Here is a 63,319-nt window from a genome sequence, read left to right on the forward strand (position 1 = left end):
GTGTCCCACGAGCAAGTAGTGCACTCCTTAAGGAGAGCTGCCCAGCACGAAAGAAAGTGCAGCCTGCCCAGGAATGGCACTAAACACACAGAGAGCTGACACAACAGGATGACGCAACAAAAAGAAACACAGATTCCCGGTGCCACTGATAAGGATAGAAGCAGTCACAGAAGAACATGCAGCGAATGGACACAGAGAGCAGACAACTGGGGAGGGGCGAGGAAGAAGAGAGAAATAAATAAAAAATAAATCTTTAAAAAAAAAACAAAAAATAAAATAAAATACATGAAGCAAAAAATGACAGAACTGCAAGGGGAAAATAGACAAATCCACAGTTATTGTCAGAAATTTTAATACCTCTCTCTAAATAACTGAGAGAATAGACAGAAAATAAGCAAGAATATTACACTTGCACACTATTAACCATCTTGAATGAATTTATAGAACACTCACGTAACACCAAAATATACATTATTTTCAAGTGGACACAGAATATTTACCAAGATGGATAATATTGTAAATCATAAAACATGTTTCAATAATTTCAATACACAAAAGTCATGCTTTGGCCAAAATATAACAAAAAGCTGTGTTTAAAAAAAGAATAGTATGTAGTTAGCAACTATTTGTGTAAAACAAATACATACACAAATCATTATATATACAGCGGCTATCTCTGAAAGATAAACTAGAAAGTGATAAAACTGCTGGTTTTTGTAAAACAAGACTAGAATATTAGAGAAAAGTGGTTATTTGCAACATGTATGTTTTACTTTTTTATAAAAAAGTCAAATAAATTTCCAAATTCTTGTAAAGTGAAGAACTGGGTTTAAGAGCCCTAAACAATGTCCTCCTCAGTAGAAAATGGACCCTAAGAGTAGAAACCAAATTCCCCAAGCCAACCCAGTACATGAGGAAGAGATTTCCCAGCCTGGGGTTTCCAAAGGCTGCCACTGGAAAAGGCCTAAAGGAGATCATTGCCAGATACACAACGAAGCCTGAGCATATCCTAATAAATGCAGTCTGTTTTAGAAGTAAAATCATCCAGTGATCAAATCCATTTAATAAGAGCTTACAATATACCATGACTATGCTGGGGGTTTTTTTGGTCACAGTAAAAACTGCTTTATTGATGGCAGTTAGTACAAGTCAATAAATACTGAGCCCCCAAATCTTAGTTATTTATCAGATTACTGGTCCATAGAGCGCTGAATTAAATTGAACCAATACTGAGTGCTGGGATGATAAATTTAACTCAATCCTGCATCTTGGGAAATGAAGCTACGGCCCACTAATACACACCATATGCTGTTCCACCAACTGTAAGAACCATAGTGGCTCTGTACAGGAGGGCATCAGCTAACCCGCCCTTCAGATGCACTGGAATTCCATTATCCTCCTGAAAGAGCTTCTGTTTTTCTGGAACTTGATTTTCAAATTGCTTGCATGAAGCAGTACTTAGGGTCCTCTGGGCAATTTGACGAACAGCCAGCACATTCCTCAGGATCTTGGCTCTGCTACTTGTGTTAAGCTCTTTATGAACACAACCTCACTGAACTCCAAAAGCATGAAACATAAGCATTCTACTATCAAACCCACATCACGCATGAGAGAGCCAAGGCTCAGAAGAACAAACTTGTTCAAGGTCTCACATTTCAAGCAATAGAGTGGGGACTTAAACTAAAGTCCTAATGACTCAAATACTCGATGCTACCATGTCTTGGTGTTTTGTTGAGGCTTTTTTTTTTTTTAATGAAATTGTTTAGCAGTGAATTGGCCAGAAACTACTGCTCTAAAGCTGTTGGTGGGTAATGACATTTTCAAAGAATGAATTGATAGGATAAGGAATAGGCCCACAAGGGAAATCCTCAGGTAAGAAATGCAGAACAGAGGAGAAGATGTAGCTCAAGTGGTAGTGTACTGGCTTCCCATGTAAGAGGTCCTGAGTTCAATCTCCAGTACCTCCTAAAAACAAAAACATACATGCATCCAACTCAGGGTAGCCAGTGTAACTCAGTGGTTGAGCATTGGATTCCCATATACGAGGTCCTGGGTTCAATTCCCAGGCCCTAAAAAAAAAAGAAGAAATGCCGAATAAAGTGAGGAGAAAGGCAGTTGAGTCAATGGTATCAAACTAAAATTTCAGTAAGTTCTAGAGTAGATTTTCCCAAGTAAATTGTTCTCTCCCCATGTTCCCCTCTTATACTTTTTAACTCCTAGGGTCCAGATGAAAAAACAGAGAGGTTTGCAATGCAGTGTCCACAGCAGAATTGGGGTTGGGAAACACTTAATGTAGAGACTGTAAGGAAATCATAACACTAAACTAAGACGACAATGAAGTAGAAGGAGAAAGACAAAAGGGGCTGTTTAGTTTAGGTATATTTAATTATTGTAAAGGTTGTTCAAATAGCAGCAAGGAGATGCATTTTTCACTTGACATAAAGTTGCTTCAACATTTACAGTTTGTATTTGCAGCATGTCTCCAACGCTTCATTTCCTCTTTGACCAGTGACCAGCCTTTTCTCTCTTTGTGTTGGGAAGGATGACCCAAGTACCTCTCGAGTCCTCCACTTAAGTCAGCAATATGCTGAGGAGCCCTTCAGAGTGGTCTTGCAGAGAACATGTCCTTTAAGTGTCTGAGAGCTCGCAGAGGTGATCTGAAAAAAAAAAACAGAAAAAGACAAGGTAACCAGGACTGTGTCACAGGGACTTAATGTGGAGACGCTGGAGGAGAGGCCACCAAAAGGAATCTGATGGAAATGTCAGGTGATACAGACTGCATGATTTCCACGAGCCCCCAGTCCTGAAAGTAAGAGACAGCCTTAGGCAATGCATTGCTTATAATTTAAGTCATCAAAATGTGTCAGTCCCAGGGATGATGTCATTAAGATGGTCATGTAAGACTTCCCCAGGAAAAGTATCCCCTCAGAAACTACTAATACAGGACAAATCCCACTTGTTTGGAACTCTGGAGAATAACAGAGACTGGAGAAGGATTCCACAAACACTGAGTCAAAGAAAAGAAAAAAATACATCAAAAGAGAAGGTGTGACTGGGAAATGGCAGTCTCAACCCCTCCCCCTTACTCAGTCCTCCATGGCTGAAGAGACACACGGCAACAGTACAGCATAGAACAGGTACCTCCTGCTGTGGACACAGAGCACAAAGCCACCACAGCAGCAAGTTTGAACCCCACGCCTATCCAGGACATGATCCCAAGACCACAGAGATGGAGCATAGAACTCAAGAAGGCAGGCAAACACATTCATTAAAAAGGGCCCCCAGGAAACAAAAGAAACCCACATCAAACTGTTGGCAAGCAGTACACATATCCAACCTAGTCTCAAATTGCTGGAACACCTAAATGAAAAAATAGGCATGTTTGGCTGCTGAACCCATGTGGCTTCCTGGAACAGGATACCTGAATGTGGAAGCTTCTGGAGGCAGATAAGCCTCAAGGAGGGAAGCTGATATGGCTCGAGCAGCTGAGCTCTTGCCTACCTCATGGGAGGTCCCAGGTTTGGTTCCCGGTGTCTCCTAAAGATAATGAACAAGACAGTGAGTCAACACAAAGGGCTGGCGCTGCCAGCCAATGGACTTATTTTATGCAACAAAGAGACACAGGAGGGAAACACAACGAGAGACACAACAAAGCAGGGAGCAGAGATGGCTCAAGAGATTAGGTACCGGGAAGCGGACTTGGCCCAGTGGTTAGGGCGTCCGTCTATCACTTGGGAGGTCCGCAGTTCAAACCCCGGGCCTCCTTGACCCGTGTGGAGCTAGCCCATGTGCAGCGCTGATGCGCGCAAGGAGTGCCGCGCCACGCAGGGGTGTCCCCGCGTAGGGGAGCCCCACACACAAGGAGTGCACCCTGTAAGGAGAGCCACCCAGCGCGAAAGAAAGTGCAGGCTGCCCAGGAATGGCGCCATACACCGGAGAGCTGACTCAACAAGATGATGCAACAAAAGAAACACAAAAAGAAACACAGATTCCCATGCCGCTGACAACAACAGAAGTGGACAAAGAAGAACACGCAGCAAATAGACACAGAGAATAGACAACTGGGGCAGGGGGTTGGGAAGGTAAGAGAAATAAATAAAAAATAAATAAATAAATAAATCTAAAAAAAAAAGAGAGGTGAGATCCCTGGTTTGGTTCCAGTGCCTCCTAAAAAGAAGACAAGCATACAATGAACAGACACAGCAAGAGCAAACAATGAGGTGGGGAGGCAGGGAGAAATGGAGAAATAAATAAATAAATCTTAAAAAAAAAAAAAAGAACAGACTCATGGGAAAAGGGAAAACTAAACTGCTATAAGGTGGGATGGGCCCTAGAATTGAAAAGTGTAATGAAAAGGAGCACTGAGTGAGGTAAACAGTTGACCAAATAATAAGAGCTGGGAAAAAGTTCTGCACGAAAACAAAAAGAAGAGATCAGACTCCCAGAGAAGGAACAGAGGAAAGGAAGTTTTCTCCTGGAAGTGAAATAACTGCACATAAAAGAACAATCTTAAAAGGTATGTCAGAGAAGATGAAGCTCAGTGGTTGAGCACCTGCTTCACCTGTACAAGCTCCCAGGATTTCAATGCCCGGTATCTCCAAAAAAAAAAAAAAAAAGGGTCATATGTCCAGGGCAAGAAACAGGTACAGAAGACAGGAGAAAATCTGAACAGTTAAACACAGGCTGCTAAAGGTTCAAGCATCAAAGAGAGGACTTAACACATGGCCAATCTATAATAAAAGCCCCAGTAACAGGGAGAAACTGACTTTCAGAATTAGCACATCAAAATAATCAGATGCTGAATATATCAGCAGAAATAAGAAACAGAAAGAGGTGGCTTAGTCAAGGGAACAAATTAAAACTTCAGAGGATGCGGGCAGTGTGCGGAGTGGGTCATATGGGAGTCCCCTATATTTTTTTTAAGTAACATTTATGTAATCTAAATATCTTTTTAAAAAATTAAAAAACAAAAACAAGAAAAAACTTCGGAGGACATGAAGACTTTGTAAAAAGAAGCTCAAACAAATCTGCTAAGTCAATTCCAGGAAATGAAGGAAAATATGAATAGAAATAACTAAATATGGATGTAGAGCTAAAGGATATTAAGAAGACAATACAGGGAAGAAGATGTTGCTCAAGCAATTGGGCTCCTATCTATCATATAGAAGACCAGGGTTCGATGCCCAGGGCCTCCTGGTGAAGGCAAGCTGGTCCATGTGGTGAGCTGGCCCATGCAGAGTGCTGGCCTGTGCAGAGTGCTTCCCTTCTCAGGAGTGCTGCCCCACGCAGGAGTGCTAGACCACACTGAGAGCTGGCGCAGCAATATGATGCAACAAAAAGAGACAGAGGAGAGACAACAACAGACGCAGCAGACCAGGAAGCTGAGGTGACACAGGAGAATGACTGTCTCTCACCCACTCTGCAAGGTCCTAGGATCATTTCCTAGAGCCGCCTAATGAGAATACAAGCAGACAGAGAAGAACAACAGTGAATGAACACAGAAAGCAGACAATAGAGGGAGGGTGGGAAAATAAAATATTAAAAAAAAGAGAGAAGATAATATGTGAGCAAAAAGAAGAATCAGAAAGTTTAAAAAGAAACATAACAGAATTTAAAGGAATGAAAAGAATAATGGAGATTAAAAATACACTAGAGACACACAACAGCAGACTTTAGCAGATTGAAGAAAGAATCACAAACTAGAAGAAGGGACAATGAAAATTGTACAGTTAGAAGAAGAGATAGAAAACAGAACAGAATATACTGAGCAGCGTCTGGACTTGTGTGACAGCATGAAGCATATATGAACATACACATCATGGGAGTCCCAGAAGGAGAAAAAAGGGGCAGAAAGAATATTTGAGGAAATAATGGCTGACAATTTCCAACTTCCGAAAGACAGAACTATACATGTCCAAGAAGTACGATGTATTTCAAATAGGATAAACCCTAAGAGACCTACTCCAAGATACTTAGTAATCAGAATGTCAAATGACAAAGAGAGAATTCTGAAAGGAGCAAAAGAAAAGCGATTCATCAAATGCAAGGGAACCTTAATAAGAGAAAGTAACAATTTCTCATCTGAATCCATAGCAGCAATACGCAGTGGTATGATATATTTAAGGCACTGCATGAGAAAAACTGATAGACAAAAATTCTTTATATAATTATACCCTCTTTCAAAAACGGGGGAGAGGGAAGCAGATTTGTCTCAACTGATAAAGCGTCCACCTACCATATAGGAGATCCAGGGTTCAAGCCAAGGGCCTCCTGACCCGTGTGGTGAGCTGGCCCACACAGCGCTGATGCACACCAAGAGTGCCATGCCATGCAGAAGTATCCCATGTGTAGGGGAGCCCCACGCACAAGGAGTGTGCCCCTCAAGAAGAGCTGCCCCGTGTGAAAAAAGTGCAGACCGCCTAGGAGAGCTGACGCAGCAAGAGAACACAACCAAAAAAGAGACAAAGATTCCTGGTGCTGCTGACAAGAATGCAAGCGGACACAAAAGAAGACACAGAGAGTAGACAACGTAGCAGGGAAGGGGAGAAGTATATAAAAATGAATCTTAAAAAAACAACAAAAAAGAGGGAGATGGAAGCGGCTGTGGCTAAATCAGTTGGGCTCCTGTCTACCATATGGCAGGCCCTGGGTTGGCATCTTGGGGCCTCCTTGTGAAGGTAGGCCCACCCGCACACTACAGAGAGTTGTGGGCCCAAGCGCCATGGAGTACCACCAGGCCACAAGTGCCGCAGAATGCTCCCCGGCCCACAACTGCCACAGAGTGTCGCCGGCCCACAAGCACTGCAGAGAGCTGGTTCAGCAACTTGATGCAACAAAAAGGGAGACAAGAAAAACACAGAAAAGCATGCAGCAAATAGACACAGAGAGCCGACAGCAAGCAAACTGCAAGGGGGGGAGAATAAATATATAAATACAGGCACAGAAGAACGTACAGCAAATGGATGCAGAGAGCAGACAGCAAGCAAAAAGCCACAAGGGGGGGTATAAACAGAAAAAAGGAAGAGTTTAAGACATTAAAAGATAAACAAAAACTGAGAGAATTGTTAAAGGGAGTTCTTCAGGTTGAAAGGAAAAGACAGGAAACAGGGGCTTGGAGTGGCATGAAGTGAAGATCTTCAGTAAAAGTAACTAAATGGGCAAGTACAAAACCCAATAGTACTGCACTCTCAGTATATAACCCTACTCTTTAATTCCTCTAAGAGGATAAAACTGAAGAAGAAATAATCATATTTCCTGAAAATAGGCAAAATATAAAGAGGTAATGTGGGACATAAGCAACATAAAGAAGGGAAATGAAAGAACACGAGAGCAGATATGTCACTGAAACTAAAACTAGTAGTTTCCAGGCTTAGGTCATGTAATACAAATCCCAGTGTTGGTACAAAGAAAGAAATTTTTAAATATTCAGAAATGAAAATGAGAAAGGGCTCAAAGAGATACACCACAAAAGATGAGCAATACACAAAAGGAGGCTGCAATAAAGGAAAAGACATACAAAAAAGATGAAAAATATATTTTAAAAAAAAGAACAAAATGGTTGGAGTAAGCCCTGCCTTTAAAGTAGTAACACTTGGAAGCGGACTTGGCCCAGTGGATAGGGCATCCATCTACCACAATGGGAGGTCGGCAGTTCAAACCCCGGGCCTCCTTGACCCATGTGGAGCTGGCCCACGCACAGTGCTGATGTGCGCAAGGAGTGCCGTGCCACACAGGGGTACCCACCCCCTGTGCAGGGGAGCCCCACGCGCAAGGAGTGTGTTCTGTAAGTAGAGCCACCCAGTGTGAAAGAAAGTGCAGCCTGCCCAGGAATGGTGCCACATACACGGAGAGCTGACACAGCAAGATGATGCAACAAAAAGAAACACAGATTCCCAGTGATAAGGACAGAAGTGGTTACAGAAGAACACACAGCGAGGCGGCAGACTTGGCCCAGTGGTTAGAGCCTCCGTCTACCACATGGGAGGTCCACGGTTCAAACCCCGGGCCTCCTTGACCCGTGTGGAGCTGGCCCATGCACAGTGCTGATGTGTGCAAGGAGTGCCATACCGGGTAGGGGTGTCCCCCGCGCGTAGGGGTGTCCCCCGCAAGGACTGCACCCCGTAAGGAGAGCCGCCTAGAGCGAAAGAAAGTGCAGCCTGCCCAGGAACTGTGCCTCATACAGGGAGAGCTGACACAACAAGATGATGCAACAAAAAGAAACACAGATTCCCGTGCCGCTGACAACAGAAGCAGACAAAGAAGACGCAGCAAATAGACACAGAACAGACAATCGCGGGAGGGGGAGGGGGAGGGGGGGAGGGATAGATAAATAAATAATAAATCTTTAAAAAAAAGAACACACAGCGAATAGACACAGAGAACAGACAGCTGGGGCAGGGGTGGGGGGGAAGGGGAGAGAAATAAATAAAATAAATCTTTAAAAAAATAAAGTAATAACACTTAATATTAATGGATTAAACTACCCAATCAAAAGGCACAGATTGGTCAACATTACTGGCTATTCAGGGAATGCAAATCAAAGCTATAATGAGATATCCTTTCATACCTACTAAAATGGCAATTATTAAACAAAACAGAAAACTACAAGTATTGGAGAGGGTGTGGAACACTTATTCATTGTTGCTGGAAGTGGAGAATGGTACAGTCACTGTGGAAGCCATTTGGTGGTTCCTTGGAAGTTAGATATAGATTTACCATGTGATCCAGCAATATTGCAGTAGGTATTTACCCGGAAGAACTGAGAGCAGTGACACAGACAACTGCACATAGATGTTCATAGCAACTGCATTAGTCAGGGTTCTCTAGGGAAAGAGAATCAACAAGAGATATCTGTCAATTGTATGCAATTCTATAAGAGTCTGTCACGCAGCCACGGGGATGCACAAGTCCAGGTTCCGCAAGCAGGCTGCAACCAGGGACTGCAATGCAAGTCCAGTGAAGGTTCTTGACAAGTTCTGGGAGATTTTGGCTATCCAAAGACGAGCTGGGAAATTCTCTCTCAATGCTGGAATCACTTCCCCTTTTAAGGCATTCAACTGATTAGGTTAATCATCACTCATTGCTGATGGCAATCTCCCTGATTAATGTAATTATAACCAGCTATCTATGATTTACCACGGCAGTAAAGTCAATGATGACTAAAGTACATAAATGCCTTTTTATTAGAGTTAGCCCAGTGTTTGCTTGACTAAACAACTGGGCACAATTTCCTGGCCAAGTTGACACAATATCCTAACCATCAGAGCAACATTATTCACAACTGACAAAAGATGGAAAACAACCCAGGTATACATCAACTAATAAATGGATGTGGTATATACACACAGTGGACTTTATGCGGCTGTAAGAAGAATGAAGTCATGAAGTATATGAAAATGTGTATGAACTTGGAGGGCACTATGTTGAGTGAAGCAAGCCAAAAACAAAAGGACAAATATTGTATGATTTCACTACTATGAAATAAATAGAATGAGTAAAATCATGGAGTAAATAGTTAGACTAAAAGTCACTAGAGAACAGACTATGGCTACAGAATGGAAAGCTGAGGTTTAATCTGTACAGAATTGGTAGAAGTTATTTGTAAATGTTTGAAAATGACTTGAAATAGTGAAAGCATATTATAGAATTTGTAATTAATAGTACCAATATATAAGTATAATAATGGTTTTTGTTGTTTTTTTAATCATGAAAATGCTCTAATATTGAAAAAAAAGACAAAATTGACAAAATGGATTTTAAAAAGAGGCACAATCCAACTATATGTTGTTTACAAGAGACTCACATTAGACCCCGTGATGGTTAAACTAATGTGTCAACTCAGCCAGGTGATTCTGCCCAGTTGTTTGGTCAAGCAAGCACTGGGTTAATTGTAATACAAGGACATTATTGCATAGATGGCTGATTATGTCTACAATCAACTAAGGAGCTTGCCTGTCAGCAAAGAGTGACATTTTATCCAATCAATTGAATACCTTAAAAGGGGATGTGATTTCAGAATTCAGAGAGCATTTTCCAGCTTGACTTTGGATAGCCAACATCTCCTGAGGCCCTTCATCTGAGGCCCTGGTTTGCAGCCTGCCAGCAGAATTTGGACTTGTGTATCCTCAGAGTCAAATGAGAGAATTGTATAAAATCTTACATTATTTACAGGTATCTCCTGTTGATTCTGTTTCCCTCGAGAGCCCTGACTAATAAAGACCCAAAGACACAAAAGGTTGAAAGAAAATGATGGGCAAAGATAATCCATGAAATAGTGTCCAAGATAGAGCTGGGGTAGCTATAGTACTATGAGATAAAATAGACTTTTAAGTCAAAAACTGTTACAAGAGACAAAGAAGGACACTACATACTAATAAAAGGGCCCCTCCACCAAGAAAAAATAACAATCATAAATATGCACCTAACTACAGTGTCTCAAAATACATGAGGCAATACTGGCAACACTGAAGGGAGAAGTAGCAGACACCTCTACAATAATAGTTACACACTTCAAAACTCCACTGTCATCATTAGAACATCTAGAAAAATATCAATAAATAGAGAACATGAATAATATGATAAATGAACTAGAACTCACAGATATGTACAAAACACTGGATCCCAAACAGCAGGATAAACATTCTTCTCAAGTGCACACAAAGTGTGCTCCAGGATAGACCACATGTTACATCATAAAACAAGTCTCAATAAATTCAAAAAGATTGAAATTATACAAAGCAACTTCTCTGACCACAATGGAATGAAGCTGGAAATCAATAACAGGTGCAAAACTGAAAAATCCACAAATATATGGAAGGTAAATAATATGCTCTTAATCAGTGGGTCAAAGACAAAATCATAAGAGAAATCAATAAATATCTTGAGAAGAATGGAAATGAGAACACAGCATAAAATTTATGGGATACAGGGAAGACAATGCTCAGAGGGAAATTTATTGCCCTAAAGGTTATATTAAAAAAGAAGAAAGGCTCAAATCAAAGACCTAACCATACACCGTGACGAACTAGAAAAAGAACAGTAAACTGAACCTAAAGCATGCAGAAGGGAAGAAATAATAAAGATTAGAGCAGAAATAAATGAAACAAAGACTAAAAACATAGGGAGAGAGAAGCAGATGTAGCTCAGTGGTTGCATGCTTATTTCCCACGTATGAGGTCCTGGGTTCAAATTCCTGTTCCTCCTAAAAAAAAAACATGCCTGTGCAGCGAGCCAGTGCCCAGGTGGCAAGCCAAGTGCCCATGTAGGCGCCACGTGGCAAACTAAGTGTCCATTCAGCGAACTAGTGCCCACATACTGAGCCTAGTGCCCACATGAGTGCCCGTATGGCGAGCCAGTGCCTGCATGTCGAGCTGAGTGTCCATGTGGTTAGCCAGTGCCCACGCAAGTGAGTCATGCAGCAAGATGATTATCCAACAAAAAAAGATACAAAGGGAAATCAAGGTGAAGCTCAGCAGAGACCAGGAACTGAGGTGGCACAATTGACAGGGAGCCTCTCCACATCAGAGGTCCACAGGATGGAATCTCAATGAGAAAAGAAGACAAAAAGAGAAATAGATACACAAGATCACACAGCAAATGGACACAGCAAAAACAGCAGGGTGGGGGAAGGGGAGGGGAAGGAAAAAAAAAAACGATTACATACCAGTATCTCTTATGAATAGAGATGCAAAAATCTTTGACAAAATACTAGCAAACCGAATCCAAAAGCACATTAAAAGAAAGAAATCCACACGGGTCAAGGAGGCCTGGGGTTGAACCACGGATCTCCCATGTGGTAGGCGGATGCCCTATCCATTGAGCCAAGTCCGCTTCCCTCATTTGAGTTTTATGGTCATGAATTTGAAATGAGTGCATTCAGCTCATGTAATAGAGCAGAGGATGAAACCTAAGGAATAGGAAGGAGGTAACAATGATCAACATCAGTAGACAAAGAATCACCCTCTTCTCTCTTTCTTGCAGATGCTCCAGAGCCTCTGCCTACCTCATTAGAACATGGCTGGCCAGCTCTTGGTTCTGAAGCAAAGTGGATGTAAGGACCAGGAGGGAAGATGGCAGTGCTAGCCCTGTGACAGTTTGAGAAGAAAAGGATGGTGTATAAAGAAAAAGGTAGAAGGAAAGAAAGGAAGACTATTCCTAGTGAAAGAGGAAAAGAAAAGGAAAATCCTATAGCCATATGGCTAGGCCTGCTATTCCAGGGAAGGGACCCAGGAAACTTGAACACATGTAAGTTAGGGATGCCTGGGGCATCAAAGACCAAAAGGACACAATGATCTCTGACAGAGACCACTATCAACTAATCAAAACCACTTATACTTTCTGGCCTTTCTGCAACAGGAAACTACATGCTACACTTCAACCTCACTGAATTCTCAGAAGGGACCCTTCTGGTACAGATGAAAAGAGAAGAAAAACAGGAGGCCATTACTTAGGAACAGTCTAAAATCCAGACCAAGGTGCTCTTCTAATATACAGATTGAGAAAACCACTGAGAGGAGATTTTCATTTTATTAAATAATTTCTCCCAGTAAAAAATTTCATCCCTCTAATGATTCAATCAAACATTTGTTTTCACCATGCAAGCCAAAAGCCCAAAAGGACAATTTACCTTCACCAGCACGTAGTCACCAGGCTGGGCTCTGACCCTGAACCCAGGGTTAGTGACATCTTTCATCTCTACATCAGGAAAGATCACCTTAAGGTTTCCATCATTCCGGCCACACAGGTCAGCAGGAGAGCGTTTGCTGATCTGCAGAAAGAACAGAGAAGGGTAATTATAGGTAATCAGGATACACCAATTTTAAGGAGAAGAGAACTAAAATTTATCTCTGTAAACTACATGCCAGACACTATACCAGGAACTTTACATCCATTACCTCTTTACCCTCTTCACACAAATACCAGATTTCTGCAAAGGTCTCCTAATTATTTCTGTTTTCACCATTCCCTTCTATGGTCTATTCTCATACAAGAGCCAAACCTCCCACCTCACTCAGATTAAAAGAAACATCCTAATTAAAAAAAAAAAAAAAAAAAAGCAACATCCTTAAAATGTTCTATAAAACCCAGAATGACCTGGCCCCCTGTGGCAGTTTGAGGTTATTTTTGTGAATAAAAAAAAAAAAATGAGAGAAAAATTATGTTTATAAACTTGACTATTCCTCTGGGTGTGATATCTTTTGATTGTGTTAAAATCAAAGGTTTTAGGTTTACTTAAAATCAATCGAGGGCTTTGAGTCAACCACATCAGTAGGGCGTGACTCAGTCTTGAGTCCCTGCTCCGTTGGTGGGCTGATATAAGTAGACACTCATTCAAGAAAATACACAGAAGAGGAGAGAACTTGGTCATTTTGGTCCTGCCATGTGACAGAAAGGAGAAGACTCAAACAGCAAAAGTCCTAGGAAGAGAGATGAGCCATTTGCCTGATAGTTTGCAGCCAAAGATAACAAAGCTGCTGAGCAGATGAGAAGGCCCAAGAGACCACACGTAGAGATCGCATGCCATCTTGCTTCAACACGTGGAAACTGGTGAGAAAGCAGCCTTGAGCTGGACTCTTTAGGGCCTTGTAACTGCAAGCTTTTACCCCAAATAAATACCCTTTATAAAAGCGAACAGAGTTCTGGTACTTTGCATCAGCACCCCTTTGGCTGACAAAATACACCCCCATTACCTCTCTGAACTCATCTTCCTCCCTGTCCTCCTCACTCACTCTGCTCCACTTACATTTACCTCCTTTGTTTTTTCAACATCCTAAGCATGCTCCTGCCTCATGGCCTTTAAATGTGTTTTTTCCTCTGCCTCAAATACTTTTCCCCCAGATATGGCTTGGTTCGTACTTTATTTACCTCAGGTTTCTCCTCAAATGTCAACTCCTTGGTGAAACTTGGTTCACACCTTCTCTTTCCTCAGGTTTCTCCTCAAATGTTGCCTTCTTGGTGAAGACATGCCTTGTTACTGATATAAAACGCTAATGACTACCACACCTTACCTATTCCTTCTCCCCATGGTAGCCAGCCTTAAATACAACCCCATATAAACCCTGTATCCCAGTGTTCACACCACTGTGAAGACCCAACCTACACTGAAAGAAGGTTGATCTATGTGACCAAGGAAACAGAAAAAAATGGTAAATTACTTCTGAGATTAGATTTAAAAAGACTGACACTTTCAGTTTCTATCTTTACATGAATGTGCACAAGCGCTGTCCCCTCTCTCTGTCTTGTCACTTGCTCTCATGGAATCCAGCTGCCAGGAATCCAGGTCCATTTTATAAAGGGACCTTTAGGCAACCCTGTGGAGAGCTCCAGGTAGCAAGAAACTGAGGCCTCCAGCCAAGAGCCAGCAAAGAACTGAAGACGGGACAGCCAAGTAAATAAGCTAAAAAGGGGATCCTTCAGCCCAAGTTAGGCCTCCGGATGACAGCAGTCCTGGCCAACAATTTTGACTGAAACTTCGTTAAGGGAAGCGGACTTGGCCCAATGGATAGGGCATCTGCCTACCACATGGGAGGTTCGCGGTTCAAACCCTGGGCCTCCTTGACCCGTGTGGAGCTGCCCCATGCACAGTGCTGATGTGCGCATGGAGTGCCGTGCCACGCAGGGGTGTCCTCAGCATAGGGGAGCCCCACTCGCAAGGAGTGCATCTTGTAAGGAGAGCCGCCCAGAGGGAAAGAAAGTGTAGCCTGCCCAAGAATGGCACCACACACAACAGAGAGCTGACACAACAAGATGACGCAACAGAGAGAGACACAGATTCCTGGTGCCACTGATAAGGACAGAAGCGGTCATAGAAGAGCACACAGCGAATGGACACAAAGAGCAGACAACTGGGGGGGGGGGTAAGGGGAGAGAAATAAATAAATAATAAATCTTTGAAAAAAAACCTTCATTAAGAGACCCTAAGCCAGCTAAGTTACTCCCAGATTCCTGACTCTCAGTAACTATTTAAAATGTTTGTTTTAAGCTGTTAAATTTAGTGGTAATTTGTTATACAACAATAGAAAACTACTAACACTTCTTTCATTTTTTATTTTTATTATCAATGTTACATGTTAGTTAACACAAAACAACTACAATAACAATAAATCTGCTTTAGTCAGCAGTTATACTCCCCCCCATTTCTCTTTTCTAGTTTTATTTTTTTTCTCTTTAGCACTTCTTGCCATTTAATATATTACAAAATTTACTAGTGTGTTTTCTGTTTCAGTTTTTTTAAATTTTTTTCTCTCCCCCCTTCCCTGGCCCCCCATGTCTGCTCTCTGTGTCCATTTGCTGTGTGTTCTTCTGTGTCCACTTGCATTCTTGTCAACGGTACTGGGAATCTGTCCCTTTTTTGTTGCATCATCTTGCTGTGTCAGCTCTCCGCGTGTGTGGGACCACTCCTGGGCAGGCTGCACTTTTTTGTGTGTGGAGCGGCTTTCCTTGCAGGGTACACTCCTTCGTGTGGGGCCCCCCTACACAGGGGACACCCCTGCATGGCAAGACACTCCTTGTACACATCAGCACTGCACATTGGGCCAGCTCACCACTCAGGTCAGGAGGCCCTGGGTTTGAACCCTGGACCTCCCATATGGTAGGTGGACACTCTATCAGTTGAGCCAAATCCGCTTCCCACTAGTGCGTTTTGTTTTTTTTTTAAGATTTATTGATTTATTTATTTCTCTCCCTTTCCCCCCCACCCCAGTTGTCTGTTCTCCGTGTCTATTTGCTGCATCTTCTTTCTTTGTCCGCTTCTGTTGTTGTCAGCGGCACAGGAATCTGTGTTTCTTTTTGTTGCATCATCTTGTTGTGTCAGCTCTCTGTGCGTGCAGCACCATTCCTGGGCAGGCTGCACTTTCTTTTGCACTAGGGGGATCTCCTTTCGGGGCACACTCCTTGCGCGTGGGGCTCCCCCATGCAGGGGACACCCCTGCGTGGCACAGCACTCCTGACACGCATAAGCACTGAGCATGGGCCAGCTCCACACAGGTCAAGCAGGCCCGGGGTTTGAACCACGGACCTCCCATGTAGTAGACGGATGCCCTAACCACTGGGCCAAGTCCTCCGCCCTAGTGTATTTTTAAAGTCTGCCTCTCTAAAATAATTCCTAAGTTTCATAAGGGGTCTGTATCTTCCTGGTATCTGGAACATTACCTGACATACTGTAGCCATGCAAAAGATATACGATTAATAAAAGATTAAGCAATCTAATAGATAATGTCAGCTCCATTTACAGAGAAGTTACGAGACTTGCTTAAGGTCATTCAGATAATGAATATAAAAGTCAAGATATAAATCTACCTCTTAACTAAAAAACCAATTCAAGGTATTCATCCTGAGGCTCCAGCTAAGTATCGGTGGAAGTCCCTATAAGGGACAGAAAATCAACAGTGTTCCTGAGATCCCTGACCACAGTATTTGCTGCAAACAACAGAAAGCGAGAAATGAGAGAGTCAGTGTCCTCTGAATAGTGGGGAGCTGTTCTCACTCATCTTTATTTATTATTTATATTTTTTTTCTCTCCCCTTTGCCTCCCCCCACCCAGTTGTCTGCTCTCTGTGTCCATTCACTGTGTGTTCTTCTGTGACCGCTTCTATCCTTATCAGCGGCACCGGGAATCTGTGTTTTCTTTTTGTTGCATCATCTTGTTGTGTCAGCTCTCTACTGTGTGCGGCGCCATTCTTGGGCAGGCTGCACTTCCTTTCGCACTGGGCGGCTCTCCTTACAAGATGCACTCCTTGCGCAGGGGACATCCCTGCACGCATCAGCACTGCACATGGGCCAGCTCCACATGGGTCAAGGAGGCCTGGGGTTTGAACCGCAGACCTCCCATGTGGTAGGCAGACGCCCTATCCATTGGGCCAAGTTCGCTTCCCCTCACTCATCTTTAGAAGCCGAAGAGCTAAATAAAATAGAACTGAGTTTCCTGAAGGAATTTCAAGGGCAGAGGAATAAGGAGGGTTGAGCCCTTAATATCTCCCTATATCATGGCACAGACCATATCATACCAAAATACTCTGATTTGATTATTAATATGTCACAGTCATAAATTCTTGGCGTGCAGAGACTATGCTTTATCTCAGATCCCCAAGGGTCTTATCCACAAAGCATTCTTTAATCAAAAAAATCAGCTTTAAATAACTAGGAAACTAGACAAAATAACTGAAACAACAGTTTCAGGTACTGAGCAACAGATCACACAATCCCGAAGAGAAGGAAAGCAAGCCCACCAATCACCTCTGTTTTCTACAAGAAGGCAGATGCCAGACCAGAGCATGTAGAGCAGTGAGATGTATCTCAGAAGAGCATGGTGGCTGCCTCTGAATTGAAAAGGCAGGGATCAGAGTTCTGGGAGTCTGAGAAAGCTAGAAACTGTGTTCTAGAGAAGTGCTAGAGAAGAAGGAGCTAAGAAGAAAAAGACCTCCAGAAATATATATAAGGATCCCCTTGAGACTTTGCTAAATACTAACACACACATGTGTAGAGTGAAATTCCAAAGGGTCAGGCAAAGAGAGCAACCTGAGGGCTGTCAGGTAAATAGCTCCCAGAGCTCATACAGGGTTGAGAATCATTTGAGCTCTCACCAAAAAGTCTTCATTGATCCCTTGGAGCATTAAATAGTGATCCCAGAGGGGCCAAATTTTAATAATAAGGCTAAGCTATCCCCCCTAGAATGAAAAGGCTTTCAACAAAACTTAAAAACAAACCTCAAAGGACCAAACTAAACTACAAGTAACTTAACAGCCTATTAAAACAAAGCGCATTTTATGTGATCTATTTATCTTTTAAAAAAATTTTTAAATAAAACAAAGCCCAATGCAAACATCACACATAACATGCAGCATACAATCAGAAAGTATTAGAGCGCAAGGAGGACAAGCAAATTTGTGAAGCGTTCCATATTTTGGGGGAGAGAAATAAAATAAAGAAAAAAAGAAAAAAAAAGAAAGTATTAGATATGTCAAGAAGCAGAAAAATGTGATCCTGATTAATCAGAAGAAAAATCAATCAACAGAAATAGACCAAGAAATGATAGCAATGGAGAGCGGATATAGCTCAAGTGGTTGAGCACCTGCTTCCCATGTACAAGGCCCAGGGTTCAATCCCCGGTACCTCCTAAAAAACAAACAAACACTACCACTCATTGGGGAGCAGATGTAGCTCAGGAGTTGAGTGTCTGCTTCCCATATATGAGGTCTTGGGTTCAATCCCCAGTACCTCCTAAAAAAAAAAAAAAGAAATGATAGCATAGAATTAGCACATAAAGACATTAAAACAGCTATCACAATCAAGGTCAAATATTTAAAGGAAAACAAGTACAGTGATGATAGAAGTGAAAGATATAAAAAGGAACTATGTGTAGCTTACAGAGATGAAAAATACATTTAAAATTAAAATCCAAAGGTTAGAAGCTAGATTCTGCCCAAAAAAGCAGGGTGAACTTAAAGACACAGCAATAGAAACTATCCAAAATGAAGTATAGAGATGAAAAAAAAGAGAGAGAGAGAGAAAGAAAAGGGAACAGTCTCAGTGAACTATGGGATAATATCATATGGTCAAACATATGTGTAAATTGTATCACAGAAGAAGAGGAGAAATCGTAGAGATGGGAGAAGAAGCACGAAGTGTATAGGAAAAATATTTAAGAAATAAAAATGAAAGAATAATACAGGAAAAATATTTAAATAAATAAAAACCAAAAATATCCAAATTTGATTAAAATCATGAACCCACAAACTAAGCCTCAACAAACCTCAAAGAAAACACAATGGAACAGACACAAAGAAAACTATCCCAAGACACATTAAATTCTTAAAAACAGTGATAAAGGAAAAATTTTAAAAGCAGTCAAGAAAAAAGGTATTTTATATATGAAGGAAGAAAAGGCATAAAAATGACTACAAGCTTCTCAACAAAGATCTGTAAGTTAGATGATGATGGAATGACATCTTTTGTTGACCTAGATTATGATGTCCAGTGAAAATATATTTTAAAAAATGGAGGCAAAATATTTTTTAGACAAACAAAAGCTGAGAGAATTCATTGCCAAAAGTCCTCCATGACAAGAAATGTTAGAGGAAGTTTTTCATACACAAAGAATATGATACCAGATAGAAACCTAAATGTACACAAAGGAATAAAAATGCCAGAAATAGTAAATAAATGGGTAAACACAAAAGAATATTTTCTCATTTTTAAAAATTTCTTTAAAACAATTGGGGAAGCAGATGTGGTTCAAGCGACTGAGCTCCTGCGTATCACATGGGAGGTCCAGGTTTGGTTCCCAATGCCTCCCAAAGAAGACAAGCAAGACAGCAAGCTGATCCAACAGGCTGGTGCGGTAAGCTGACGCAACAAGATGACGCAATAAGAGACACACGTAGGAAAAACATAATGAGAGACACAACAAAGCAAGGAGTGGAGGTGACTTCAGTGATTAGGTACTTCCTTCCCACACGGGAGGTACCAGGTCAGTTCCTGGTGCCTCCAAAAAAAAAAAGAGAGAAGACCAACACAACAGACAGACAGCAAATGCAAACAACGAGGGGTGAGAAGAAATAAATAAATAAAACAAATTTTTTTTTAAAAAAAAGGGAAGCTGATGTGGTTCAAGCAATTGGGCTCCCGTCTATCATACTGGAGGTCCAGGGTTCGATGCCCAGGGTCTCTTGGTGAAGGCAAGCTGGCCCGTGTGGCAAGCTGCCCCACACAGGAGTGCTGGTCCATGTAGAGAGCAGCCACAGCAAGATGACGCAACAAAAAGAGATACAGAGAAGAAATAATGAGAGGCAGCAGACCAGGGAGCTAAGGTGGCACAAGAGAATGATCACCTCTCTCCCACTCTAGAAGGTCCCAGGATCGGTTCCCGGAGCCCCCTAATGAGAATATAAGCAGACACAGAAGAACACACAGAGAATGGACACAGAGGGCAGACCATGGAAGGAGGAGGGAGAAATAAATAAATAAATAAATAAATGAATCTTAAAAAAAAAAAAAAAAAGCCATAATTGACAAGGATAGACATACAGACCAATGAAATTGAGAATTTAGAAATCAACCCTCACATTTATGGCCTACTGAACTTTGAGAAGTGGGTGAAGTCCACTCAATTAGGAAAAAATAATCTCTTCAACAAATGGTACTAGAAAAACTGGATATCCATTTGCAAAAAAAGGAGGAGACCTCTACCCCACACATACGTAATAATCAACTCAAAACGATCAAAGACCTAATATAATAGCTAGAACTAACTCCTAGAAGAAAATATAGGAAAGCATCTTCAGGACCTTGTGTTAGACAATGGTTTCTTAGACTTTATACCGAAAGAACAAAAGAAAAATAAATAAATAAATGGGACCTCACCAAAATTTAAAGCTTTTGTGCAAAGGACTTTATCATGAAAGTAAAATGACAATCTGCACAATGGGAGAAAATATTTGGACATCACAATAATAAAGGATTAGGATCTAGGATATATGAAAAAAACCTTCAACTCAACAACAAAAAGACAAACAACCCAGTTAAGAAATGAGCAAAAGACTTGAATAGGCATCTTGCCTCATATACAAATGGCCACAAAGCACATGAAAAGGTATTCAACATAATTAGCCATCAGGGAAATGCAAATAAAAACCATGTCATACCCATTAGACTGGCAGACATTAAAAAAAAAATTTTTTAATTAAAAAAAGGAAAGAAAAATGGCTAGAGGACAGGCAGAAAGGGCCTGAAAAAAAAAAAAGGTTCTAGGGTTTAAAACACCAGGGGAAGGCTGGACACCACCCAGATAAGAGAGGGGCACAGAAAAAGAATCTTGATGGGAAGATTTTGAATAGAAGCTGAAGCTGCAGTGCAGCTGCAGCCAGCAAGCGGTGCCTTTTCCCCTATCCTCTGAACTGAAAGCTTTGAATTCTCCAGCTTCTGGCCAGTGGCTACAGACAGAGGGAGCCACAGGGATCTATGCCCCCAGGAAGTAGGAGAGAACATGATACAGCCTAAGGCTGAGTAAGCTTTTGGCCAACCAATTTGGTCGGCTCTGTCCCACCAGCCCTTCCAGGCTGGGTGGGGCCCCACCAGTGTTTGCCTTGGGAGATCCAACCCTCCCAATCACCCTCCCTCCTGACCAGCACTGGTTATTGAGGACACAAAAGGCAGTGTTATTATTTCCTACCCAGAAAAAGGGAGTGGGCTGCCAGTAAAGACTGGAGAAAAGTCTTTGAGAAAGTTTGATCTGTGAGGCTCTGGATAACCTCAAGGCAGGATCCTCTGTCACACTGTAGCTATTGGTGTGCTATTGGTGTTGCAGTGAATACACTCCCACCAGGCTTTGAAGGGAGAGGACTGCCCAAGAGTACCATCTGCTGGTAGACCAAGGAAGTGCATGTGAGGAAATTAGAAGTAAATAAGAGAGGCTTTTTCCCGCATTTACAGCCTCCTTTCCCAAGGCCCTTGGAAGCAGGTCTGCATTCCATTACTGGGTCCATAGCCCAGAGTTGAGGAACTAACAGGAACAATCCTAAAGACCTAGAACAGGTTGGGCCAAAAATCAAAGAACTGCAATAACACTCAGACTCCTTACACAAGAAAAAAAAATTGAGCATCAGAGTAAACTCATCATCATGATCAGATTCCTAAACATTAGCAAAAAATTCCAAGCCATACTAAGAAAATGGAAGAAATGGCACAAGCAAAGGAATATATCAAAGCCCCAGATGAGACACAGGATTTGAGACAACTAATCAACAAGGTTCATACAAATTTCCAAAATCAAAACAATGAATTAGAAGACAATGTGGCTAAAGAGATAAAGGACAATATGAAGACACTGGGCAAGCACAAAGAAGATTTTGAAAATCTGAATAGAAAAGTAACAGCTTATGGGAATGAAAGATACAATAAGTGAGATCAAAAACACATGAGGGAAGCGGATGTGGTTCAAGCAATTGGGGTCCGTCTACCATATGGGAGGTCCAGGGTTCAGTTCCCGGGGCTTCCTGGTGAAGGCGAGCTAGCCCATGGAGCAAGCTGGTCCACACAGAGAGTGGACGCAACAAGATGACATAGCAAAAAGGAGACACAGAGGAAAGACAATTAGAGACACAACAAACCAGGGAGCTGAGGTGGCTCAAGCAATTGAGTTCCTCTCTCCCACACTAGAAGGTCCCAGGATCAGTAACTAGTGCCTCCTAAAGAGAAGATAAGAAGAGAATACAAGCAGACACAGAAGAATGTGCAACAAATGGACACATGAAGCAGACAGCAAATGCAAGCAGCAAGGGAGGGAATGAATAAAATAAATCTTTAAAAAAAAACATATTAGAGGCATACAACAGCAGATGTGAAATGATAGAAGAAAGAATAAGTGATGCAGAAGACAGAACAGCTGAATACAAAAAGAGAGAAGAGCAGAGAAAGAAAAGACTGGAAAAAGTTGAACAGAGGCTCCGGTAGTTCAATGATAAGACAAAGCACACAACATATATGTCACAAGAGTTTCAGAAGAAGAAAAGAAGGGAAAAGGTACACGTATTTGAGGAAATATGGCTGAAAATTTCCCAACTCTCATGAAAGAAATGAATTTCCATGCCCAAGAAGCCCAGCATAACCCAATCAGAATAAATCTGAATAGCCCTACTCCAAGACACATAGTACTCAGAATATCAAATGTCAAAGATAAAGAGAAAAGTCTGAGAGCAGCAAGAGAGAAACAAACCATCAGATACATGCGACACCCTGTAAGACTTAGCATAGATTTCTCATCAGAAACCATGAAGGTGAGAAAACAGTGGTATGATATAAGTAGGATACTAAAAGAGAAAAATTGCCAGCTGAGAATTCTTTATCCGGCAAAACTGTCATTCAAATAAGAAGATGAATTTAAAATATTCACAGATAAACAGAAGAGAGTTTGTAAAAAAGAATCCACCTTTGCAGAAAGTATTAAAGGGAACCATACAACCTGAAAGAAAGACAGAAGATAAGAGGTTAGAGGAGAGCACAGAAGGCAAGACTACCAGAAAGGATAAAAACAAAAGCATAAAAGGACAGATGAAAATAAGATATGACATATCTTATACCAAAGAATAAAATGGTGTAAGTAAACAATGCATTTACAGTAATATCATTGAATGTGAATGGATTAAACTCTCCAATCAAAAGATATAGGCTAACAGAATGGATAACAAAACATGCACCATCCATATGCTGCCTAGAAAAGACTCACCTTAGATCCCTGGATACAAATTGGCTCAAAGTGAAAGGATGGAATAAAATATTCTGTGTGGGGCAGATGCAGCTCAAGTGGTTGAGCACCTGCTTTCCACATACAAGGTCCTGGGTTCAATCCCCAGTACCTCCTAAAAACAAAACAACAAACAAAACAAAACCAATTCAGGGGAGCAGTGTGGCTCACTGGTTAAGTACCTGCTTCTCACATACAAGGTCCCAGGTTCAATCCCCAGCCCCAGTACCTCACACACACACACAAAAAAAAAGATATTCCACAGGAACAGTAACCAAAAGAGCAGAGGGAGCTATACCAATATCGGACAAAACAGACTTTAAAAGCCAAAAAGTTATAAGATGTAGAAGACCATTATATATTAATAAAAGGAACAATCTACCAGGAAGATATAACAGTCATAAATATCTACGCACATAACCAGGGTGCCCCAAAATACATGAGGCAAACTCTGGCAAAATCGAAAGAAGAAACAGACATCTCTACAATAGCAGTTAGAGACTTCAACATACCATTCACATCATTAGAACTAGACAGAAGATCAACAAAGAAACAGAATCTTGAACAATATGATAAACCAAAGCTGAGTCAATCATGTTCCTACCCTTGGAAATTTGAATTTCCTGAGAAGTTTGGTCTGTCAATAGCTGAAATTATAACATGTAAACACAGGAACGATGGGACTGTTGAACTCTGACAAGGCCAGGAAAGACGGTCTATGGAAGAGACAGGACAGTTTGAATCTCAAGAGCTTCACAGGCTGGATGCAGTCTCTTCCAGGCACTGGGTGGTATTCCTGCCCTTGGGTTCCATGAGACACTTCTAAAGTCTGATAAAGAAATAATTCTTTTTGGCTTCGGCTGATAAGCTTGAACAGATTTTTGTTAGTCACCATCAGAGAATCCTAAAATATACAAACACCTGGCAAGTGGTTGCTGCCATATCCTAAGGCATGAAGCAGTACTCTTCTTCTCAAACCTGGACTTGGGAGGAGTCACAGAAAGGGCCTTTCTCTTTCTTTCCCTCTTCTCCATCGGGCTGCAACATGCAGCTTCAAAAAAGGTCAGATTCCCAATCTGATTCCTTTACCCTGTCTGTTTAGTACTCAAAATGATGGCTAGGTTCCCAGGATTGACCATAGAAGCTTACAGGAACCGCAAACTTTACTAAAATGCAGTACCTTTCTAAGAAAGTGTGGCAAAACAGAAATGAAAACAAACACATAAAGACTGATTTTTAAATTATACAAATGGGGAAGGGGATTTGGATCAACTGATAGAGATCTGCCTACCACATGAGAGGTCCAGGATTCAAACCCAGGGCCTCCTGACCCGTGTGGTGAGCTGGCCCACGTGCAGTGCTGATGCATGCAAGGATTGCTCTGCCATGCAGGGGTGTCCCCACGTAGGGGAGCCCCATGCTCAAGGAGTGCACCCCATAAGGAGAGCCACCCCGTGCAAAAAAAGTGCAGCCTGCCTAGGAATGGTGCCACACACACAGCAGATGCAGCAAGATGACACAACAAAAAAAGACACAGACTCCCGGTGCTGCTGCAAGAATACAAGTAGACACAGAAGAATACACAGCAAATGGTCACAGGGAGCAGATAACACCAGGAGGGGGAGAGCGAGGAAGGGAAAAAAAAATGCATAAAAAATAAATCTTAAAAAAGATATAATGGCTGAAGCATCCCAAATTTAGCAAAAGACATAAACTCCAAACAGGATAAACCCACAGTAGTCAAACTTCTGAAAACTAAAGACAACGAAAATTTCTTGAAGTGCCAGAGAGAAATACCTTATTTACCAATAACGGAAAAATTCCAACAACAGAGGATTTCTCATTGGAAACCACAGAGGCCACAAGGAAGTGGCATATTTTTCAGGTAGTTAAAAAAGAATTATCAACCCAGAATCCTATAACCAGTGAAAATATCCTTCAGGGATGAAGGATAAATCAAGATATTCTCTTAAGAACACAGAGAACTTGTTGCCAGCAAAAGAGTGGCAAAAGGAAGTTCTCTAAAGAGAATGGAAACAATAAAAGGCACTCCAGGAAGGAAGAACAAGATGACATGACTACTTGCACATCTCAAAGAAACTACAAAAAAGCTCCTAGAACTATTTAGTGAGTTAAACAGGTTACACAGTACAAGATGAACATGCAAAAATTGACTATATTTGTATTAATGTAACAGCAACAAATATTTGGAAACCAAAATTTAAAACACAGTAACTATTTACAATTGCTCAAAAAAAAAATGAAATACTTAAAACAAACAAAAAAACAAATCTACATATGGCCTCACCCCCTCCACCAGCACCAGCTGGGTACTGCCCACAGAAGTCTTGTTGGTTTTTGTTGCTTCTTCTCGGAAGACAGTAATGAGTTCCTCCAAACGCCTTAATTTTACCTCTTCTGGGACATCATCCTTTAGCCTATGATATGCCCGTGTCTTCTATTAAAAAAAAAAAAAAAAAGAGGAGGTCACCAAGGACTTATGGAATCCATCCTTGAGGCACAGAGGGGAACTATGTTCATTCCAGTTACAAGTTACAGATACCACTACAAAGGCTCAAGCCACACCAAAGGGGTCTTCTGGCTCCAAGAGCATCCCAAAAGAAAAAGACACATGTTGAGAAACATTTTAATTTCTTATAAAGAAAAAAAAGGCTTCCATCAACATTCAAATTCTAAACAGCCTAAACATAATTTAAAATATTTTAGTGGGTAAGAAATTGACACAAGTCATCTTTTTTCATCTCAAATTTCTGAACTGTGACTAGTAGACAGAGTTGATTAGTAAAAGAAGTGGATGGTAAGATCCTTGTGGTTTCTCAAGGACTACTTTATTGCCACTTTCTTTTCTGTCTAGTTGATCTACAATGACCCCAAATTAGTCAGGACTGATGTCAGTCCCAGTAGAGAAGCAGCTCCTACCCCATCACAGGGCTCACCTGTCTCATGCTGTAGGCAAAAAGAAAGCCCATGTTGTACTGAACTTCCCGAAGCAAAGACACTGTCTGGAGGTGATCTTTCTCCGTCTCACCACAAAAGCCAGCAATGAAATCACTGCTGAGGCTCACACCTGCCACACATAAGAAAGGACAATAGGTTGCTGCTGCTTCCCTGGGACTATTCAGCACATGTGCAAGTAAAACTAAATAGTCATTACAGAGCAAGGTGAGATAGGCCTGCTTCTCCACAATTTTCCCAGCTAGAGCCAAGCTTCTCAGTCTGTTCCCTTGGGTAACAGATGTTTTAGCTTCAAATGTTGGATTCAGGAACACATTAGGAGTTTGCAAATTCAAACTAGACCAGCCTTTATTAGTGAAAACCTTGCAATGACTCACATAAACATATACTTTTTTTTAGGAGGTACCTGGGATTGAACCAGGACCTCATACATGGGAAACAGGCACTCAACCACTAAGCTATAACTGCTCCCCAACGGGAGTTGTGTTTTTTTTGTTTATTGCTTTTGTTTTTAGGAAGTATAGGGGATCAAACCCGGGACCTAGTACATAGGAAGCAGATGCCCAACAACTTGAGCTACATCTGTTCCCTAACCATATATTTTTGAATTTAGAATTTTGGAATTGAATGTTCACTCAAGATAGTAGTAAAAATAAGTACCAGTTACTGAATACTTACTATGTGCCAGACTTCACTACCTTTTTTTTTCACTGCCTATTTAATTTAATCTATTTAATTATCCCAACAGTCCAATGAGGTGAGTACTATTAGCTCCATTTTATAGATGAGGAAACTGAGGACCAGAGAAGTGAAGTTTCTTGTCCCTGATCACAGTCTGTAACAGAGAAGCCTGACCCAAAACGAGTGTACCTAGCCTCCACACTATCCTGCCCCATACGAAAATATTTATGGATAATACAAGTTATAATAATTGGAAACCTGGAAAAAAAAATGTACACACAGTAAACAAAATAAAGACCAAAAGACTACACAATAATTTTATTAAAAGGAAGGAGAAAAGGAAAAAAGTTGGTAAATAAGGGTTAAGATCATAGGAAAGGAATTAATCTCTAAAATTCATAGTAATAAGATGCGAAAATGATAAAGTACACATTTCAAAAGATAGCAATTGCCTCTAAATCAGAACTAATTTAGACTGTAACTTTGCCAGCATATGAGAAGGGAAAAGATCTCCTCACACATGTTCAGAAGCACAGATACTTTAAAAAAAGGAATCTTATTAGCCTTGAGGCCACAAACTGAGACACACCTGTGAATATTTCTAGCAGACTAAGACAAAAATCATAAAGATATAAAAAGAAATGGTGGAAGAAGAGAGAAGAGAACAAAAGATGCATAAAATGCCAAAATACTGGCAGATGCCTGGTTTCTGAGCAAGAAGACTGTGGCCACTGGTGGAGTAGCATGCGCAGCAGAATATTCTACTTAAATGTACCTGGAATAGTCTCTCTGATATGGTGAATCAATTCTACATAAGCTTCTCTTGAATATCTGCAATAAAGAACAAAAAGAAAAGGCCTAAATAAATTAAACTTCTTTAAGTTAGTGCTATAAAAAGATAGCACTGTGAATTCCCACATGTAATCACTGCTCATCTACATGGGACATTACAAGAGTAAGATAAAGCTTCCAGAGGAGCCCTTTTGATCCAACTCTATACAATAAACTAATGTGGAACCTATTTTTAGTTCAAATACATAAATTATTTAAAATTGATTTTTTATTTCATTAATAAATCAGGGAGGCAGATGTCACTCAGGTGACTGGGATCCCGTCTACCATATGGGAGGCCCTGGGTTCAATTCCTGGAGCCTCCTGGTGAAGGCAAGCTTGTCTGCACCACTGCAGGGAGCTAACGGCCTGCACCACCACGGCAGTGAGCTGATGGCAGACAGTGAGACAAACAACAATGTGAGGGGGGAGGAAAAATAAATGAAATAAAATAAATCTTTTTAAAAAAATCAATCAATCAATCAACATGGATTAAACATTTAAGTGGCTCTCTACAACTGCTTGCCAAAGTGGAAAACAAGGCAAAGCACTAGCTCAATATAGCTTGCCATGGGCCACATTCTCCTCTGACGTTATTTCTACAATATTTATTATAAGATATAATAAGTATTGTAGAAGTAATACTTATGTAGGGAATTATTATATTATTACATATTATATATTATATTATCTACACAAATATTGTAGAGATAATGTCTAAGTAAACAAACCACATTTAAATATCAAGACCTAAAAATACTTTAATGTTAAAAGTTAAAGACTTAAGGGAAGCAGATATGGTTCAACAGATAGAGCTTCTGCCTACCATATAGGAGGTCTAGAGTTCAATACCCAGGGCCTCCTGGCCCGTGTGGCAAGCTAGCCCATGTGGAGTGCTGCCATGTGCAAGGAGTGTGGCCCCACACAGGGGTGTCCCCCACACAAGGAGTGGCCCCCGTGCAAGGAATGCAGCCCCACGCAGGAGGGCAGACCACCCAGGAGTGGAGCCGTCCACACGGAGAACTCACGCAGCAAGATGATGCAAAAAAAAAAGAGACACAGAGAAGAGACAATATGAGATGCAGCAAACTAGGGAGGTGAGGTACAGCAAGAGAATTATCACCTCTCTCCCACTCCGGAAAGTCCTAGGATGGGTTCCCAGAGCCGCCTAATGAAATACAACAGACAAAGAAGAACACATAGCAAATGGACACATAGAGCAGACAATGGAGGGCAGGGAGGGGGTAGAAATAAGGAAAAAAATTTAAAAAAAAAAAAAAATATATATATATATCTTAAAGTTAAAGGCTAAGAATTTCAAACAGAGCATGCCATACTTTAGGTGACTAGCAAAAAAACATGCTAAGCAAATGAGTGATCCAGTCCCTGGTCTATGCTTATGGAGTGAACAAAAGCAAGTTCTAATATCCATGGATTAACTCCTCATACAATAAATGTTTATTTTTTTTTTTTAAGATTTCTTTTTATTTATCTCTCCTCTCCCCTCCCCCATTGTCTGCTCTCTGTGTCCATTCGCTGCATGTTCTTCTGTGTCTCTTTTTGTTGCGTCATCTTGCTGCGTCAGCTCTCCGTGTGTGCAGTGCCACTCCTGGGCCGGTTGCGCTTTTCTCGCACAGGGCGGCTCTCCTTGCAGAGCACACTCCTTATGCGCAGGGGTCCCCTACGTGGCACAGCACTCCTTACGCACATCAGCACTGTGCATGGGCCAGCTCACCACACGGGTCAGGAGGCCCTGGGTTTTAACCCTGGACCTCCCATGCGGTAGGCAGACGCTCTATCAGTTGAGCAAAATCCTCCTGCCAATAATGTTTACTGAGCAGCTACTATGTACTATACACTGAACCATGTTCTTAGCAAATACAGATACTATTTGGCCATTAAGGAACATGGAAAGTTGTGGAATGCCCCTGTCCCCAATTAAGACTTACCCCCGACGCATTGCCTCCAATACACGGCTGCTTCCACTCTGGGCAGGCAGGTGGATCTGTTTACAGATGTTGTGTCTCTCATGAATCAGCTGCAGAACCTGATCATAGAACACATGACAGGTCAAAGTCTCAACAAAAAATCCTGCAGAAACAAATACCACTCACTGTTTCTCCTCCAAAGTTAATTTTCAAGTAATTAAGAGAATAATCAAACACATGAATTACCCTACCCACATCCCTTATATTTGCTCAAGCCACCTTGAGTCTGTCCCAGGAATTTCGCCTGATGGCATCTTTGCCTTAAAGGAGTGGAGAGAAGAAAGCAAGCACAATTCAAATTAAATACAAGCCATAAGACTATTTACAGGTAATGCCAACCCAAGGGTCAGCAGGCAAGGAGGACATTTCTTTTATCCAGCTTATAATCTAATTAACTATAATCATGGCAGGTGCCATTTCATTCATTCAAGAAATATTTAAAGAGCATCTATTAAGTGACAGGAACTACTATGAGATACTAGAAAGTATAAAAAAGATGATTCCTCTCTTTGATGCTCATACAGCTTAGAAACCAACTGTTTTTTCTTTTCTTAGGAACCCCAAGTGGGACAGCAGGTTTCAAAAACAATAGTAAAAAGATAAGTCACAAAAGGAGATGTGGCTCAAACAATTGGGCTCCTATCTACCATACAGAAGGTCCAGGGTTTGAGTCACAGGGCCTCCTAGTGAAGGCAAGCTGGCCTGTGCAGTGAGCTGGCCCAAGCGGAGGGCTGGCACAGCAAGATGACATAACAACAATAACAAAAAAAAAGAGACACAGAGGAGAGACAATGAGATGTGCGGCAGACCAGGGAGCTGAGGTGGCGCAAGAGATTGAGTGCCTCTCTCCCACTCCAAAAGGCCCCAGGATCAGTTCCCAGTGCCACCTAGAGAGAAGACAAGCAGACCCCGAAAAAGACACACAGCAAATGGACACAGAGAGCAGACGGCAAATGCAAAACAAGGAGGTGGGGTATAAATCAATCAATCAATCAATCAATCAATCAATCAATCTTTTAAAAATATATATATGTCAGGAGAGAGATCTAGAATTTATTTCTGATTTTGGTAACAACCTTCTGTATGTCACTGGTAAGGCAGTGATCATCAACCACCTAATAAAGTCAGAGTGCCTATTCTGGCCACATTATAAATATTTATTCAAATTCTTACTTGACTATGGCACAATTTTTTAATCTACTTTTTTTCAAAATAGTAAAAAATAAATTTTTAAACAGACAGGTACACGGCCTGTCATACTACTTCTAATACATGGCCTTTGAATATATTTATTTTTTAATTAAAGCATAAGTGTTACTTATAAGACTTTTTAATGGACAGTCTCAGTAATGTTTGAATCAGTATAAAGTACTATCCACCCTCTACATATTTAAAAAATCCCATTGGTAAAACTTCCAAAACTATAAAATACTTAGGAATAAATTTAACAAAAGATGTGCAAGACCTCTCCACTTAAAACTACCAAAATACTACTGAAAAAAAATTTAAAGTTCTTAACAGAAAGATATAACATGTTTGTCCATGGATTAGAAGACTCAGTACAGCTAAGTTGTCTGTACTCCCCAAATTGACATAGAGAATTAGTACAATTTCAGTCAAAATACCAGGACGGTTTTTGGTAAAAATTGACAAACTGATTCTAAAATGTATATGCAAATACAAAGGCCTAAAATAGCCAAAAACACACTTGAAAAAGAACAGATTTAGAGGAATTATACTACCTGATTTTGGTTTTTTGTCTTTTCAGTTAGACCAGTAAAAAGAACTTATTGAGAAATTGGGGAAAAGAACAGAGCTTGCTGAGAAATGGGAAAGAACAGAAATACACACTGAAATGTGATGCAGGCTCCTCTAGGCAGAGAGAACAAGTTTTGGCTATTAATTATTCCCCCCCTTGCTAATGTTTGGGGGAGGGGCCCCAGCTGTTTGATGTTCTGACTGATGCTATCTGGGGCTTTCCCTCTGGATAGTTTAGTTTTTTGTTTTTTTAAAGATTTATTTATTTCCCTCCCCTTCCCACCTGTTGTCTGCTCTCTGTGTTCATTCACTGTGTGTTCTTCTGCATCCACTTGCATTGTCAGGTGGCACCAGGAAACTGCATCTCTTTTTTGTTGTTTCATCTTGCTCCATCAGCTCTCCGTGTGTGCAAAGCCACTCCTGGACAGGCTGCGCTTTTTTCATGTGAGGCGGCTCTCCTTGCAGGGCACACTCCTTGCACATGCGGCACCCTAAGCAGGGGTGCCCTTGCGTGGCATGGTACTGCTTGCACACAGCAACACTGCGCGTGGGCCAGCTTACCACACAAGTCAGGAGGCTCTGGGTATCGAACCCTGGACTTTCCATGTGGTAGGGAGATATTCTATCAGTTGAGCCACATCCACTTCCCTATAGTTTAGTTTTGATGTATGAGAACAAAAGAATCCAGAAACAGAGCCACACATATATAATCAATTGTTGTATAACAAAGATGCCAACAAAATTTAATTAGAAAAGTTCATCTTTTCAATAAATGGTTCCAGAATAACTAAATAACTGGATATGAAAAAAAAAAAATTCCCCACCCATAACCTCGCACCATACAAAAAGTAAATTTAAAATGGGAACGAGGGAAGTGGATTTGGCCCAATGGATAGGGTGTCGGCCTACCATATGGGAGGTCCGTGGTTCAAACCCAGGGCCTCCTGACCCATGTGATGAGCTGTGCCACGTGCAATGCTGATGCACGCAAGGAGTGCTGTGCCACGCAGGGGTGTCCCCCACATAGAGGAGCCCCACACGCCAAGGAGTGCACCCAGTAAGGAGAGCCACCCAGTGCAAAAAAAGTGCAGCCTGCCCAGGAATGGCACCACACACACAGAGAGCAGATACAGCAAGATGATGCAACAAAAAGAGACACAGATTCCAGGTGCCACTGACAAGAATACAAGCGAACACAGAAGAACACAAAGCGAATGGACAGAAAGAACAGACAACTGGGGTGGGGGGGGGGGAGACAAAGAGAAGGGGAGAGAAATAAATAAAAAATAAATCTTTAAAATGGGAATGAACCATAGACCTAAACATAAAAGCTGAAACCATAAAACTTCTAGAAGACAACATAAGAGAAAATCTTCATGATTCCCTTAGATCTTCAAAGATTTCTTAAGACACAAAAAACACCTAATGGTAAAAGAAAAAAAATTAATAAATTGGACTTCATCAAAATTAAAATCTTCTGTTCTTTAGAAGATATCATCAAGAAATAAGGTAGGAGAAAATATGTGAAAACACATCTAACAAAGGATTTGTATCCAGAATACATAAAGGATTTCTACAACTCAATAAGAAGACAGGGTTTGGAAAAAGATGGGGGTTGGAGGCAAAAAATTTGAACCAAAATTCTATCAAAACAAAGTACCTGCAAAAAAAAGATATATAATACATGCCAGATGCTAGTTAAGCCAGATACATTATAATCTACTTCACAACCCTAAGCAGGAGAAAATTATTAACCCCATTTTACAGATGAAGATGAGTAAGTCGATGATATCATACACCTACTGGTAAAGCAGTGAAAGAGCCTGGATTTAAACCCAGGTCTGTCTGAGGACAAAGTCTGGACTGTTTCCTATTGTATCACACTGTCTCCCTTCCTGTCCTCCCCACACTACCACTACCACAAGGCTGCCACCCTCTGAAAAAACCTCTGCTCAAACTTAACCTCCAGTTCAACATCACTCCTATCTCCACTCCCACCTCAGAGGACTTTATCTTTCCAAAGGGCCAATGAATTCAGAGGGCAATATAGTAATACACCACAGGATCCCCCAGGTAGGACTTGCGGACTCTGCTGTATCCCTACTGGTTCCAGCATTTGTGTACTTTAAGGATACTGATATCAGTTGGTGACAATTAGCCATCGATACTATACTTACCTCATCAGGAAAATCTTTGGGATGGGGAGAGGTAAAACGGATCCTCATTTCAGGATCTACTCTGGAGACCTGATCCAAAAGGTGAGAAAAACGAAGACCCCCTTGCTTAGTTTTATAGTTGGTGGTAAAGCCACGACTGAGGTTGGTGAACACTCTGTTGTTGAACTGGACCTCTGAACTGTCTTGAAAACTATTAACATTTTGACCAAGAAGTGTCACTTCTTTCAGGCCCTGAAAAAGGGAAAATAAATATATTGGGAGCAATTAAAAAACTTACTTGGTAGCTTCATGCCATATTGGTAATTTAGAAATCATCTGAATCCACCAAGAGCCATTCATGAATGTGTTCTGTCTTTAACCTAGTAATTTCACACCTAGAAATCTTTGCCTCAAGAATTGAAATTCAGAAAAAAAAATTTTTTTTATCTTATGTAAAAAATAATTTCAAAAGTATTATTTAAATAACAAAAAAAAAAAACTGGAAGCAAACTCAATGTTCAATAATAATGATTAATTTATGATAGATTCTATCAGTTTAATGTAATATAATCCCAGCTTTTGGAGTATTCTTGACCAAAATATCTAAATCAAATCAAGCTTTTATATATGACTTCCAGTTTACCAAAATTCAAGGGAATATGTTAAACAACATGAGGAAACGAACAAATCCAGAATGTGGGATATTCTACAAGACACTTGTCTGATCTCTCATTAAGCAGCAACTCCTCCCGCACCCCTCTTCTCAGCCCCTGCTAATCTCTAATCTACTTTCTGTCTACTCTCTGAATTAGCCCATTCTAGATATTCCAGGTAAGTGGAATCATACAATATCTGTCATTTTGTGTCCAGCTTATTTAATTCAGCACGAGGTCTTCAAGCTGGATATTGAAGCATGCATCAGAACTTCTTTGCTTTTTATGGTTGAATAATATTGCAATGCATATAGACATACACACATTCTGATCCTAGAAGGGTTGGGGAATTTTTGTCCCCATTTCAATCTATTTAAACAGAAAGCCTCTAATCTGAAGGGTTATGGGGAGTACTATAATCCTATGTACTATGTGGAGCTAGGAGGAGAGGAGGAGACAGCTTTAGATGAGGAAGCACTTTAGATGGGGGGTTACAGAGAATACCTGTGAGCAGCCAGAAACCAAATCTATGGATAGGAGTAAAGAAGACAGCACTGCCAGGGGGTGAGAATGAAGGCAAACTACTGACTTCAAATTAGAGAAGGGCTATCCTTACCCCTCCAATAGTTCCTGAGCCAAGCAGCACAGAAAAAGGGAGACAGATCCCAGTGGAAGAAAACCTCAACTCCCAGCCTGTTCTCTTGAGAAAGGGCCTACGGATAGGGAGAGATCCCCCTCAAGAGTTGAGGAAGCAGCTCCTGAGGGAGTTCATCCAACTCACTTCCCTCATCTATTCTCTATATCTCAACTAACTAGTAAATTGGCTCAGTGATAAAATAAAGAAGATATGTGAGACGTTTCCCTCAGACAGACAGACCAGTAAATCATTCTCTGAAAATATACTATGTACCAGTAGTTTAAAAACATTTCCTCTAGTAATTCCTATGACCTTGTCAGGAAGGTATTATTTTATCCTCTTTCGATAGATGGGAAAATGGTTTAGGAAAACAAAGTTAACTGACTTGTGCCAGGACACCAAGTCAGAGAATGATGGAGACAGAATTTACACTAGTCATCTGACTCTAAGCCATGCTCTTTCTATTCTACTGTGTTGCCTGCTAACCAAACTTCACAGTGGATCTGCCTGTAATCTGTGGGCCGCAAACCAAAAAACGTACACCCAGGTATTTTTCTTTCTGGCCAAGTATGATCCAAAAAGTATGCAGCTTAGAAAGATAACATAGGCTATAAACCTAGAAAGCTTGTCCTCATCCTTCCACAAACAAATTCAGAGGAATAAAGCCTGAAGAACTTTTCACCTGTTCAGAAAGCTTCCTCACTTCCTCCAGAATGGAGGCAATAGGCCGACTCCTCTCCCGGCCACGTGTGAAAGGAACGATGCAATAGCTACACATGTTGTTACAGCCTCGCATGATTGACCTAGGGGAAAGGGAAGGAAGTGTAAGAACTTTAGCAGGAGCAGGGTGTCTAGGTCCAACCCAAGTAGCCGGTCACAACTCCCTTGTCATTATCCTTTAACATTGAATCCTCTTGCCACACTCACACTGGACCAATCTAGATTAAGAAACACTAAGGCAGGCATTTTTATCTTTAAAAACTGGTACCTAATCACAGGATATAAGCAAACTGTAACTGGAGAACAGTGGTTACCCTGAGAAAGCACAGTGGTAAGGAGATAGAGGACAGACTTACCACACCACACTTTGACTTTCTATTGTTCACAAGGACATAGTGTTTAAACTTCTTATACGCAGAACCAGAAAAAATAAATAAATACAATAAGAAGTGAGTGTGGGAGACAACCAGCAAGATGGCAACAGAGTAAGGAGCTCCTAGAGTCAGCTCGTGCTGCAGGACAGTTAGTAATCACCCAGAGCTATCTAAAGCACCTGTTTGGGTGCTTCAGGAGACCAGAAGGGCATCCTGCAACATCCTTGAAAGAACTGAAAGAGGAGACTGACCACCTGCAGAGAAGATTCATAAGAAGAGCACTCCATGCCCCAGAAGCCGGTGCCCATCCTCCACTCCCACATTGGGCGCTATTCCACAGCTAGAACTGGAAGTTCCACTTTCCAAAAATGGGGGAGGAAGAGGCAGTTGGGCACCAACTTCAGCTACTGATTAGTAAATTTGGCAGGCTAAAGTATAATCCTAAGGAAGAGAAAAATTTGAAACTGTCCAAGTCAGTAAGAGGCCAGGAGCTGCCATTTTAACTCTGCCCCTGGCACAAGGTGAAGTGGGGTTGACTGAAAATCATAGTGCTGGTAGAACCCCTTCTTTCCATTCTGGTCAGAAAGCAGCTCTAGTGTAAGTCCCAGCCCCACCTCCAGCAGAGAGGAAACTGGGGGGGACCAGCACCAGCCTTTCCAGGAAAATATACACTATATCATGGATGCCAGTGATCGTCCTACTCTGGCAGCACAAGCTGCCTCAGGAACTATTCTGTGGCTAGAATTGGAAGTTCTATTTCCCAAAAATGGGAAGAAGAGATGGTTGGCCATTAATTTCAGCTACTAATTAGTCAATTTGGCTGGCTAAAGTAAAACCCTAAGAACAACTAAAGTTTGAACCTATCCAAGTAGAAAAGAAGCCAGTAGCCGCCATTTTGACTCCTTCCCCAGCATGAGGGGAAGCCAGGCTGACCAAAAACCACAGGGACCACAGGGACCAGCTTCTTTCACCCAGATCGGCCTGCAGCCCTAGCCTAGGCTTCAGCCCCACCTCTGGCAGGGAGGAGGCTGGCAGGCCGTGCACCAGCCTCTCCAGGTAACTGCAGGTACATTAGGCTGGACAGAATCAGAAGTCTACAAAGATAACTGCAGTCATTTTGGACTTTCACAGCATAGATTGTTGCCCACACCTGCAGCTCCATCCCTGCCCCAGGCAGGGGAGAAAGGGGCGTGAAGCTTCATCAGTCTCTCTGGGCAACTACAGTTCAGGTCTGCGTGACTTGGATTATTCCAAACAGCTATGGCTCTGTCCCTAACCCAGGTAAAAGAAAAAGTTGGGAGAAGCTTCATCAGCCCTTTTTTTTTTTTATAAGGCAACATAACAAGTCTCTTCATGTATTTTGCTTACACCTCACTCACATGCTATGAAGAGGATCTGATTGTTCTGTTTGCTAGATACATAGAGGCTAAGCTAGGCTTAGAAAGGCAATAAACGGAAGACCCAAAGTTCAAACACAAGTCTCATGGCCCCAAATTTCGCAAAATTTCTATTGTCCCTCTTGCCCCTTGGCTTATGCAGAGTATGGCATGTCTGGAAATGTAGGCACCAAGTCTCAGTTGCACCAACTAAATCTGTGGCTCCTACTACACAACTAGTAAGGGAGAAAGGGCAAGAAATCCCAAAACTAAAGAGAGAAACTGCATCCAGAATAAATACTCTAGTAAGCCAGATGCCAGGATATCAACAAAAAATTATAATCCACAACAAAAAACAGAAAGATATGGCCCAATCAAAGGAACAAGATAAGCCTCCAGATGACATAAAGGTGTTGAGACAATTAATTATAGATGTTTAAACAAATTTCCATAACAAATTCAATGAGATGGTTAAAGAGATTAAGGATATTAAGAAGACATTGGAGGGAAGTGGATTTGGCTCAACTGAAGGAGTATCTGCCTACCACATAGGAGGTCCAGGGTTCAAACCCAGGGTCTCCTGGCCCAAGTGGTAAGCTGGCCCAACGCAGTGCTGATGCACACAAGAAGTGCCATGCCACACGGGGGTGTCCCCCGCGTAGGGAAGCCCCACGCACAAGGAGTGTGCCCCTCAAGGAGAGCCACTCTTGTGTGAAAAAAAGCACAGCCTGCCCAGGAATGGTGCCACACACACAGAGAGTTGACACAGCAAGATGACGCAACAAAAAGAGACACAGATTCCCAGTGCCACTGAGAAGAATGCAGGTGGACACAGAAGAACACACAGCGAATGGACAGAGAGAGCAGACAATGGGGGAGAGGGGGAAGGGGAGAGAAATAAATTTAAAAAATAAATATTAAAAAAAAAAGACTTTGGATGAGCATAAAGAATTTGAAAGCATACAGAGAAAAACAGCAGCTCTTATGGGAATGGAAGGCACAATAAATAAAATTAAAAATACACTGAAACCATATAATAGTAGATTTGAGGAAGCAGAAGAAAGGATTGGTGAGATTTAAGAAATGGCCTCTGGGGCGGTGGACTTGGCCCAGTGGTTAGGGCATCTGTCTACCACATGGGAGGTCCGCAGTTCAAACCCCGGACCTCCTTGACTCGTGTGGAGCTGGACCACGCACAGTGCTGATGCATGCAGGGAGTGCCCTGCCACGCAGGGGTCCCCCACATAGGGGAGCCCCACATGCAAGGAGTGCGCCCCATAAGGAGAGCCGCCCAGCACGAAAGAAAGTGCAGCCTCCCCAGGAATGGTGCCACACACACGGAGAGTTGACACAACAAGATGACACAACCGAAAGAAACACAGATTCCCATGCCGCTGACAACAACAGAAGCGGACAAAGAAGACGCAGCAAATGGACACATTTGCTGACAACCAGTGTGAGGGAGGAAGGGGAGAGAAATAAATAAATCTTAAAAAAAAAAAAGAAATGGCCTCTGAAAGCAAACATACAAAAGAACAGATGAACAATGGAAAAAATCAAACAAAATCTCAGAGAACTAAACAAACACAAGAGACATGCAAATATATGTGTCATGTATGTTCCAGAAGGAGAAGAGAAAGGAAAAGGGGCAGAAGGAATATTTGAAGAAACAATGGTAGAAAATTTCGCAACCCTACTGAGGGACATAGATATCCGTGTCCAAGAAGCACAACGTACTCAAATCCAAATAGACTAACACCAAGACACATACTAATCAGAATGTCAAATGCCAAAGACAAAGAGAGAATGCTGAGAGCAGCAAGGGAAAAGCAATGCATAACATATGAGGGATACCCAATAAGATTAAGTGCCAATTTCTCATCAGAAAGCATGGAGGCAGAAGACACTAGTAAACTATATTTAAGATACTGCAAGAGAAAAACTTCCAGCCGAGAATCTTATATCCAGCAAGATTGTCTTTCAAAAATGAGGGCAAGTTTAGAATATTCACAGATAAATAGAAACTGAGAGAGCTTTTAACCAAGAGTCTGGCTATGCAGGAAATACTAAAGGGTGTGCTACAGCCTGACAAGGAAAGACAGGAGAGGCTTAGAAGAAAGTCTAGAAATGAAGATTATATCGGTAAAAGTAACTAAAAGTGTCAAAGGAGTGGTGAAAATAAAACATGACATATAAAACCCAAATATTTAGGAATAAACTTAACCAACAATATAAAACACTGTATGCAGAGAACTACAACTTATTGCTAAAAGAAACGTTAAAAAGACCTAAGTAATTGGAAGAACATTCCATGCCCATGGAAAGGAGGAATAAATATATTAAGATGTCAATTCTAAAAAAAAAAAAAGATGTCAATTCTACTCAAATTGATATAGATTCAATGCAATCCTGATGAAAATCCCACCAGCATTTTTTTAATAAATGGAAAGCATGATTATCAAATTTATTTGGAAGGGTAAGAGGTCCTGAATAGCCAGAAACATCTTAAATAGGAAAAGTGAAGTTGGAGGACTCTCACTTCCAACCCTTAAATCACATTACCTAGCTACAGTGGTAAAATAGCATGGTACTGGCATAAAGACAGACACATTGACCAATGGAATAGAACTGATGATTTGGCAGGCCTGCATCATGAGCCAGGCCTGTGCAGTGAGCGACATAGCAAGAGGATGATGTAACAAAAAAGAGACGCAGGGGAGAGTCACGGCAAGAAGCAACAGAAACCAGGAACCGAGGTGGTGCAAGCGACAGGGACTCTCTCTTCCACATCAGAGGCCCCTGGGTTTGAATCCCAGTGAAGTCTACAGAGAAAACAAGGAGGGAAGAAAAAAGAAAAAGACACAGAAGATCACAAAGTGAATGGACAGACAGAAAAACAGCAGGATGGGTGGAGGGAGAGAAAAACAGCAGGGTAGGGGGATGGTTCAGAAACAGACCCTCACACCTAGGGTCAACTGATTTTTGACAAGCCTGTCAAACCCACCCAGCTTGGGCAGAACAGTGCATTCAATAGATGGTGCTGAGAGAACTGGATATCCATAGCCAAAGTAAGGAAAGAGGACCCCTATCTCATACCTTATACAAAAATTAACTCAAAATGGATAAAAAGCCTAAATATAAAAGTAAGAACCATAAAGCTTCTAGAAGAAAATGTAGGAAAATATCTTCAAGACCTGGTGGCAGGTGATAGATTCTTAAAGCAGATAAGAGGATGACTGAGATGGTCTACTGATGTTTAATGTATGTAGAAGTTTTAATGAGCTTTACTGTAAAAGTGTGGAAAAGTACAGAGTTGATGGTAACACATTATATGGAGTAACAGCTGGAATGTGGCTGAAAAGGGTAGTCTAGGGATGAAAATGCAAGTTAACAGAAAACTGGAGGACTGAATAACACAGTAAACCCAGTGATGGATAAAAATTGTGGTTGATGGTACAGATTCAAGAACGTCCTTTGTGAGTTAGAGCAGATGTACATAACTATTGCAGAGTCGTGGGAATGTGGAAAAGCATGGGAAAAATACACTGGAGTGACCTATGGACTGTGGTAAACAGTAATAACATAATATTCATGCATCTATACCAAAGATGCACTGTGTTGATAATGGGGGAGTATGGAAAAAGTGTGCCAAATGTATGCTATGGACCTGGTAATAATCTGATATTACCTCATAATCTGTAAAAAATGTTCCACCACATTTTTTGTGGTGTGTTGATAGAGGAGTATTGTATGGGAATTCTGCACATGTGCATGACTGCTTTTAAGTTTGCAACTTCTGTCATAAAAATACATTAAAAAACTAATAATAGGGTGAGTTAGGGGAAAATACACCAAATGTAACATAAGGACTATAGTTAGTAGTAAAATTTTGACAATGTTCTTTCATAACTTATAACAAATATCTCACAACAATGCAAGGTATTGGTGGTGGGTTGATACATGGGGCCCCTGTATGATATTATGCATGTCTGCTTTGTAAGTTCACAATTTTTACTATACACTTATTGTTTATGTATGTTCATGTATAAATAATATAGAATAATAATAATAATAGGGTGGGTTGGGGAAAAAAAAACACCAAATGTAAGATACTTTGGTTACTAGTAATATTTTGAGGATGCTCTTTCATCATTAGTTAAAAATGTTTCACAACAATGCAAGGTATTGGTGGTAGGGCAAAGTATGAGAGCCCTGTATGTATTTATATGTTTGTTTCATAAATTCACGACTATTACTATACACTTATTGTTTATGTATGTTTATGTATGAGTGGATATACTTCAATAATTTTTTTTTAAAAGTGTGCGTGGAGAGAAAGGAGACCTCAGATTTAACACACATGCATTTCCACCCCCTCATTTCTGACCCAGTTCCTAGGCATGTTAAGTTAAATCATTCTCTTTTATTTGGATCCTGAATATGAAAGCCTTAGCTTACCTTAAGGAAATAATTATGGATATGTATAAAGGATGCTCATGCAGAATTGTTTAATAAGTGATAGCTATTATTTTTATTAACCATCCAACAATAGTATTGGAGAGCCATTAAAATGAAGAGAGGTTGGCAAATTTTTTTTGTAAAAGACAAGATAGTAAAAATTTTAGGTTGTGCAGGCCATACAGTCTGTCCCAAGTACTCAACTCTGCTGTTGTAATGATGAAAGCAATAACACAACACATAAACAATGAGCATAGTTGTATTCCAAAAAACAGGCAGTAGGCCACTTGCTGACCTGGTAAGAAAAGGTTACAAAACTAAGTATATCAAGAGTAAATTTTTATAAACAAACACACACACAGAGCACCCAAACACAAAGGAAAAAGACAGGAAATGATATATACCAAAATGGCAATAATGGATATTCCTAGGTGGTGGAAGTATAGGTAATTCTTAGTTTCTTCTTTATGCTTTTCTATCTTTTCTACATATTCTTCAAAAATTATGAACTATTCTATAATAAGATTTTTTTTAACTTAGGAGATCAAAAAGCCCAAGATATTTTCTCAAGTGAAAAAAGAAGAGCACAGAACCAAAGAAAATTGTTTGTGTAACAAAAAAAAAAAGGAGGGTTAGGGAAGAAACCATAAACCATAAGGGTACATAAGTGCATATGCAAAGAATATTTCTGATAGGATTATACAAGAAGCTATTAAAATGGCTGTCTCTGAGAGGTTGATTATAAGACTGAGAATGCATAGTGTGAGGGAGTTTTATTATACATTATTTTTTGTCTTTTCTATTTGGTACCATGTCCATGTATTATATTTTTTTTCTTTTTTTTTTTCTTTTTTTTTAAAGAGCTTCAAGTAGCATAAATGTTATACCGAAAATATAGGGTTTTTTTTTAATTTAATGAAATGATGATGTTATTTTACAAGCAAGAATAAAAGTAAAGGAGAAGTTCACTCCGTCTCTTGGACAGCAACTCACACAAAGGCAGAGGTAGCACTGGGGCTTGTCTGGACTGGCATAATATCAGCATAGGTCTCGTCCAGAGAGAGCAGCACATTGGCAGCTTGCTGGCCTGACTCAGCGACAGCCAGCAGCCGGGGAAGGTCCCGGTAAGCATCAGGACCAGCCAAAAGATCTACCGTTTTCTCCCTGTTGAGGATCTCTTCCTTCAATCTCTCAGCCATGCATCCTGGGAGAGAAAAGAAAGAAGAACCTGTACGTAAATGAATCTGGTCTCATGGCTTCTTTTAAGTACACATCATCTCCAGCTTGTATTAAAGACTAGGACACAGGAAACCTCTCTTAAGAGTTCACCATCATCCTTCAAATTCGACCAATGCTCCACAGCATCAGAACCTGCATCTTCCTACACAAGAAAACCGCAGGAAAAAAGTTCCAGAGCAATTCAATTAAATGCCTGAAAAAACTTAAACTACCAACCAAAAACCCTTCTAGACATGAACCACCTCTTTTTTCAATTCAAAGTTACTTGGTTCTACAAATAAAAAAATACTTTGTCAGAAACTCACTTAGTTAAAAAAAAAACTTACATATAACTACACTTATGCCCACTCTCCCTCTCTTCTTGCATACTAGCTAAAACCTAGAAAATGAATTAACCATTTATCCTAAGAAACTATCAAGATATTACAAAATTATAGAATTTTAATGTGCATTTTATTATAAACACTCCCTTTGAAAACTTTTGTGTAAAAATTATTCTTGGGATTTCTGAAATTCCTAAGAGATGTATAACTAGGGGCTACTATAATGAAGCAACAGTAATGGAACAAAACATTTCAGCTAACCCATCAATCCTCATGCATCTCCTAATACATGTATCTGTGTAAGTGAATAAGCTCTGTGTTTTGAGCCATCATCAAAAGAGATTAATTTAACTCTCCCACAATGGACAGTCTGTTTTCTGTAAGATTAAATGCATTAAGAAAATTCTGGTACCAGGAGGGTAAAGAATATTTTTGAAATACGCTTCATAGCCATCTAGATCAGAACTGTTCAACAGAACTTTCTGTGATGACAGAAATGTTCTATATCTGTTTTGACCAAAATGATCGCCCTTAGTCACAGGTGGCTACTGAGCACCTGAAATATGGCTAGTGCAACTGAGAAAGTGTATTTTGAATTCTATTTAATTTTTTTTTAAGATTTTTTTTTAAAGTTTATTTATTTTTATCCCCCTCCCCCCTATTTAATTTTAACTAATTTAAATCTAAATAGCCACATGTGAATAGTGGCTACCATATTGGTCAGTGCAGACCTAGATATTCAATGGGTTTGCTTCAAGTAAAGATGAAAGAGGCCTATATTGTAAATTCATGCTGACCTTTCAGACTTCAAGTTTTCTCCTTATCCATAACTCAGTGCCACCATGAGTCACATTAGACTCTAGGAAGGATGTACCATTTTCTAAGCACTCATTATTTCAACCACTATGAAAAGCCCTTTAATGAGCTTTATCTCATTTAATCCTGCAGCCTCTGACAAGAGCTACATGGGGTATATAAGATTTCTTCACAAAGAGAATCGGCTTATATGGGAAACTCTAGCAAATAAAGCCATCTGGAACCCAAGTCTTAAAACTGACAAGATCTGCAAATTATCAGATACCTAGAATCCCAATCCTCAGAGGCACTCGGGAGCAGAGCCGTTTTGTCTTCAAGGCTTTAAGTTGATGTAAACGATTCCAGATGGTCTGTTCAGCCTTCTCCCTACAGAGAAATAAACCACAGAGGAATCTAAGAAAGTAGAATAATGGAAAGAAAACAAAAACAACCTTAAACCCTTTACATGAATGTCTACCTTTTAGAATTAGGGAAGGTAGGTGAGAGACCAGTTGAAGCAGCACTATTTGCTGTAATTCACCAATCCTAGAATGATGCTCTTTCTGCACATCTCCAAATCCTGACAAGACTTTAAACCAAACTCAGAAGCAATCTATTTCACAAAGCCTTCCCCAACTCTCCTCTGTTGGAAATGTCCTCCTTTTAAGTACACTTTTCCCTGTCTTAGCAATTTCTCCTCTTTGTTGTTTGATTTTTTTACCTAGGCTTTCTGTCATGTGTTAGAGCTATTTGCTCTTAGTGTAGCAGACTAATATCCTTAAAGCCAGATGCCATAGAGGGTTCATTTCAGAATCTCCCAAAGCAGTTTAGTTTAGTGTCTGGCAGCAAAGGCCCTCAGAATAAAAGTGTTGGATTAACTAGTTAATGGTATAGCCAGTTGTAGAAACATTAACATAGCATGCCTAGTAAACAGAATTGAAGTAAGAAACAGGATATGTTCACCTCTGATGGATGTCACCCCTCTGTTCAGAGGAGCCCCATGCCCTGGCCATTTACTGCACCCTCGCCCAGCCAACTACATCATAAACATGTGCCATTAGCTACAACAGGAACCTAAGGAAAAGTTGGATGACTGAGCAGTCTTGGTTTTCTCGTCTTCAAAATGGGTTCGATAACAGCATCTACCTCATAGGGTAGTTCTGAAAACTAAATTAATTAATGAAGTACAGTGCTCAGCAAGTTTTGAAATGGGTCCATCAGTTCGTTTCCATCAGGGGGCTAGCCTGGCACTATAAGCTGCAGCACTATTACATAAGATATATTCACTCCTTGTAGAACAAATCTCACCTGATAGAACATGTGACAAGGAGGATCACATCAGCCTGAATTGAGAGCAAGAAAAACAAAGAAAATTATGAGCTTGGAAATTAGCTTTGAAGAAATCAATGCCCGAGAGCAGTGACATGAACAGACATCTGTACAATGATGTTCGTAGCAATGTTATTCAGAATTGCCAAAAGTTGGAAACAACCCAGGTGTCCACCAATCGATAAATGGATAAACAAATCATGGTGTAGTCACATGATGGATTATGCAGCTGTACAAAGAAATGAAGTCATCAAGCATTTGACAATATGGATGAACCTGGAGGACATTATGTTGAGCGAAGTAAGCCAGACACAAAAGGACAAATACTGTATGACTGCATTACTATGAACCAAATATATTGTGTAACATACGGTATGATTCAAAAGAAAACAATTTTATATGTATCCAATAAAATACATATTTAACAATAAAATTGATTTGTTAAAAAAAAAATCACTGCCCTCTAGCCCATTTTTGACAGCTCCCTACTTGAAGTATATACCACCAAAAAAAGATTTCAAAAAAATCAACCTGGGAAGTGGATGTGGCTCAACTAATAGAGTGTCTGCCTACCAACAGGAAATCCAGGGTTCAAATCCAGGGCCTCCTGGCCCGTGTGATGAGCTGGCCCAAGTGCAGTGCTGCCGCGCACAAGGAGTGCCATGCCATGCAGGGATGTCCCCCGCACAGGGGAGCCCCATGCACAAGGAGTGAGCCCTGCAAGTAGAGGCGCCCTGTGCAAAAAAAAGCACAGCCCACCCAGGAGTGGCACCACACATACAGAGAGCTGACACAGAAAGATGACACAACAGAAAGAGACACAGATTCCCGGGGCCACCGAGAATGCAAGCAGACACAGAACACACTGCGAATGGACACGAGAGAGAGCAGACAACCGGGGGGCGGGGGAGGGGGGGTAGGAGAGAAATAAAGTAAATCTTAAAAAAATAAAATAAAATAAAATAAATCAACCTAACAAAAGTGCACCTCAATCCCATGGTATATGCTCTACTCAGGAACTTACTCCTATCAATCTGCACTCTGCTTCTCAAACTACATCTAAGATCTGGCACCAATGAAGAGTCTCCCCGAGGCCCAGGAAACAAGGAGAAATAGGAAATAAATGTACCTCTTGGAGGTTACTGGTTCTCAAGAAGCCATTCTTCTGTAGGATAGACCAGACTATCTCTGTATCATTCACATTCATTTGGCAGCCATAGGTCTCAAGGTAGACTGCAACGAGAAGGGGATTCCATGGATAGGCAGACAATAAGAAATCACACATCTCAAAAGGTATCTTCCCAAATGCCCCAAAAACACTAAAGGCAACTGGTTTTCCAAGTCCCCTGTTGCCTTGATTCCAAGTCACCATTAATTGCCAGATGAACCCCCAAATTAATGACAGACTTTCAGCACAGAAGAAAGATTAAATATATACATCAATTAAAAGCCATATCATTTAAAATGTGGAGAAAATTTATAACTGAAAATCAAGGAAATGTGGTTATAAAAACAATTATTTGCCATGGCACTGTAAGCCCAAGAGGAGTATACCTCCTGCCTGGTCCTGCACCTGGACTCAGGCCTCCATCTGCCACTATAGCCAGCAAGGAGGTGGCGTGCAAACTGCAGCTCCAGCTTGCTGAGTCAGAAGGTTGAGGCGGGTAGCCCAGATGGTCCCCAGCCTGAGCTGTCCACCTGAGCATCCACCACTGGCCCCAATGCTGAGCTGACCTTGTAGATGAGCTAGCACCTGGACATCTCCAAGGGTGCAGCACAGGCACAGCCTGGCCACTGCAGGGTCTTCAACCCCTACACAGAGTTCCAAAATTTCAATCGTTGCTTCATCAAGGACCTGGGGTGAACATTCAAAAAGTACAATGCTGGATGGGATGGCTACATTGACCTGATGGAGCTGAAGCTTAAGATGGATAAGCTGGCAGCCTCCAAGATCCACCTGGGCCTGAAGGCCCACCTGGGCTTTTCAAGGAGGTAGACACTTTTTTCCACTTTTTTCAAGGAGGTAGACAAGGGCTTTAATGGCAAACTCAGCTTCCGCAAGTTCCTGCTCATTTTCCACAAGGCCACGGCAGGGGAGCTGCACAAGGACAGTGGGCTGATGGCGATGGCAAAGTTCTCCAAGATTATAGTCAATGTTGCTCTTGAGGGTGTTCAAGGTGCCAAGAACTTCTCTGAAGCAAGGTCCAAGCCTTGTCATCTTTCATTAAGTTTGATGTTGAGTTAAAAGCCAAGCAAGATGAGAAGCACCAGGAGGGAATAAGGAGGCTCCAAGGGCAGCCTTCCCTGAAATCAAGGCAGCTTTCAGTACCTAGTCTGGCCAACCCTAGCCTCCATCTACAGCTGTGCCTCACCAATGCCCCAGGAGAGATGGCTCTGCCTCCTCACCTTGGACAGTCCCTCACACCCACATCCACCATCCAAACTAAACTCTTTAGACAGCCTCACCAGGGTTCAAGAGGCTGCCCGCACCTCCATGGGAGCCACTCCTGGAGAGTCCTGAGCTGGCCCCAGTGCCTCTGCTCCCCATATTTCTGCCTTCATTCTTCTTCCTTCTCAAATAGCCAGAACTCACTTGTCTCTTTCTGGCAACCTTTGCCTTATCCCTTGTTCCTTTACCATGCCAACCAAAGAGCAGTAGGTTCTATTACTTTGTACAAATAGTTCTTTCTTTCATGGTCTTCCCAGTAGATAGCACAGTCCCTGGAGGGCTGTTGATTTTAACATTGCCCATTTTCTTGAGTAATTCTTCTCTGCATCCCTCTCCTTTGTTTCCCATCCAGTTTTCCTGGACTCATTCTTAGCCTGATTTGGCTGCTTGCTCTGGCATCATCTCTCCTTTGGTACTGCTGGGATTTAAGGGAGGCCAAGGTAGACCACTATCCATCCCCTCTCCATCCCCTTTCTTGGATGGGAAGAAACTAGAAAAGGATGGGAAGTTCTGTTCCTTCCCATTCACCTTCCTCCTTTGCCAATTACATTTCCCCAGAGTCCACCTTTTTCATTCCCCTCTATTTATGTTTTCCCATTTCAGCCTTTTTTCCACTTTTTTACCATGCAATTTAATTGTAAGAATTAAAGATCATTAGAAGTAATAGGGAAGCAGATGTGGCTCAAGCAATTGGCCTCCCATGTACCATAAGGGAAGTCTAGGGTCCGATTCCCAGGGCCTCCTGGTGAAGGCAAGCTGGCCCATGTGGCGAGCTGACCCTAGTGCAGAACAGGCACACAGAGTGCTGGCCCAAGTGGAGTGCTGGCCCCTGCATAATGCTGGCCCAAGTGGAGTGCTGGCCCATGCAGAATGCTGGCCTGCACAGGAGTGCTGGCCCATACAGGAGTACTGGCCCACATGTTGAGCTGGCCCATACAAAGTATTGGCCTGTGTGGAGAGCTGGCACAGCAAGATGACAAAACCAAAAGAGACACAGAGGAGACAATAAGAGACATAGTAGACCAGGGAGCTGAGGTGGCACAAGAGATTGAACACCTCTCTCCCACTCCGGAAGGTTCCAGGATCAGTTCCCAGTGCTGCCTAAAGACAAAACAAGCAGACACAGAAGAACACACAGCGAACGGACAAAGAGCAGACAGTGAGCACAAAACAACGAACAGTGGGGGGGGGGAATAAATAAATAAATCTTAAAAAAAAAAAAAGGAATATTACTGAGTAGAAACCCTGTTCAACTCTGACTATATGCAAATTAGATTACAGTAGACCCCTGACATTCCCAAGTGACAAATACTGGACCTTCCTAACTCCCAAAATTTATTACCATCCTCATCATCTAGCCACTTTCCAACATTTGCTCCAAGGTATTGAAATGAAGATGTTCTTAGACACACTACATATTTTTATAAGTTGTGAACTCTTGCTCACAAATACCAAGGGCAGGCTGCATTTAAAAAAAAAAAAAAGATTCCCAATGTAATAATTATTACTTCTCTTTTGCCACTACTGTCTTTATAATGTAGAAAACATCCGCATTTCTACTTACAACTGTTTTTTAGTAAATAAACTATGCAAATGAACTTTGTAAAAAAAAAATTAGATTCTCTCTCTGCTCTTCAGTGTTGACTGTTACTCAGGCAGTTTTATTTTATCATTTCCAGGACTTGAATTCCCTGCCATGTTGTCTGAAGAACAGAAACTTTTTGTGGGAAGGCTCAATTTCAACACCAATGAGCAGGTGTTGGAAGACTACTTCAGGAGATTCATGCCTATCTCTGAAGTGGTTGTCACCAAAGAATGGGAGATTCAGCAATCCCAGGGTTTTGGCTTCATCACCTTCACAAACACAGAGCATACTTCAGATGCCATACAAGCCATGAATGGAGAATCCCTGGGTGGCCACCAGATTCATGTGGATGAGTCGGCCCAAGGAACCAGAAGGGGTGCTTTTGGGAGTCATGGACATGGTCACAGCTACTCTAGAGGTGGTGGGACCAGGGATATAGGAGCAGCCAGTATGACAATTAGTCTAGAGGATATGGATATGGATTTGGAAGGTCCAGAGACTACGGTGGCAGCAGTCAGGATGATTATGACCACTGCTCTAGAGGGAATTACAGAGACAATTACAGCAAAAATTAGATGAGGCATACACACACAATGTAAATACAAAAGGAATAAAATTTCTCCTGAGCTGCCATTGTCCTTCCAAATGGCTGTATTTATAAAGACTTTTGGCTGCACTATAATATCTTTTTTTTTTAATGAGGTACCAGGGATTGAACCCAGAGCTGGTACATGTGAAGCAGATGCTCAACCACTGAGCTACACCTGCTCCACAATATCTTTGTTTTGGTACATCAATTTCTACTTTTGAATTGAGCTCCCAGGGTACCCTGTCAAAGACCTTTAGAAAATGCCATGAGTTTCAAATTTTTTTCCTTTCATTTAAAGATATATTGGGAAGTGGACTTGGCCCAGTGGTTAGGGCATCCGTCTACCACATGGGAGATCTGTGGTTCAAACCCCGGGCCTCCTTCACCCGTGTGGAGCTGGCCCATGCGCAGTGCTGATGCGCGCAAAGTGCCGTGCCACGCAGAGTGTCCCCCGCATAGGGGAGCCCCTCTCACAAGGAGTGCGCCCCGCAAGGAGAGCCACCCAGCATGAAAGAAAGTTCAGTCTGCCCAGGAATGACGCCGCACACAAGGAGAGCTGACAAAGTAAGATGACGCAACAAAGAGACACAGATTCCCGTGCCGCTGACAACAACAGAAACAGACAAAGAAGAACACACAGCAAATAGACACAGAGAACAGACTAGGGAGGGGGGAGGGGAGAGAAATAAATAAATAAAATCTTTTTTAAAAATAAAGATATATTAAGGCCCAGGCCTTTTTTTTTTTTTTTTTAACTAGTTTTTTAGTTTGGGTTCTCAGGATTACTGGCTCTGGCAAAAAAAAAAAAAAGTATGGCCAGAATTATTTATTTTTAATTAATGTGCATCTAGGAAAAATTAAAAAATTTGTACACAATGTTTTCTTACAATTAGGAGTAATTTCTGAACATACAAACAGGAAATCTTCATCAAGAACATGATTGCTGAGGTTTTTTTTGTTTTGTTTTTTAAAGATTTATTTATTTCTCTCCCCTTCCCCCCCCCCGCCCCGATTGTCTGTTCTCTGTGTTTATTTGCTGCGTCTTCTTCGTCTGCTTCTGTTGTTGTCAGCGGCATGGGAATCTCTGTATCTTTTTGTGTCAGCTCTCCGTGTGGGTGGCACCATTCTTAGGCAGGCTGCACTTTCTTTCACGCTGGGCGGCTCTCCTTATGGGGCGCACTCCTTGCGCATGGGGCTCCCCTATGCGGGGGACACCCCTGCGTGGCAGGGCACTCCTTGCATGCATCAGCACTGCATGTGGGCCAGCTCCACACAGGTCAAGGAGGCCCAGGGTTTGAACCGTGGACCTCCCATGTGGTAGACAGACACCCTAACCACTGGGCCAAGTCTGCTTCCCTAAGAGGGGTTTTTTACTCTATGTTATGAGACCACCATCCTGATTATACAGAAAAGCTTCTTAAAACTGTGAATGCTATCTATTTAAATTAGAAGAAAGAAATATTCTGCTGCACTCATAATATTTAGGATGTCCTTTGTAGAGCTGATTAAAAAGATGAAATTTGAAAGAAAAAATAATTTAAAACGGAGGACTAGCTGGAAAATAGTGTCAGATTATCAAGCTCAGGGGAAATAAATTTAGATCCACACATTATACCCCTACTCCTCAAAATGAGTTCTCTCGTGAAGTAGATGTGGCTCAAGCAACTGAGCTCCCACCTATCACACGGGAGGTCCCAGGTTCGGTGCCTGGTGCCTCCTAAGGAAGATGAACAAGACAGTGAGCTGACATGATGGGCAGGCGCAGCAAGCTGACACAAGAAGATGACACAATAAAAGACATGAGGAAAACACAATGAGAGACATAACAAAGCAGGGAGCAGAGGTGGCTCAGATGATTAGGCACCTCTTTCCCACATTGGAGGTCCTGGGTTTGGTTCCTGGTGCTTTCTGAAAAGAAGACCAGCACACAACAAGCAGACACAGCAAATGCAAACAACAAGGGGGTGGGAAGAAATAAACATAAATTTTTTTTTAATGAGATTCTCTGGCCTCTCGAGGTAGTAGTAGTGACCAGAAGATATACAGAGCTACAAAATAAATTATGAAACATCTTCTTAGAGAAACTTGAAGTATTTTAAATGAAAACAAGGATGACTATATTATGAAGTATAATGAAACTTTCGCACAAAGTTTTTTTTTAAGATTTATTTTATTTATTTCTCTCCCCTCCCCCCCCAGTTGTCTGTTCTCTGTGTCCATTTGCTGTATGTTCTTCTTTGTGTCTTCTTTGTCTGCTTCTGTTGTTATCAGTGGTACAGGAATCTGTTTCTTTTTGTTGTGTCATCTTGTTTTGCAAAAGTTTTAAGAACATGAATTTTGCACTTTGGAAGTCACCTTCAAACTATATTCCTAGGTCAACTCCCACCCTCCATCAGCACACTTTAATCCACAGACCAAAACAAATTCCAAATGAATTTAAAAGTTGAATGAGAAAGAACCATATGAAAACCAACAGAAATTAGCAGTTATTGGAAAAAAAGAAAGAAAACATCAGTTTGGGTTTTTTGGGTTTTTTTTTAATGTTTCTTGGTTCATTTTCCTTATCTAAAAAATTAAAACAATACTTATATCAGAAAGGGATTAAAGGGAGCAATGAATTCTAAAGGAATCCCCCAAGGGCAAGGGCAAAGACCAGTGAAAAAGGATGGTCCAATGATGAGCCCTTTATACTGATGACTATGCTTATGAGCCTGTGTGCCTGAAATTTCAACTAGGACTAAAGCTACAGGGTGCCTAAGGGTTACCTCCTGAGAGCCTCCATGTTGCTCAAATGTGGCCACTCTCTAAGCCAAACTCAGTATGTAATTGTATTACCTTTCCCCAGCATGGGACATGACTCCCAGGAATAAGCCTCCCTGGCACCAAGGGATTACTACCGATAACTAACTGGTGATGCAACTAGAAAAAGACCTTGAATAAAAGGGGGAAATGGTGAAGACAAATGAATGTATATGGCTAAGAGTCTTCAAAAGAGTCAGGAGGTCATCAGAGGGGTTGCGCTTACGCATGCCTCAACAGGATCACATAGCCAAAGTAGATACAATGCCAGGTACTGGTGCTCCTGAGGGCTACAGAGACCCACAGGTTCTACAGTCATGGCAGATGACTCTGGAGTTCAGTGCCTTGTCAGTGGGCCCTACTTTGGAATTTGTGTTCCTAAGTGTGCTGGAGTTAGATTCAGATGTGACCTCTCTACACATGCCTCTTCTGTCACTTTTACTGAACCTGTGGTTGACGCTGGGAGATTAAGGAGACTTGAATCTCTGGACAGGCCATGTGCCAGCTGGGCCCTGAGCCTCAGCAGAGTTGCAACTCCTACTCTTTAGTTCACTGGACTTACCCAGGTCAGCTAACAGGGAAGTGAAGATGGTCAACCAGAGAAGCGGACGTGGCTCATGTGATAGAGCATCGGTCTACCATATGGAGGGTCCAGGGTTCAATTCCCAGGGCCTCTTGACCTGTGTGGTAAGATGACCTACACGCAGTACTGCCGTGCGCAAAGAGTGCTGAGCCATACAGGGGCATCCCCGTGTAGGTGTGCCCCATATGCAAGTAGTGCCCTGCAAGGAGAGCCGCCCTGCATGAAAAAAGCGCAGCCTGCCCAGGAGTGGCACCACACACACGGAGAGCTGACGCAACAAAAAAGACATGCAGTTTCCCAGTGCCACAGGATAATGCAAGCGGACACAGAACACACAGTCAATGGACACAGAGAGGAGACAACGGGGGGAAGGGGAGAGAAAGAAATAAAAAATAAATCTTCAAAAAAAAAAAAAGATGGTCAACCACTACACCAGGGAACCGAGAGTGCCTACAACTGCATGCAGGAGAACCTCATCTGTCAACCATGTGGGATCTAAGTCCCCTCTCAGTATAGACATGGAGTGGACATCACCATCCCAGGTTCCACAGGATGGAGGAATAAAATATGGATTAGAGTGGACTTCCTGGTATTCAACTGTAGAACTACTGTGACCAGTAATGGAAGAAATTGTAGCACTGATGTGGAGAAAGTGGCCACAGTAGTTGCTGAGGACAGGGATACGGAAGAACAAATTGTTGTGGGGGCATTTTCAGGACTTGGAGTTGTCATAAATGCTATTGCAGGGACGGATGCTGGATATTATATATCCTGCCACAACCCACTGAAAGTACTGGAGGAGAGTGTAAACTACAGCGTAAACTATTATCCATGCAGTGCAGCAGCGCTCCAAAACGCATTCACCAAATGCAATGAATGTCCCACAATGACGAAAGAGGTTATTGATGTGGGAGGAGTGGGGTGTGGGGAATATGGGAACCTCGTATATTTTTTAATGTAACATTTTTTATGATCTATGTATCTTAGAAAAAAATACAGTTAAAAAAATTAATTAAAATTTTTTTAATTTAAGCGACCACAAAATACCTACAGGACTCACAAGATGTATCTACTTAATGTTTTACTAATTCAACTCCTAGATATTTATTCTGGGGGAAAAAAAGGATAAACAATATACATATGAATATACTTAGAGTATCATTTCTAATACAAACATTTTTGAAACAATCTTATGTTCAACAATGGGAGGATAGATGAAAACATCAGGGCATAGCACAAAGAGATATCTTGAACCAATTTGTAAGTTTAATTACAAAGACTGTAGTGTTTACAAAAAAGTTCAATGAAAACAGCCAATTACAAATAACTTGTACCACATGACTATAATCTTATCTGTAAGAATTATGAAGGGAAATATTTTTTGGAAACAGAGCAAAGATAGAGTTCTGGTTATCCTTCAAAAGATTTTTTAAAAGGTATGTTAACTGATTTATATAATGTTTCTAAGAAAATCTAAGCTCAAATATGAAGAGTGAGTTTCTACCACACCAATTGCAAAGGCTGCTTTATGACTTGACTATAGAAAAATTAGAATAGTAATTATAGGTTTCCAAAGGTAACCAAAGACCAAAGAGAGGGCTACTGGGATTTCTACCTTACAGCCATGTGTGACAACACTATAAGTTTCTTTATATTAATCTTACTTGGTGGAGTTTTATGATTCCATAATTTAACAGATTTCCCACATTGCTAACCCTCCAAAGCCAAATCTGTAATTAAAAAACAGTTAAAGAAAGAATCAGGCCACGGATGATGGATGATGGAAAGGAGCAAGGCAGGAAGCCCAAACGGAGAAAAGAAATAAAACTAACCTTTTCTCTGCTTTCCTAGAAGTTCATCCACTGTGAGATACGGGGGTGGGTCCTCTGCTTCTGGAGAAGACAGTTTCTCCTGAGGAACTGAAACACTTCTTAAAAAATGCTGAAAGGTCGGTCCAGTGGCCAGCCTGGAGCTGAAATCCTTCTGAACTTCATTCTCCTGCTGCTTCTCTGGACTAGAACATGTAGTGGTAGGGAGACTGCTGTGCACCCTGGAGGCCCTGAGCAGCAGCCAAGACACAGAGGCCAATGGCCCACATCTCAGAGACCACTGTGGTCGAAAGGCACGATGTAAAGGCTGCATGGCACTAAAAAACTCCAAGTCTGCAAAAGAATGATAGACATCACTATGTGTAGGGCACTGATGGAAACTCTTCAAGTATAATGATTTATTTAATTCTCACAAAACCCATGAAGTCAGTATTTAATCATCTTATTCCTATTTTACAGGTGAAGAAACTGAGGCAACTTGCCCAAGATGGATCACACAAAGTACTGGCACAGATGAGATGCAAATTGAGGCAGTATGTTTCCAAAACAAAGGAGTGGAGAATGCAATGCAAAGCACTGACAGAGTAATAAAGTAGCACCATGTGCCAGGCGCTGTTCCAAGACTTGTAACTCATTAAATCCTCAAAGCAGCCCTCAGCAATCCAGGTAACAGATACTAACATTATCCCCATTCACAGTTGAGGAAACAGTCACTGAAAGGCAGAGGATTTTTTTTTTTTTTAATGCAGAGGAATTTACCAAAGCTCCCAGTCAGCAAGCAACAAAGCCAAGATTCAAATGATGATGTGTATTGCAAAGCCCAAGTCCGTAGCCACTCTGCTACACTGCTTCCTAACACCAGAAAAACCACTATCTCAGGGCATCTTCCTTTGAGCTCCTTCAAAAGTATCTAACATGGGGCACTGTATGTATGATCCGTGACTCTTTCTACCCTCTAGCATCCCATACTACTGCCTTCAAACCCCTTCCCAACTAGGCCCTCATACACATGGCTGGGAGGAGTGGAAAATGGCCTAACTTTTACAGGGGGAAATTTCCCACTTTGCTTAAAATTATAAATGCCCAAATCCTTTGATGGAGCAGTTGTATTCCTAATATTTATCCTCAGATATACTCATATATGTGCAAAAGAACCTAGGTATAATAATATTCAATGATATAAAAATGTTTCTAATAGCAAAGGAATGGAAAAGATCTAAATGTCAGCAACCGGAAGAGGTATGGTTCAGTGGTTTGAGCACATGCTTCCCATGTATGAGGTCCCAGGTTCAATCCCTGGTGGGGATGGATGGATGGATAAATAAATGTCATCAGCAGGGAACTAGTTAAATAATCATGGTACACCCATGCGATAGAATAAGATGTAAATGTTAGAAAGTAAGGCTGATCTTTAAGATCTATACATAACAAAACTAAGGAGGCAAAGTGCTCAACACTAAGTATACATTTGGATATGTGGGGGAAAGGCAGCAGAAATATTTAGAGATTTGTAAACACACAGAATATCTCTAGAATGCATAAAAAATAGCAAAATAAGGGACCTAGGTGCTTAGGTATAGGGGATGAAGACATACTTTTCACCATATATTCTTAATGGACTCCATACGGAGAACCAATTGCCTCACTCCAGCCATTCCATACATCTTTATACTGATTTTCACTAGCTTCTAAGCTTTTGCACATGCTGTTCCCTCTGGTTGGTATATCTTCTCTCTCCTGACCTGGCCAACTCCTATGCCACCTTTAGGTTTCTGCTTCCTATTGGAAGCCTACTCTGAGCATCCCCTTCCCTTACCTCAAGGCTGGTGTCCTCTGGGTTCTCAAAATCCCCCTTGTGGAAGCAGATTTGGCTCAACTGATAGAGCATGTGCCTACCACATGGGAGGTCCAGGGTTCAAACCCAGGGCATCCTGGCCTGTGTGGTGAGCTGGCCCATGTGCCATGCCATGCAGGGGTGTCCCCCACATAGGTGAACCCCATGCACAAGGAGTGTGCCCTGTGAGGAGAGGCGCCCAGCGCAATAAGAGTGCAGCCTGCCCAGGAGTGGCGCTGCACACAAAGAAATGACATAGCAAGATGACTCAACAAAAAAGAGACACAGTTTCCCAGTGCCACTGACAAGAATACAAGCGGACACAGAAGAACACACAGCAAATGGACACAAAGAGCAGACAGCTACGGGAGTGGCAAGGAGGAAGCAAAATAAATTTTTAAAATCTTTAAAAAAACCCTTGTGACCCTCATCACATTTTGCTGTTAATTACTACTTATACTCCCACTATTCCCTTACAACGGGAGCTCCCTGAAAGCAGGGGAAAATATCTCATTCCTTTCTATAGCCTCTCCCACTCAAGTAACTGGCCCACAGCACCTGCTACAGGTTTATGCAGCCTATTACCTCTCTGTCTGATCACCCGCTATATCCGCTACCATCACTTTATTTTTTTTAAGGATTTTATTTATTCCATCCCCCTTGCTGTTTGCACTCACTGTCTGCTCTGTGTTCATTTGCTGTGTGCTACCTGTGTCTGTTCGTCTTCTCTTTAGGAGGCACTGGGAACTGATCCTGGGACCTCCAATGTGGAAGGGAGGTGCTCAATGGCTTGAGCCACCTAAGCTCCCTGCTTTTGTTGTGTCTCTCACTGTCTTTCCTCTTTGTGTCTCCTTTGTTGCATCATCTTGTTGCTCCAGCTTGCTGTCTTGCTGGTCTTCTCCAGGAGGTACTGGGAACTGAACCTGAGACCTCCCATGTTGTAAGTGGGAGCTCAAACACTTGAGCCACATCCACCTCCCTACCATCACTTTAGAGAGAAGCCACCAAGTCCAATGAATGTCCCATGATGATGGAGGAGGTTGTGGTTATGGGAGGAGTGGGGTGAGGGGGGTGAGGGGTATATGGGGACCTCATATTTTAATATAACATTAAAAATAAATTAATTAATTAGAGAGAAGCAAAGCTGACCTACTTACATGAGTCAGAGATCAGCAGACTTTTGGAGTGAGCTTTAAAGTCACCAACTTCTACACCTTACTTGCTGTGTGACCTAGGACAAGTCAAACTCCAGTCTCTGAATTGCCAATTTCAGATCTGTAAAGTAGGAATAAAAGTAGTACCAATCTCCAATTATGTGAGAAATCTAACTGAGCACATAGTAAGCCCTTAGTAACTGCAGTCACAACCCACATCCCCTTTCATAGGGGGAGGGAGGCATTACAGCACTGTGGTTAAGAGCATGGACCCTAGTCAGGCAGTCTGACCCTATCTCTGTCTCCCAGGTAACCTTGGGCAGCTGAGATCTCTTAAAGCCTCCACTTCTTAATGTGTAAAGTGTGGATAATTATACTTATCTCCATGTAATTGCCATGAGAATCAAACAAAATAACACAACAATAATGCTTACATAGCACACTGTAGGGGCCTCGGTGTGGACTCAGAAATTAATTGGTAGTCCGCAAGGATGATAGGACAACAGCCTACAACCTCTCAATCATTTTACTGGATGGTTACTCTGTGCCAGTCCTGGTGCTAAGCGCTTTACAGGGAATACTGTTATTTAATCCTCAAGCAGGTGCTACTAGCATCCTCACTTCACAGATAAACAAGGGCCCGACGGGGACGTGGGAGGCTGGACATGCGCTAGGTCACTAGGAGGAGGCGGCGAGGCTGGAGTACGAATCCTGACGGGCCGGCGCCGTAACTACACGCCACCCTCCCTTAGAACACCTGACATTTCTGGGGTTCCACGGCCCTTTCTGCCCCAGGCGCCCGCAAGGAGCGGGTGCGCAAGCCACCGCAATGGGGTGCGCCGCTCACCTCACGCACCCTGAGGGCCCAGCGTCCCACTGCAGAAACCCGCGCCAGCTGGCCAGGGTCCTTCTCGGCCGTCCTCCGGCTGCACACGCACACTCACAACTTCCGTTCCCACGCGACTTCCGCACGGTTCGTCTCAACGGAAGTGCCTCCTCTTAAATGGTCCGGGTGGATCCAGACTTAAGGCATGGGGAAACCAAATACCTCTTCACTGGATGGTAAGGACGCTGTGTGGGGCTTTTGAGCACTGGAAATTGGGCGCGTGCGAATGAAATGTGCTTTAAATGTAAAACACACACCGGATGTCGAAGAAAAAATGTGAAATACCCCATCAGTATTTTTGTTACCGGGTTGAAATTAGAATATTTAGGACCTGTTGGGTTGTTTCACCAGTTTCTTCTTTTTACTTTTTTAACGTGGCTACTAGGACATTTTAAGTTGCATATATGGCTTGCATTGTATTTCTCTTGGACAGCGCTGCTCTGAAGGTTAGTGATTCTCAGATTCACATCTCCAGCCTGAGCCCTTCGTGGAGTTCCAGACCCATAATTCAAATGCCTATGACCATCTCTAACTTAATACAGAACTCGATTTTCACCACATGTGCACACACACACACATACATGACCCAAAACCACCTGATCCTACCCAGTCTGACCCATCTTGGTAAATGGCACAACCATCCTCCCAGTAGAACTGGGAGAAACTAGGAAGTCTTCTTTTTTTTTTTTTTTTTTTTTAGGTACCAGGGCGCAGGGATCCAACCCAGGATCTTGTATATGGGTAGCTGGCACTCAACCACTGAGACACATCAGCTCCCCTGGACTGGTTTTTTGTTTCTTTGCCTGTTGTTTGTAGTTTGTTTGTTTTTAGGAGACACTGGGAACAAAACCAGGGACCTCCCATGTAGGAAGCAGGTGCTCAACTGCTTGAGCCACATCCACTACCCTGGGGAGTCACTTTTGTTTCCTCTCTCTCAGTTTATCAGGTCTGCTTCTACAACTCTAGCCTAGGCCACCATCATTTCATTGGAAATCATCACAATGTCCTGCTAATAGTCTCCTTGCTTCTGTCCTGACCCTTGTCTACTACAGACTATTGCCCACACAGAACCAATAGGAGTTTGTTTTATTAAATCATATTATTTCATCCCTCTGCTGGAAACTTACAATGGCTTCCCATTGCCCTTACAATAAAATTCACATCTTCTCCTGTGTATTAGGACTTGCATATTTCTTCAACTTAATTAATTACTTCTTACTACCTACTTCTCTCACCATGTTTTCTGTTTTAGTCAGCAAAAGGGGTACTGATGCAAAATACCAGAAATCTTTTGACTTTTATAAAGGGTATTTATTTGGGGCAGTAGCTTACAGTCACCAGGCATAAAGCATAAGTTGCTTGCCTCACCAAAGTCTGTAGCCATGTGTTGGAGCAAGATGGCTGCTAATGTTTGCAAGGGTTCAGGCTTCCTGGGTTCCTCTCTTCCCAGGGCTCATTTCTCTTTGGACTCAGCTGCTCTGCTTTCTCCACAAGGCCAGCTATAGACTATCAGGTGAATGGCTCATTTCTCTTCCTAAGGCCTCTGCCTATGTTTATTGGAGACTTCTCTCCTGCCTCACTATCTGCTTCCCTGTGTGTTTACTTCCCCAGCTCCAGGATCAAAACCCCAAACTCTCTTCTCTGCCTTGTCTTTTTCTCTGTGAGTCTCCACCCACCAAGGGGGTGGGGATGCAATGTCCTACTCATGTGGCCCAATCAAAGCCTTAATCATTATTTAATCAAGCAAAAGTGAAACCTCTGAATCCAATATAATCTAATATGCCCAAAGGGACATACCAGTTTACAAACATAGCCCAATATCTATTTTTGGAATTCATAAACAATATCAAACTGCCATATTCTCTCTAGTTGACCAGAACTCATGTACATAATTTCATTTTGCTCCTTCAATACCCCAAGCTCATTTTTATCTCAGAGCCTTTGTACTTACTATTCTCTTTCTGTAATGCTCTTCCCCCAAACTGTTTCAAGGCTTGCAGCTTCTCATCCTTCATGTTTCAGTTCAAATGTCACCTCCTCAGAGAGGTCCTCTCTGACCACCCCATATAAATTATTCCCATCATTATCACACCATTTTCTTCTCAGTACTTATTGCTGTCCAAAATTATGGCATTACTCTGGGGAAGGGGTAGGGAATGGGCAGTTAAGGCTTAACTGATACAGAATTTCTGTTGATGACAGAAAAGTTTTGGTATGGAGGATGGTGATGTTAGCACAACCATCCTGCATTGTATATCTGAATGTGGTTAAAGGGGGAAATTTTAGGTTCTATATATGTTACTAAAACAAAAATTAAGTAATTAAAAAATTTTTTAATTATGGCACTACCTCTTCTAGCATTGCCTATACCCCCAACTATCAGCTCCCTGAGTGCAGGAGTACATTGTCTTTGATGCTATACTCCCAGGATCTAGCACAGGGTCTGGCTCATAGAAGGAGCTTAATAAATATTTGCTGAATGAATAAATGAAAGATTTATGTCTCAGCTTGTGTTCACCAGAAGCAGATCCTGAGGCAAGGGTTTGAGTGCAGGTAGTTGATTTGGAAGGTGATCCCAGGAATCAGGGAGTGAGATGGTCAGGGAGTGAGAGAGTGAAATAGGGAAGGGAGACAACCAATAAAAGTGTATGAAGCAAGTTACCATTATGGGCATCTGTGTCTTAGCCTTTTGGGGAACTCAGGGAGATAGTGTAGAATACCTACTCAGAATTATTCTATTCTAGGAGAGAGGTGGGGTATATACACACCAACAGTCATTAGTTGAAAGATGCCCCTAGGTATGTTAAGTCCTCACCACTTCTTCTCTGCCTGTGCAGGGAGGCCTGTGGTTTGGGAGAAAGCCATCTGGCAATAAGACATAGACACTGGCCTTGGCATTCTGAAGCAGTAAGGCACCAGGGCTCTGACAGCCCCTGCTACAACCAAGTTCCTCAACTCATTAGAACCCTATCAGGTTACTATTAACCCATTTTACAAGTGAGAAAACCAAGAATCTAATGCATGGCAGAGCTGGGATCGGCCCATAGGCTAGTCTGATTCCAAAGCCCTGTTCTTACCACTGACTCATTAATTCAAGGTCAGACACTATCAGGGCACTAGTGCTCACAGTCTGAAAGCCATGGCCAAGTCAGTCACCCCTGCTGACTCTCAATTTCCTTACCCATAAAGTGGCTGCTGTGTGAAGAACACTTGCCCCTTGGTGAGACAAATCAGGAGAGCATTTAGGAGGCTGTGACATTCGTCTAGGAAAAGACTATGGAATCTTGGACCAGTATGGTATCTTGAGAGAGTGAAAGTGATGAAAACAAACCTCCTGGATTCCAGGAGTTTGAGATGTACTACATAAAAGTTCATACCACCCTCCGTAAGTGACTGCTTGGTGCCAACTCAGTGAAAAATATAAAGGTATTTATGGTTCTTGGTTTTTACTGTAGTTCTCCAGATACCCAGAATATGATTTATCATAGTAGCACCATTAAAACACAAAATTTCAGAACTCCTGTCAAACTCTTGGTCCCTAGAGACAAGTTCCTGGAGACTCCAGAATCTAAAGACCTCACTTGGAGAAATATTCAGGCTTATTGACAAATTGTTTTAGTACAAAGGGAAAGGGGTCTTCTGTCCTAATTTGGCTATGGGGGGTAGTGGGGCGGTCACCCAGGCAATGCAAAGCCCCAACATGTAATGAAGGTTGAGGGGGAATGCCCCCACCCACTCTACCAAGGGCACGCAACACCCCTTCCCCTTCCCAGTGGTCCCAAGGCCAGACCCCATCCTTCTGGCCACACCAACTCCATGTTTCATGTCCTTCCTTTGGTTTCACTATGGCCCTTCCCTCTTTACTGTCATTCTCGTCCTCTTAGCATTACAGGATGGAAGAATTCTAGAGATGCACGGAAAATACTTCCAGGGCTTCCAATGTGGGAATTAGGGAGGAAACAAAATTTGAATCTAGGTCTTTCGGACTCTTAGAACTGTGCACTTTCAAATCTGGACCATTCCCCAGCAGTCCCACAGGGAGGCCTCACATTCCTCTTGGTGGCTGAGCAGGAGACAGCAG

The 63,319-nt window shown here is 41.8% G+C and overlaps 1 protein-coding gene and 1 pseudogene across 5 annotated transcripts; one reads left to right on the top strand and one right to left on the bottom strand.

Moving 5' to 3' along the window:
- Positions 1-338: 338 nt before the first annotated feature.
- Positions 339-59,324, bottom strand: CDK5RAP1 (CDK5RAP1 mitochondrial tRNA methylthiotransferase). 5 transcript variants are annotated; one of them, XM_058286905.2, is made up of 15 exons: positions 59,200-59,324; positions 58,356-58,473; positions 55,368-55,697; positions 46,660-46,763; positions 45,510-45,544; positions 44,488-44,588; positions 42,838-43,048; positions 35,599-35,719; positions 33,648-33,878; positions 29,674-29,771; positions 27,669-27,724; positions 26,194-26,324; positions 25,545-25,694; positions 12,626-12,766; positions 339-2,657 (listed from the first exon to the last, which is right to left on the bottom strand). In XM_058286905.2, the coding sequence occupies exons 3-15, from the start codon at positions 55,675-55,677 to the stop codon at positions 2,577-2,579; spliced, it is 1,770 nt and encodes a 589-aa protein (XP_058142888.1). In that variant the 5' UTR covers positions 55,678-55,697; positions 58,356-58,473; positions 59,200-59,324; the 3' UTR covers positions 339-2,576. The 5 variants fall into 5 exon arrangements, with proteins under 5 accessions (XP_058142888.1, XP_058142889.1, XP_058142890.1 ...); XM_058286906.2 differs by having other exon boundaries at positions 59,209-59,320; XM_058286907.2 differs by having other exon boundaries at positions 58,356-58,429; positions 59,200-59,300.
- LOC101442051 (EF-hand domain-containing protein D1-like) lies at positions 44,149-47,863 on the top strand (annotated as a pseudogene).
- Positions 59,325-63,319: the final 3,995 nt, after the last annotated feature.

The sequence above is a fragment of the Dasypus novemcinctus genome, chromosome 24, assembly GCF_030445035.2.
Source record: "Dasypus novemcinctus isolate mDasNov1 chromosome 24, mDasNov1.1.hap2, whole genome shotgun sequence".
NCBI classification, from domain to species: Eukaryota; Metazoa; Chordata; class Mammalia; order Cingulata; family Dasypodidae; genus Dasypus; species Dasypus novemcinctus.

Bases quoted from the DNA above. Each gene is read 5' to 3' on its own strand.
- CDK5RAP1 (XM_058286905.2), bottom strand. From the start codon at position 55,677: ATGCAGCCTTTACATCGTGCCTTTCGACCACAGTGGTCTCTGAGATGT. The intron at 45,545-46,659 runs GTACATTTATTT...CTCTCAATTCAG, and splicing joins GAACCAGTAACCTCCAAGAG to GCTGATGTGATCCTCCTTGT. The intron at 26,325-27,668 runs GTACATTTAAGT...TATGTGTGGCAG, and splicing joins TATCAGAGAGACTATTCCAG to GTGTGAGCCTCAGCAGTGAT.